Source organism: Narcine bancroftii, chromosome 1 (genome assembly GCF_036971445.1).
Source record: "Narcine bancroftii isolate sNarBan1 chromosome 1, sNarBan1.hap1, whole genome shotgun sequence".
NCBI lineage: Eukaryota > Metazoa > Chordata > Chondrichthyes > Torpediniformes > Narcinidae > Narcine > Narcine bancroftii.
In genome coordinates this window covers 185,404,769-185,476,609 of record NC_091469.1, presented here as the reverse complement: position 1 = coordinate 185,476,609, position 71,841 = coordinate 185,404,769, and positions in this window count along the sequence as shown.

The following is a 71,841-nucleotide window of genomic DNA, read 5'->3' as shown; positions in this document are numbered from 1 at the left end:
AGAGGCGGGGAATCAGAGCTGGGGAATCAGAGGCGGGGAATCAGAGTTGGGGAATCAGAGGCGGGGAATCAGATATGGGGAAACAGAGGCGGTTAATCAGAGGCAGGGAAACGGAGGCGGGGAATCAGATATGGGGAATCAGAGGAGGGGAATCAGAGGTTGGGAATCAGAGGCAGGGAATCAGAGGTGGGGATTCAGAGGCAGGGAATCAGATGCGGGGAATCAGAGGCGGGGAATGAGATATGGGGAATCAGAGGCGGGGAATCAGAGGCGGGGAAACAGAGGAGGGGAATCACATATGGGGAATCAGAGGTGGCGAATCAAAGGCGGTGAATCAGAGATGGGGAAGCAGAGGCGGGGAATCAGAGGCAGGTAATCAAACACGTGGAATCAGAGGCGGGGAATCAGACCTGGGGAATCAGAGGCGGGGAATCAGAGTTGGGGAATCAGAGGCGGGGAATCAGATATGGGGAAACAGAGGCGGGGAATCAGAGGCGGGGAAACAGAGGCGGGGAATCAGATATGGAGAATCAGAGGTAGGGTATCAGAGGCCGGGAATCAGAGGCCGGGAATTAGAGGTGGGGAATAAGAGGCAGGGAATCAGATGTGCAGAAACAGAGTTGGGGAATCAGAGGCGGGGAATCAGATATTGGGTAACAGAGGCGGGGAATCAGAGGCAGGGAAATGGAGGTGGGGAATCAGATATGGGGAATCAGAGGAGGGGAATCAGAGGTTGGGAATCAGAGGCAGGGAATCAAGGTGGGGATTCAGAGGCAGGGAATCAGATGCGGGGAATCAGAGGCGGGGAATAAGAGGCAGGGAATCACAGGCAGGGAATCAGACGTGGGGAATCAGATGCGGGGAATCAGATATGGGGAAACAGAGGTGGGGAATCAGAGGCGGGGAAACAGAGGCGGGGAATCAGATATGGAGAATCAGAGGTGGGGAATCAGAGGCCGGGAATCAGAGGCCGGGAATTAGAGGTGGGGTATAAGAGGCAGGGAATCAGATGTGCAGAATCAGAGTTGGGGAATCAGAGGCGGGGAATCAGATATGGGGTAACAGAGGCGGGGAATCAGAGGCAGGGAAATGGAGGCGGGGAATCAGATATGGGGAATCAGAGGAGGGGAATCAGAGGTTGGGAATCAGAGGCAGGGAATAGCGGTGGGGATTCAGAGGCAGGGAATCAGATGCGGGGAATCAGAGCTGGGGAATCAGAGGCGGGGAATCAGAGGTGGGGAAACAGAGGCGGTGAATCAGACATGGGGAATCAGAGGCGGGGGATCAGAGGTGGTGAATCAGAGATGGTGAATCAGAGGCGGGGAATCAGAGGCAGGGATTCAGACGCGGGGAATCAGAGGCGGGGAATCAGAGCTGGGGAATCAGAGGCGGGCTATCAGAGTTGGGGAATCAGCGGCGGGGAATCAGATATGGGGAATCAGAGGCGGGGAATCGGAGCTGGGGAATGAGAGGCCGGGAATCAGATATGGGGAAACAGAGGCGGGGAATAAGAGGCGGGGAAACAGAGGCGGGGAATCAGATATGGGGAATTAGAGGTGGAGAATCAGAGGTTGGGAATCAGAGGCAGGGAATCAAAGGCGGGGAATCAGAATTGGGGAATCAGAGATAGGGAATCAGAGATGGGGAATCAGAGGCGGGGAATCAGACGCGGGGAATCAGAGGTGGTGAATCAGACCTGGGGAATCAGAGGCGGGGAATCAGTGTTGGGGAATCAGAGGCGGGGAATCAGATATGAGGAAACAGAGGCAGGGAATCAGAGGCGGGGAAACAGAGGCGGGGAATCAGAGGTTGGGAATCAGAGGCATGGAATCAGAGGCGGGGCATCAGAGGCGGGGAAACATAGGTGGGGAATCAGATATGGGGAATCAGAGGTGGGGAATCAGAGGCGATGAATCAGAGATGGCGAATCAGAGGTGGGGAATAAGACATGGGGAATCAGAGGCTGGGAATCAGACGCGGGGAATCAGAGGCGGGGAATCAGAGCTGGGGAATCAGAGGCGGGGAATCAGAGTTGGGGAATCAGAGGCGGGGAATCAGATATGGGGAAACAGAGGCGGGGAATCAGATTGCGGGAAACGGAGGCGGGGAATCAAATATGGGGAATCAGAGGAGGGGAATCAGAGGTTGGGAATCAGAGGCAGGGAATCAGAGGTGGGGATTCAGAGGCAGGGAATCAGATGCGGGGAATCTGAGGTGGGGATTCAGAGCTGGGGAATCAGTGCGGGGAATCAGAGTTGGGGAATCAGAGGCGGGGAATTAGATATGGGGAAACAGAGGCGGGGAATCAGAGGCGGGGAAACAGAGGCGGGGAATCAGATATGGGGAATCAGAAGTGGGGAATCAGAGGCAGGGATTCAGATGTGCGGAATCAGAGATGGGGAATCAGAGGCAGGGAATCAGAATCAGAAGCGGGGAATCAGAGGCCGGGAATCAGAGGCCGGGAATCAGATGCCGGGAATAAGAGGCCGGGAATCAGATGTGGGGAATCAGAGTCCGGGAATCAGATATGGGGAATCAGAGGCGGGGAATGAGATATGGGGTATCAGAGGCGGGGAATCAGAGGCGGGGAAACAGAGGCGGGGAATCACATATGGGGAATCAGAGGTGGCGAATCAAAGGCGGGGAATCAGATATGGGGAAACAGAGGAGGGGAATCAGAGGCAGGGAAACAGAGGCGGGGAATCAGATATGGGGAATCAGAGGTGGGGAATCAGAGGTTGGGAATCAGAGGCAGGGAATCAGAGGCAGGGAATCAAACACGGGGAATCAGAGGCGGGGAATCAGAGCTGGGGATCAGAGGTGGGTAATCAAAGTTGGGGAATCAGAGGCGGGGAATCAGATATGGGGAAACAGAGGCGGGAAATCAGAGGCGGGGATACAGAGGCGGGGAATCAGATATGGGGAATCAGAGGTGGGGAATCAGAGGTTGGGAATCAGAGGCAGGGAATCAGAGGCAGGGAATCAGAGGCAGGGAATCAGGCAGGGAATCAGATGTGCGGAATCAGAGAAGGGGAATCAGAGGCAGGGAAACAGAGGCGGGGAATCAGAGGCGGTGAATCAGAGGCCGGGAATGAGAGGCCGGGAATGAGAGTCCGGGAATGAGAGGCCGGGAATCAGAGGCCGGGAATCAGAGGCCGGGAATCAGAGGTGGGGAATAAGAGGCAGGGAATCAGATGTGCAGAATCAGAGATGGGGAATCAGAGGCAGGGAATCAGAGTCGGGGAATCAGAGGCGGGGAATCAGAGGCCGGGAATCAGAGGCCGGGAATGAGAGGTCGGGAATCAGAGGCCGGGAATCAGAGGCCGGGAATCAGAGGTGGGGAATCAGAGGCAGGGAATCAGAGGTGGGGATTCAGAGGCAGGGAATCAGATGCGGGGAATCAGAGGCGGGGAATGAGATATGGGGAATCAGAGGCGGGGAATCAGAGGCGGGGAAACAGAGGCGGGGAATCACATATGGGGAATCAGTGGTGGCGAATCAAAGGCGGTGAATCAGAGATGGGGAAGCAGAGGCGGGGAATCAGAGGCAGGTAATCAAACACGTGGAATCAGAGGCGGGGAATCAGACCTGGGGAATCAGAGGCGGGGAATCAGAGTTGGGGAATCAGAGGCGGGGAATTAGATATGGGGAAACAGAGGCGGGGAATCAGAGGCGGGGAAACAGAGGCGGCGAATCAGATATGGAGAATCAGAGGTGGGGAATCAGAGGCTGGGAATCAGAGGCCGGGAATTTGAGGTGGGGAATAAGAGGCAGGGAATCAGATGTGCAGAATCAGAGTTGGGGAATCAGAGGCGGGGAATCAGATATGGGGTAACAGAGGCGGGGAATCAGAGGCAGGGAAATGGAGGCGGGGAATCAGATATGGGGAATCAGAGGAGGGGAATCAGAGGTTGGGAATCAGATGCGGGGAATCAGAGGCGGGGAATAAGAGGCAGGGAATCACAGGCAGGGAATCAGACGTGGGGAATCAGAGGCGGGGAATCATAGCTGGCGAATCACAGGCGGGGAATCAGAGTTGGGGAATCAGAGGCGGGGAATCAGATATGGGGAATCAGAGGCGGGGAATCAGAGGTGGGGAAACAGAGGCGGTGAATCAGACATGGGGAATCAGAGGCGGGGGATCACAGGTGGTGAATCAGAGATGGGGAATCAGAGGCGGGGAATCAGAGGCAGGGATTCAGACGCGGGGAATCAGAGGCGGGGAATCAGAGCTGGGGATTCAGAGTTTGGGAATCAGCGGCGGGGAATCAGATATGGGGAATCAGAGGAGGGGAATCAGAGCTGGGGAATGAGAGGCCGGGAATCAGATATGGGGAAACAGAGGTGGGGAATAAGAGGCGGGGAAACAGAGGCGGGGAATCAGATATGGGGAATCAGAAGTGGGGAATCAGAGGTTGGGAATCAGAGGCAGGGAATCAAAGGCGGGGAATCAGAATTGGGGAATCAGAGATAGGGAATCAGAGATGGGGAATCAGAGGCGGGGAATCAGACGCGGGGAATCAGAGGCGGGGAATCAGATATGGGGAAACAGAGGCGGGGAATCAGAGGCGGGGAAACAGAGGCGGGGAATCAGATATGGAGAATCAGAGGTGGGGAATCAGAGGACGGGAATCAGAGGCCGGGAATTAGAGTTGGGGAATAAGAGGCAGGGAATCAGATGTGCAGAATCAGAGTTGGGGAATCAGAGGCGGGGAATCAGATATGGGGTAACAGAGGCGGGGAATCAGAGGCAGGGAAATGGAGGCGGGGAATCAGATATGGGGAATCAGAGGAGGGGAATCAGAGGTTGGGAATCAGAGGCAGGGAATCAGAGGTGGGGATTCAGAGGCAGGGAATCAGATGCGGGGAATCAGAGGCGGGGAATAAGAGGCAGGGAATCACAGGCAGGGAATCAGACGTGGGGAATCAGAGGCGGGGAATCATAGCTGGCGAATCACAGGCGGGGAATCAGAGTTGGCGAATCAGAGGCGGGGAATCAGATATGGGGAATCAGAGGCGGGGAATCAGAGATGGGGAAACAGAGGCGGTGGATCAGAAATGGGGAATGAGAGGCGGGGGATCAGAGGTGGTGAATCAGAGATGGGGGATCAGAGGCGGGCTATCAGAGTTGGGGAATCAGCGGCGGGGAATCAGATATGGGGAATCAGAGGCGGGGAATCAGAGCTGGGGAATGAGTGGCCGGGAATCAGATATGGGGAAACAGAGGCGGGGAATAAGAGGCGGGGAAACAGAGGCGGGGAATCAGATATGGGGAATCAGAGGTGGGGAATCAGAGGTTGGGAATCAGAGGCAGGGAATCAAAGGCGGTGAATCAGAATTGGGGAATCAGAGATAGGGAATCAGAGATGGGGAATCAGAGGCGGGGAATCAGACGCGGGGAATCAGAGGTGGTGAATCAGAGGTGGGGAATCAGAGGCGGGGAATCAGTGTTGGGGAATCAGAGGCGGGGAATCAGAGGCGGGGAAACAGAGGCGGGGAATCTGATATGGGGAATCAGAGGTTGGGGAATCAGAGGTTGGGGAATCAGAGGTTGGGAATCAGAGGCATGGAATCAGAGGCGGGGCATCAGAGGCGGGGAAACATAGGTGGGGAATCAGATATGGGGAATCAGAGGTGGGGAATCAGAGGTGATGAATCAGAGATGGCGAATCAGAGGCGGGGAATCAGAGGCGGGAAATAAGACATGGGGAATCAGAGGCTGGGAATCAGACGCGGGGAATCAGAGGCGGGGAATCAGAGCTGGGGAATCAGAGGCGGGGAATCAGAGTTGGGGAATCAGAGGCGGGGAATCAGATATGGGGAAACAGAGGCGGGGAATCAGAGGCAGGGAAACGGAGGCGGGGAATCAGATATGGGGAATCAGAGGAGGGGAATCAGAGGTTGGGAATCAGAGGCAGGGAATCAGAGGTGGGGATTCAGAGGCAGGGAATCAGATGCGGGGAATCTGAGGCGGGGATTCAGAGCTGGGGAATCAGTGCGGGGAATCAGAGTTGGGGAATCAGAGGCTGGGAATTAGATATGGGGAAACAGAGGCGGGGAATCAGAGGCGGGGAAACAGAGGCGGGGAATCAGATATGGGGAATCAGAAGTGGGGAATCAGAGGCAGGGAATCAGATGTGCGGAATCAGAGATGGGGAATCAGAGGCAGGGAATCAGAATCGGAAGCTGGGAATCAGATGCCGGGAATCAGAGTCCGGGAATCAGATGCCGGGAATCAGATGCCGGGAAAAAGAGGCCGGGAATCAGAGGTGGGGAATCAGAGTCCGGGAATCAGATATGGGGAATCAGAGGCGGGGAATGAGATATGGGGAATCAGAGGCGGGGAATCAGATGCGGGGAAACAGAGGCGGGGAATCACATATGGGGAATCAGAGGTGGCGAATCAAAGGCGGGGAATCAGATATTGGGAAACAGAGGCGGGGAATCAGAGGCGGGGAAACAGAGGCGGGGAATCAGATATGGGGAATCAGAGGTGGGGAATCAGAGGTTGGGAATCAGAGGCAGGGAATCAGAGGCAGGGAATCAAACACGGGGATTCAGAGGCGGGGAATCAGAGCTGGGGATCAGAGGTGGGGAATCAGAGTTGGGGAATCAGAGGCGGGGAATCAGATATGGGAAAACAGAGGCGGAGAATCAGAGGCGGGGAAACAGAGGCGGGGAATCAGATATGGGGAATCAGAGGTGGGGAATCAGAGGTTGGGAATCAGAGGCAGGGAATCAGAGGCAGGGAATCAGAGGCGGGGAATCAGAGGCAGGGAATCAGATGTGCGGAATCAGAGATGGGGAATCAGAGGCAGGGAATCAGAGGCGGGGAATCAGAGCCGGGGTATCAGAGGCCGGGAATCAGAGGCCGGGAATGAGAGGTCGGGAATCAGAGGCCGGGAATCAGAGGCCGGGAATCAGAGGTGGGGAATAAGAGGCCGGGAATCATAAGCGGGGAATCAGACGTGGGGAATCAGAGGTGGTGAATCAGAGCTGGGGAATCAGAGGCGGGGAATCAGTGTTGGGGAATCAGAGGCGGGGAATCAGATATGAGGAAACAGAGGCAGGGAATCAGAGGCGGGGAAACAGAGGCGGGGAATCAGATATGGGGAATCAGAGGTGGGGAATCAGAGGTGGGGAATCAGAGGCGGGGAATCAGAGGCAGGGAATCGGATGTGCAGAATCAGAGATAGGGAATCAGAGGTGGGGAATCAGAGTCTGGGAATCAGAGATGGGGAATCAGAGGCGGGGAATCAGAGGCGGGGAAACATAGGTGGGGAATAAGATATGGGGAATCAGAGGTGGGGAATCAGAGGGGATGAATCAGAGATGGCGAATCAGAGGCGGGGAATCAGAGGCAGGAAATCAGACATGGGGAATCAGAGGCTGGGAATCAGACGCGGGGAATCAGAGGCGGGGAATCAGAGCTGGGGAATCAGAGGCGGGGAATCAGAGTTGGGGAATCAGAGGCGGGGAATCAGATATGGGGAAACAGAGGCGGGCAATCAGAGGCAGGGAAACGGAGGCGGGGAATCAGATATGGGGAATCAGAGGAGGGGAATCAGAGGTTGGGAATCAGAGGCAGTTAATCAGAGGTGGGGATTCAGAGGCAGGGAATCAGATGCGGGGAATCAGAGGCGGGGAATGAGATATGGGGAATCAGAGGCGGGGAATCAGAGGCGGGGAAACAGAGTCAGGGAATCAGAGGCGGGGAATCAGATATGGGGAATCAGAGGCGGGGAATCAGAGGTGGGGAAACAGAGGCGGTGAATCAGACATGGGGAATCAGAGGCGGGGGATCAGAGGTGGTGAATCAGAGATGGGGAATCAGAGGCGGGGAATCAGAGGCAGGGATTCAGACGCGGGGAATCAGAGGCGGGGAATCAGAGCTGGGGAATCAGAGGTGGGGAATCAGAGGTTGGGAATCAGAGGCAGGGAATCAAAGGCGGGGAATCAGAATTGGGGAATCAGAGATAGGGAATCAGAGATGGGGAATCAGAGGCGGGAAATCAGACGCGGGGAATCAGAGGTGGTGAATCAGAGCTGGGGTATCAGAGGAGGGGAATCAGTGTTGGGGAATCAGAGGCGGGGAATCAGATATGAGGAAACAGAGGCAGGGAATCAGAGGCGGGGAAACAGAGGCGGGGAATCAGATATGGGGAATCAGAGGTGGGGAATCAGAGGTTGGGAATCAGAGGCATGGAATCAGAGGCGGGGCATCAGAGGCGGGGAAACATAGGTGGGAATCAGATATGGGGAATCAGAGGTGGGGAATCAGAGGCGATGAATCAGAGATGGCGAATCAGAGGCGGGGAATCAGAGGCGGGGAATAAGACATGGGGAATCAGAGGCTGGGAATCAGACGCGGGGAATCAGAGGCGGGGAATCAGAGCTGGGGAATCAGAGGCTGGGAATCAGAGTTGGGGAATCAGAGGAGGGGAATCAGATATGGGGAAACAGAGGCGGGGAATCAGAGGCAGGGAAACGGAGGCGGGGAATCAGATATGGGGAATCAGAGGAGGGGAATCAGAGGTTGGGAATCAGAGGCGGGGCATCAGAGGCGGGGAATCAGAGGCAGGGAATCGGATGTGCGGAATCAGAGATAGGGAATCAGAGGTGGGGAATCAGAGTCCGGGAATCAGAGATGGGGAATCAGAGGCGGGGAATCAGAGGCGGGGAAACATAGGTGGGGAATAAGATATGGGGAATCAGAGGTGGGGAATCAGAGGCGATGAATCAGAGATGGCGAATCAGAGGCGGGGAATCAGAGGCAGGAAATCAGACATGGGCAATCAGAGGCTGGGAATCAGACGCGGGGAAACAGAGGCGGGGAATCAGAGCTGGGGAATCAGAGGCGGGGAATCAGAGTTGGGGAATCAGAGGCGCGGAATCAGATATGGGGAAACAGAGGCGGTTAATCAGAGGCAGGGAAACGGAGGCGAGGAATCAGATATGGGGAATCAGAGGAGGGGAATCAGAGGTTGGGAATCAGAGGCAGGGAATCAGAGGTGGGGATTCAGAGGCAGGGAATCAGATGCGGGGAATCAGAGGCGGGGAATGAGATATGGGGAATCAGAGGCGGGGAATCAGAGGCGGGGAAACAGAGGAGGGGAATCACATATGGGTAATCAGAGGTGGCGAATCAAAGGCGGTGAATCAGATATGGGGAAACAGAGGCGGGGAATCAGAGGCGGGGAAACAGAGGCGGGGAATCAGATATGGAGAATCAGAGGTGGGGAATCAGAGGCCGGGAATCAGAGGCCGGGAATTAGAGGTGGGGAATAAGAGGCAGGGAATCAGATGTGCAGAATCAGAGTTGGGGAATCAGAGGCGGGGAATCAGATATTGGGTAACAGAGGCGGGGAATCAGAGGCAGGGAAATGGAGGTGGGGAATCAGATATGGGGAATCAGAGGAGGGGAATAAGAGGTTGGGAATCAGAGGCAGGGAATCAGAGGTGGGGATTCAGAGGCAGGGAATCAGATGCGGGGAATCAGAGGCGGGGAATAAGAGGCAGGGAATCACAGGCAGGGAATCAGACGTGGGGAATCATAGCTGGCGAATCACAGGCGGCGAATCAGAGTTGGGGAATCAGAGGCGGGGAATCAGATATGGGGAATCAGAGGCGGGGAATCAGAGATGGGGAAACAGAGGCGGTGAATCAGACATGGGGAATCAGAGGCGGGGGATCAGAGGTGGTGAATCAGAGAATGGGAATCAGAGGCGGGGAATCAGAGGCAGGGATTCAGACGCGGGGAATCAGAGGCGGGGAATCAGAGCTGGGGAATCAGAGGCGGGCTATCTGAGTTGGGGAATCAGCGGCGGGGAATCAGATATGGGGAATCAGAGGCGGGGAATCAGAGCTGGGGAATGAGAGGCCGGGTATCAGATATGGGGAAACAGAGGCGGGGAATAAGAGGCGGGGAAACAGAGGCGGGGAATCAGATATGGGATATCAGAGGTGGGGAATCAGAGGTTGGGAATCAGAGGCAGGGAATCAAAGGCGGGGAATCAGAATTGGGGAATCAGAGATAGGGAATCAGAGATGGGGAATCAGAGGCAGGGAATCAGAGGCGGGGAAACAGAGGCGGGGAATCAGATATGGGGAATCAGAGGTGGGGAATCAGAGGTGGGGAATCAGAGGCGGGGAATCAGAGGCAGGGAATCGGATGTGCAGAATCAGAGATAGGGAATCAGAGGAGGGGAATCAGAGTCTGGGATTCAGAGATGGGGAATCAGAGGCGGGGAATCAGAGGCGGGGAAACATAGGTGGGGAATAAGATATGGGGAATCAGAGGTGGGGAATCAGAGGGGATGAATCAGAGATGGCGAATCAGAGGCAGGGAATCAGAGGCAGGAAATCAGACATGGGGAATCAGAGGCTGGGAATCAGACGCGGGGAATCAGAGGCGGGGAATCAGAGCTGGGGAATCAGAGGCGGGGAATCAGAGTTGGGGAATCAGAGGCGGGGAATCAGATATGGGGAAACAGAGGCGGGGAATCAGAGGCAGGGAAACGGAGGCGGGGAATCAGATATGGGGAATCAGAGGAGGGGAATCAGAGATTGGGAATCAGAGGCGGGGCATCAGAGGCGGGGAATCAGAGGCAGGGAATCGGATGTGTGGAATCAGAGATAGGGAATCAGAGGTGGGGAATCAGAGTCCGGGAATCAGAGATGGGGAATCAGAGGCGGGGAATCAGAGGCGGGGAAACATACGTGGGGAATAAGATATGGGGAATCAGAGGTGGGGAATCAGAGGCGATGAATCAGAGATGGCGAATCAGAGGCGGGGAATCAGAGGCAGGAAATCAGACATGGGGAATCAGAGGCTGGGAATCAGACGCGGGGAATCAGAGGTGGGGAATCAGAGCTGGGGAATCAGAGGCGGGGAATCAGAGTTGGGGAATCAGAGGCGGGGAATCAGATATGGGGAAACAGAGGCGGTTAATCAGAGGCAGGGAAACGGAGGCGGGGAATCAGATATGGGGAATCAGAGGAGGGGAATCAGAGGTTGGGAATCAGAGGCAGGGAATCAGAGGTGGGGATTCAGAGGCAGGGAATCAGATGCGGGGAATCAGAGGCGGGGAATGAGATATGGGGAATCAGAGGCGGGGAATCAGAGGCGGGTAACAGAGGAGGGGAATCACATATGGGGAATCTGAGGTGGCGAATCAAAGGCGGTGAATCAGAGATGGGGAAGCAGAGGCGGGGAATCAGAGGCAGGTAATCAAACACGTGGAATCAGAGGCGGGGAATCAGACCTGGGGAATCAGAGGCGGGGAATCAGAGTTGGGGAATCAGAGGCGGGGAATCAGATATGGGGAAACAGAGGCGGGGAATCAGAGGCGGGGAAACAGAGGCGGGGAATCAGATATGGAGAATCAGAGGTAGGGTATCAGAGGCCGGGAATCAGAGGCCGGGAATTAGAGGTGGGGAATAAGAGGCAGGGAATCAGATGTGCAGAAACAGAGTTGGGGAATCAGAGGCGGGGAATCAGATATTGGGTAACAGAGGCGGGGAATCAGAGGCAGGGAAATGGAGGTGGGGAATCAGATATGGGGAATCAGAGGAGGGGAATCAGAGGTTGGGAATCAGAGGCAGGGAATCAAGGTGGGGATTCAGAGGCAGGGAATCAGATGCGGGGAATCAGAGGCGGGGAATAAGAGGCAGGGAATCACAGGCAGGGAATCAGACGTGGGGAATCAGATGCGGGGAATCAGATATTGGGAAACAGAGGTGGGGAATCAGAGGCGGGGAAACAGAGGCGGGGAATCAGATATGGAGAATCAGAGGTGGGGAATCAGAGGCCGGGAATCAGAGGCCGGGAATTAGAGGTGGGGAATAAGAGGCAGGGAATCAGATGTGCAGAATCAGAGTTGGGGAATCAGAGGCGGGGAATCAGATATGGGGTAACAGAGGCGGGGAATCAGAGGCAGGGAAATGGAGGCGGGGAATCAGATATGGGGAATCAGAGGAGGGGAATCAGAGGTTGGGCATCAGAGGCAGGGAATAGCGGTGGGGATTCAGACGCAGGGAATCAGATGCGGGGAATCAGAGCTGGGGAATCAGAGGCGGGGAATCAGAGGTGGGGAAACAGAGGCTGTGAATCAGACATGGGGAATCAGAGGCGGGGGATCAGAGGTGGTGAATCAGAGATGGTGAATCAGAGGCGGGGAATCAGAGGCAGGGATTCAGACGCGGGGAATCAGAGGCGGGGAATCAGAGCTGGGGAATCAGAGGCGGGCTATCAGAGTTGGGGAATCAGCGGCGGGGAATCAGATATGGGGAATCAGAGGCGGGGAATCGGAGCTGGGGAATGAGAGGCCGGGAATCAGATATGGGGAAACAGAGGCGGGGAATAAGAGGCGGGGAAACAGAGGCGGGGAATCAGATATGGGGAATTAGAGGTGGAGAATCAGAGGTTGGGAATCAGAGGCAGGGAATCAAAGGCGGGGAATCAGAATTGGGGAATCAGAGATAGGGAATCAGAGATGGGGAATCAGAGGCGGGGAATCAGACGCGGGGAATCAGAGGTGGTGAATCAGACCTGGGGAATCAGAGGCGGGGAATCAGTGTTGGGGAATCAGAGGCGGGGAATCAGATATGAGGAAACAGAGGCAGGGAATCAGAGGCGGGGAAACAGAGGCGGGGAATCAGAGGTTGGGAATCAGAGGCATGGAATCAGAGGCGGGGCATCAGAGGCGGGGAAACATAGGTGGGGAATCAGATATGGGGAATCAGAGGTGGGGAATCAGAGGCGATGAATCAGAGATGGCGAATCAGAGGTGGGGAATAAGACATGGGGAATCAGAGGCTGGGAATCAGAGGCGATGAATCAGAGATGGCGAATCAGAGGCGGGGAATCAGAGGCAGGAAATCAGACATGGGGAATCAGAGGCTGGGAATCAGACGCGGGGAATCAGAGGCGGGGAATCAGAGCTGGGGAATCAGAGGCGGGGAATCAGAGTTGGGGAATCAGAGGCGGGGAATCAGATATGGGGAAACAGAGGCGGTTAATCAGAGGCAGGGAAACGGAGGCGGGGAATCAGATATGGGGAATCAGAGGAGGGGAATCAGAGGTTGGGAATCAGAGGCAGGGAATCAGAGGTGGGGATTCAGAGGCAGGGAATCAGATGCGGGAAATCAGAGGCGGGGAATGAGATATGGGGAATCAGAGGCGGGGAATCAGAGGCGGGGAAACAGAGGAGGGGAATCACATATGGGGAATCAGAGGTGGCGAATCAAAGGCGGTGAATCAGAGATGGGGAAGCAGAGGCGGGGAATCAGAGGCAGGTAATCAAACACGTGGAATCAGAGGCGGGGAATCAGACCTGGGGAATCAGAGGCGGGGAATCAGAGTTGGGGAATCAGAGGCGGGGAATCAGATATGGGGAAACAGAGGTGGGGAATCAGAGGCGGGGAAACAGAGGCGGGGAATCAGATATGGAGAATCAGAGGTAGGGTATCAGAGGCCGGGAATCAGAGTCCGGGAATTAGAGGTGGGGAATAAGAGGCAGGGAATCAGATGTGCAGAAACAGAGTTGGGGAATCAGAGGCGGGGAATCAGATATTGGGTAACAGAGGCGGGGAATCAGAGGCAGGGAAATGGAGGTGGGGAATCAGATATGGGGAATCAGAGGAGGGGAATCAGTGGTTGGGAATCAGAGGCAGGGAATCAAGGTGGGGATTCAGAGGCAGGGAATCAGATGCGGGGAATCAGAGGCGGGGAATAAGAGGCAGGGAATCACAGGCAGGGAATCAGACGTGGGGAATCAGATGCGGGGAATCAGATATGGGGAAACAGAGGTGGGGAATCAGAGGCGGGGAAACAGAGGCGGGGAATCAGATATGGAGAATCAGAGGTGGGGAATCAGAGGCCGGGAATCAGAGGCCGGGAATTAGAGGTGGGGAATAAGAGGCAGGGAATCAGATGTGCAGAATCAGAGTTGGGGAATCAGAGGCGGGGAATCAGATATGGGGTAACAGAGGCGGGGAATCAGAGGCAGGGAAATGGAGGCGGGGAATCAGATATGGGGAATCAGAGGAGGGGAATCAGAGGTTGGGAATCAGAGGCAGGGAATAGCGGTGGGGATTCAGAGGCAGGGAATCAGATGCGGGGAATCAGAGCTGGGGAATCAGAGGCGGGGAATCAGAGGTGGGGAAACAGAGGCGGTGAATCAGACATGGGGAATCAGAGGCGGGGGATCAGAGGTGGTGAATCAGAGATGGTGAATCAGAGGCGGGGAATCAGAGGCAGGGATTCAGACGCGGGGAATCAGAGGCGGGGAATCAGAGCTGGGGAATCAGAGGCGGGCTATCAGAGTTGGGGTATCAGCGGCGGGGAATCAGATATGGGGAATCAGAGGCGGGGAATCGGAGCTGGGGAATGAGAGGCCGGGAATCAGATATGGGGAAACAGAGGCGGGGAATAAGAGGCGGGGAAACAGAGGCGGGGAATCAGATATGGGGAATTAGAGGTGGAGAATCAGAGGTTGGGAATCAGAGGCAGGGAATCAAAGGCGGGGAATCAGAATTGGGGAATCAGAGATAGGGAATCAGAGATGGGGAATCAGAGGCGGGGAATCAGACGCGGGGAATCAGAGGTGGTGAATCAGACCTGGGGAATCAGAGGCGGGGAATCAGTGTTGGGGAATCAGAGGCGGGGAATCAGATATGAGGAAACAGAGGCAGGGAATCAGAGGCGGGGAAACAGAGGCGGGGAATCAGAGGTTGGGAATCAGAGGCATGGAATCAGAGGCGGGGCATCAGAGGCGGGGAAACATAGGTGGGGAATCAGATATGGGGAATCAGAGGTGGGGAATCAGAGGCGATGAATCAGAGATGGCGAATCAGAGGTGGGGAATAAGACATGGGGAATCAGAGGCTGGGAATCAGAGGCGATGAATCAGAGATGGCGAATCAGAGGCGGGGAATCAGAGGCAGGAAATCAGACATGGGGAATCAGAGGCTGGGAATCAGACGCGGGGAATCAGAGGCGGGGAATCAGAGCTGGGGAATCAGAGGCGGGGAATCAGAGTTGGGGAATCAGAGGCGGGGAATCAGATATGGGGAAACAGAGGCGGTTAATCAGAGGCAGGGAAACGGAGGCGGGGAATCAGATATGGGGAATCAGAGGAGGGGAATCAGAGGTTGGGAATCAGAGGCAGGGAATCAGAGGTGGGGATTCAGAGGCAGGGAATCAGATGCGGGGAATCAGAGGCGGGGAATGAGATATGGGGAATCAGAGGCGGGGAATCAGAGGCGGGGAAACAGAGGAGGGGAATCACATATGGGGAATCAGAGGTGGCGAATCAAAGGCGGTGAATCAGAGATGGGGAAGCAGAGGCGGGGAATCAGAGGCAGGTAATCAAACACGTGGAATCAGAGGCGGGGAATCAGACCTGGGGAATCAGAGGCGGGGAATCAGAGTTGGGGAATCAGAGGCGGGGAATCAGAGGCGGGGAAACAGAGGCGGGGAATCAGATATGGAGAATCAGAGGTAGGGTATCAGAGGCCGGGAATCAGAGGCCGGGAATTAGAGGTGGGGAATAAGAGGCAGGGAATCAGATGTGCAGAAACAGAGTTGGGGAATCAGAGGCGGGGAATCAGATATTGGGTAACAGAGGCGGGGAATCAGAGGCAGGGAAATGGAGGTGGGGAATCAGATATGGGGAATCAGAGGAGGGGAATCAGAGGTTGGGAATCAGAGGCAGGGAATCAAGGTGGGGATTCAGAGGCAGGGAATCAGATGCGGGGAATCAGAGGCGGGGAATAAGAGGCAGGGAATCACAGGCAGGGAATCAGACGTGGGGAATCAGATGCGGGGAATCAGATATGGGGAAACAGAGGTGGGGAATCAGAGGCGGGGAAACAGAGGCGGGGAATCAGATATGGAGAATCAGAGGTGGGGAATCAGAGGCCGGGAATCAGAGGCCGGGAATTAGAGGTGGGGAATAAGAGGCAGGGAATCAGATGTGCAGAATCAGAGTTGGGGAATCAGAGGCGGGGAATCAGATATGGGGTAACAGAGGCGGGGAATCAGAGGCAGGGAAATGGAGGCGGGGAATCAGATATGGGGAATCAGAGGAGGGGAATCAGAGGTTGGGAATCAGAGGCAGGGAATAGCGGTGGGGATTCAGAGGCAGGGAATCAGATGCGGGGAATCAGAGCTGGGGAATCAGAGGCGGGGAATCAGAGGTGGGGAAACAGAGGCGGTGAATCAGACATGGGCAATCAGAGGCGGGGGATCAGAGGTGGTGAATCAGAGATGGTGAATCAGAGGCGGGGAATCAGAGGCAGGGATTCAGACGCGGGGAATCAGAGGCGGGGAATCAGAGCTGGGGAATCAGAGGCGGGCTATCAGAGTTGGGGAATCAGCGGCGGGGAATCAGATATGGGGAATCAGAGGCGGGGAATCGGAGCTGGGGAATGAGAGGCCGGGAATCAGATATGGGGAAACAGAGGCGGGGAATAAGAGGCGGGGAAACAGAGGCGGGGAATCAGATATGGGGAATTAGAGGTGGAGAATCAGAGGTTGGGAATCAGAGGCAGGGAATCAAAGGCGGGGAATCAGAATTGGGGAATCAGAGATAGGGAATCAGAGATGGGGAATCAGAGGCGGGGAATCAGACGCGGGGAATCAGAGGTGGTGAATCAGACCTGGGGAATCAGAGGCGGGGAATCAGTGTTGGGGAATCAGAGGCGGGGAATCAGATATGAGGAAACAGAGGCAGGGAATCAGAGGCGGGGAAACAGAGGCGGGGAATCAGAGGTTGGGAATCAGAGGCATGGAATCAGAGGCGGGGCATCAGAGGCGGGGAAACATAGGTGGGGAATCAGATATGGGGAATCAGAGGTGGGGAATCAGAGGCGATGAATCAGAGATGGCGAATCAGAGGTGGGGAATAAGATATGGGGAATCAGAGGCTGGGAATCAGACGCGGGGAATCAGAGGCGGGGAATCAGAGCTGGGGAATCAGAGGCGGGGAATCAGAGTTGGGGAATCAGAGGCGGGGAATCAGATATGGGGAAACAGAGGCGGGGAATCAGATGCAGGGAAACGGAGGCGGGGAATCAGATATGGGGAATCAGAGGAGGGGAATCAGAGGTTGGGAATCAGAGGCAGGGAATCAGAGGTGGGGATTCAGAGGCAGGGAATCAGATGCGGGGAATCTGAGGTGGGGATTCAGAGCTGGGGAATCAGTGCGGGGAATCAGAGTTGGGGAATCAGAGGCGGGGAATTAGATATGGGGAAACAGAGGCGGGGAATCAGAGGCGGGGAAACAGAGGCGGGGAATCAGATATGGGGAATCAGAAGTGGGGAATCAGAGGCAGGGATTCAGATGTGCGGAATCAGAGATGGGGAATCAGAGGCAGGGAATCAGAATCAGAAGCGGGGAATCAGAGGCCGGGAATCAGAGGCCGGGAATCAGATGCCGGGAATAAGAGGCCGGGAATCAGATGTGGGGAATCAGAGTCCGGGAATCAGATATGGGGAATCAGAGGCGGGGAATGAGATATGGGGTATCAGAGGCGGGGAATCAGAGGCGGGGAAACAGAGGTGGGGAATCACATATGGGGAATCAGAGGTGGCGAATCAAAGGCGGGGAATCAGATATGGGGAAACAGAGGAGGGGAATCAGAGGCAGGGAAACAGAGGCGGGGAATCAGATATGGGGAATCAGAGGTGGGGAATCAGAGGTTGGGAATCAGAGGCAGGGAATCAGAGGCAGGGAATCAAACACGGGGAATCAGAGGCGGGGAATCAGAGCTGGGGATCAGAGGAGGGTAATCAAAGTTGGGGAATCAGAGGCGGGGAATCAGATATGGGGAAACAGAGGCGGGAAATCAGAGGCGGGGATACAGAGGCGGGGAATCAGATATGGGGAATCAGAGGTGGGGAATCAGAGGTTGGGAATCAGAGGCAGGGAATCAGAGGCAGGGAATCAGAGGCAGGGAATCAGGCAGGGAATCAGATGTGCGGAATCAGAGAAGGGGAATCAGAGGCAGGGAAACAGAGGCGGGGAATCAGAGGCGGGGAATCAGAGGCCGGGAATGAGAGGCCGGGAATGAGAGTCCGGGAATGAGAGGCCGGGAATCAGAGGCCGGGAATCAGAGGCCGGGAATCAGAGGTGGGGAATAAGAGGCAGGGAATCAGATGTGCAGAATCAGAGATGGGGAATCAGAGGCAGGGAATCAGAGTCGGGGAATCAGAGGCGGGGAATCAGAGGCCGGGAATCAGAGGCCGGGAATGAGAGGTCGGGAATCAGAGGCCGGGAATCAGAGGCCGGGAATCAGAGGTGGGGAATCAGAGGCAGGGAATCAGAGGTGGGGATTCAGAGGCAGGGAATCAGATGCGGGGAATCAGAGGCGGGGAATGAGATATGGGGAATCAGAGGCGGGGAATCAGAGGCGGGGAAACAGAGGCGGGGAATCACATATGGGGAATCAGTGGTGGCGAATCAAAGGCGGTGAATCAGAGATGGGGAAGCAGAGGCGGGGAATCAGAGGCAGGTAATCAAACACGTGGAATCAGAGGCGGGGAATCAGACCTGGGGAATCAGAGGCGGGGAATCAGAGTTGGGGAATCAGAGGCGGGGAATTAGATATGGGGAAACAGAGGCGGGGAATCAGAGGCGGGGAAACAGAGGCGGCGAATCAGATATGGAGAATCAGAGGCGGGGAATCAGAGGCTGGGAATCAGAGGCCGGGAATTTGAGGTGGGGAATAAGAGGCAGGGAATCAGATGTGCAGAATCAGAGTTGGGGAATCAGAGGCGGGGAATCAGATATGGGGTAACAGAGGCGGGGAATCAGAGGCAGGGAAATGGAGGCGGGGAATCAGATATGGGGAATCAGAGGAGGGGAATCAGAGGTTGGGAATCAGATGCGGGGAATCAGAGGCGGGGAATAAGAGGCAGGGAATCACAGGCAGGGAATCAGACGTGGGGAATCAGAGGCGGGGAATCATAGCTGGCGAATCACAGGCGGGGAATCAGAGTTGGGGAATCAGAGGCGGGGAATCAGATATGGGGAATCAGAGGCGGGGAATCAGAGGTGGGGAAACAGAGGCGGTGAATCAGACATGGGGAATCAGAGGCGGGGGATCACAGGTGGTGAATCAGAGATGGGGAATCAGAGGCGGGGAATCAGAGGCAGGGATTCAGACGCGGGGAATCAGAGGTGGGGAATCAGAGCTGGGGATTCAGAGTTTGGGAATCAGCGGCGGGGAATCAGATATGGGGAATCAGAGGAGGGGAATCAGAGCTGGGGAATGAGAGGCCGGGAATCAGATATCGGGAAACAGAGGTGGGGAATAAGAGGCGGGGAAACAGAGGCGGGGAATCAGATATGGGGAATCAGAGGTGGGGAATCAGAGGTTGGGAATCAGAGGCAGGGAATCAAAGGCGGGGAATCAGAATTGGGGAATCAGAGATAGGGAATCAGAGATGGGGAATCAGAGGCGGGGAATCAGACGCGGGGAATCAGAGGCGGGGAAACAGATATGGGGAAACAGAGGCGGGGAATCAGAGGCGGGGAAACAGAGGCGGGGAATCAGATATGGAGAATCAGAGGTGGGGAATCAGAGGACGGGAATCAGAGGCCGGGAATTAGAGGTGGGGAATAAGAGGCAGGGAATCAGATGTGCAGAATCAGAGTTGGGGAATCAGAGGCGGGGAATCAGATATGGGGTAACAGAGGCGGGGAATCAGAGGCAGGGAAATGGAGGCGGGGAATCAGATATGGGGAATCAGAGGAGGGGAATCAGAGGTTGGGAATCAGATGCGGGGAATCAGAGGCGGGGAATAAGAGGCAGGGAATCACAGGCAGGGAATCAGACGTGGGGAATCAGAGGCGGGGAATCATAGCTGGCGAATCACAGGCGGGGAATCAGAGTTGGGGAATCAGAGGCGGGGAATCAGATATGGGGAATCAGAGGCGGGGAATCAGAGGTGGGGAAACAGAGGCGGTGAATCAGACATGGGGAATCAGACGCGGGGGATCACAGGTGGTGAATCAGAGATGGGGAATCAGAGGCGGGGAATCAGAGGCAGGGATTCAGACGCGGGGAATCAGAGGCGGGGAATCAGAGCTGGGGATTCAGAGTTTGGGAATCAGCGGCGGGGAATCAGATATGGGGAATCAGAGGAGGGGAATCAGAGCTGGGGAATGAGAGGCCGGGAATCAGATATGGGGAAACAGAGGTGGGGAATAAGAGGCGGGGAAACAGAGGCGGGGAATCAGATATGGGGAATCAGAGGTGGGGAATCAGAGGTTGGGAATCAGAGGCAGGGAATCAAAGGCGGGGAATCAGAATTGGGGAATCAGAGATAGGGAATCAGAGATGGGGAATCAGAGGCGGGGAATCAGACGCGGGGAATCAGAGGCGGGGAATCAGATATGGGGAAACAGAGGCGGGGAATCAGAGGCGGGGAAACAGAGGCGGGGAATCAGATATGGAGAATCAGAGGTGGGGAATCAGAGGACGGGAATCAGAGGCCGGGAATTAGAGGTGGGGAATAAGAGGCAGGGAATCAGATGTGCAGAATCAGAGTTGGGGAATCAGAGGCGGGGAATCAGATATGGGGTAACAGAGGCGGGGAATCAGAGGCAGGGAAATGGAGGCGGGGAATCAGATATGGGGAATCAGAGGAGGGGAATCAGAGGTTGGGAATCAGAGGCAGGGAATCAGAGGTGGGGATTCAGAGGCAGGGAATCAGATGCGGGGAATCAGAGGCGGGGAATAAGAGGCAGGGAATCACAGGCAGGGAATCAGACGTGGGGAATCAGAGGCGGGGAATCATAGCTGGCGAATCACAGGCGGGGAATCAGAGTTGGCGAATCAGAGGCGGGGAATCAGATATGGGGAATCAGAGGCGGGGAATCAGAGATGGGGAAACAGAGGCGGTGGATCAGACATGGGGAATGAGAGGCGGGGGATCAGAGGTGGTGAATCAGAGATGGGGAATCAGAGGCGGGGAATCAGAGGCAGGGATTCAGATGCGGGGAATAAGAGGCGGGGAATCAGAGCTGGGGAATCAGAGGCGGGCTATCAGAGTTGGGGAATCAGCGGCGGGGAATCAGATATGGGGAATCAGAGGCGGGGAATCAGAGCTGGGGAATGAGTGGCCGGGAATCAGATATGGGGAAACAGAGGCGGGGAATAAGAGGCGGGGAAACAGAGGCGGGGAATCAGATATGGGGAATCAGAGGTGGGGAATCAGAGGTTGGGAATCAGAGGCAGGGAATCAAAGGCGGGGAATCAGAATTGGGGAATCAGAGATAGGGAATCAGAGATGGGGAATCAGAGGCGGGGAATCAGACGCGGGGAATCAGAGGTGGTGAATCAGAGCTGGGGAATCAGAGGCGGGGAATCAGTGTTGGGGAATCAGAGGCGGGGAATCAGAGGCGGGGAAACAGAGGCGGGGAATCTGATATGGGGAATCAGAGGTTGGGGAATCAGAGGTTGGGGAATCAGAGGTTGGGAATCAGAGGCATGGAATCAGAGGCGGGGCATCAGAGGCGGGGAAACATAGGTGGGGAATCAGATATGGGGAATCAGATGTGGGGAATCAGAGGCGATGAATCAGAGATGGCGAATCAGAGGCGGGGAATCAGAGGCGGGAAATAAGACATGGGGAATCAGAGGCTGGGAATCAGACGCGGGGAATCAGAGGCGGGGAATCAGAGCTGGGGAATCAGAGGCGGGGAATCAGAGTTGGGGAATCAGATGCGGGGAATCAGATATGGGGAAAAAGAGGCGGGGAATCAGAGGCAGGGAAACGGAGGCGGGGAATCAGATATGGGGAATCAGAGGAGGGGAATCAGAGGTTGGGAATCAGAGGCAGGGAATCAGAGGTGGGGATTCAGAGGCAGGGAATCAGATGCGGGGAATCTGAGGCGGGGATTCAGAGCTGGGGAATCAGTGCGGGGAATCAGAGTTGGGGAATCAGAGGCTGGGAATTAGATATGGGGAAACAGAGGCGGGGAATCAGAGGCGGGGAAACAGAGGCGGGGAATCAGAGGCAGGGAATCAGATGTGCGGAATCAGAGATGGGGAATCAGAGGCAGGGAATCAGAATCGGAAGCTGGGAATCAGAGGCCGGGAATCAGAGTCCGGGAATCAGATGCCGGGAATCAGATGCCGGGAAAAAGAGGCCGGGAATCAGAGGTGGGGAATCAGAGTCCGGGAATCAGATATGGGGAATCAGAGGCGGGGAATGAGATATGGGGAATCAGAGGCGGGGAATCAGATGCGGGGAAACAGAGGCGGGGAATCACATATGGGGAATCAGAGGTGGCGAATCAAAGGCGGGGAATCAGATATTGGGAAACAGAGGCGGGGAATCAGAGGCGGGGAAACAGAGGCGGGGAATCAGATATGGGGAATCAGAGGTGGGGAATCAGAGGTTGGGAATCAGAGGCAGGGAATCAGAGGCAGGGAATCAAACACGGGGAATCAGAGGCGGGGAATCAGAGCTGGGGATCAGAGGTGGGGAATCAGAGTTGGGGAATCAGAGGCGGGGAATCAGATATGGGAAAACAGAGGCGGAGAATCAGAGGCGGGGAAACAGGAGGGGAATCAGATATGGGGAATCAGAGGTGGGGAATCAGAGGTTGGGAATCAGAGGCAGGGAATCAGAGGCAGGGAATCAGAGGCGGAAAATCAGAGGCAGGGAATCAGATGTGCGGAATCAGAGATGGGGAATCAGAGGCAGGGAATCAGAGGCGGGGAATCAGAGCCGGGGTATCAGAGGCCGGGAATCAGAGTCCGGGAATGAGAGGTCGGGAATCAGAGGCCGGGAATCAGAGGCCGGGAATCAGAGGTGGGGAATAAGAGGCCTGGAATCATAAGCGGGGAATCAGACGTGGGGAATCAGAGGTGGTGAATCAGAGCTGGGGAATCAGAGGCGGGGAATCAGTGTTGGGGAATCAGAGGCGGGGAATCAGATATGAGGAAACAGAGGCAGGGAATCAGAGGCGGGGAAACAGAGGCGGGGAATCAGATATGGGGAATCAGAGGTGGGGAATCAGAGGTGGGGAATCAGAGGCGGGGAATCAGAGGCAGGGAATCGGATGTGCAGAATCAGAGATAGGGAATCAGAGGTGGGGAATCAGAGTCTGGGAATCAGAGATGGGGAATCAGAGGCGGGGAATCAGAGGCGGGGAAACATAGGTGGGGAATAAGATATGGGGAATCAGAGGTGGGGAATCAGAGGGGATGAATCAGAGATGGCGAATCAGAGGCGGGGAATCAGAGGCAGGAAATCAGACATGGGGAATCAGAGGCTGGGAATCAGACGCGGGGAATCAGAGGCGGGGAATCAGAGCTGGGGAATCAGAGGCGGGGAATCAGAGTTGGGGAATCAGAGGCGGGGAATCAGATATGGGGAAACAGAGGCGGGCAATCAGAGGCAGGGAAACGGAGGCGGGGAATCAGATATGGGGAATCAGAGGAGGGGAATCAGAGGTTGGGAATCAGAGGCAGGGAATCAGAGGTGGGGATTCAGAGGCAGGGAATCAGATGCGGGGAATCAGAGGCGGGGAATGAGATATGGGGAATCAGAGGCGGGGAATCAGAGGCGGGGAAACAGAGTCAGGGAATCAGAGGCGGGGAATCAGATATGGGGAATCAGAGGCGGGGAATCAGAGGTGGGGAAACAGAGGCGGTGAATCAGACATGGGGAATCAGAGGCGGGGGATCAGAGGTGGTGAATCAGAGATGGGGAATCAGAGGCGGGGAATCAGAGGCAGGGATTCAGACGCGGGGAATCAGAGGCGGGGAATCAGAGCTGGGGAATCAGAGGTGGGGAATCAGAGGTTGGGAATCAGAGGCAGGGAATCAAAGGCGGGGAATCAGAATTGGGGAATCAGAGATAGGGAATCAGAGATGGGGAATCAGAGGCGGGGAATCAGACGCGGGGAATCAGAGGTGGTGAATCAGAGCTGGGGTATCAGAGGAGGGGAATCAGTGTTGGGGAATCAGAGGCGGGGAATCAGATAGGAGGAAACAGAGGCAGGGAATCAGAGGCGGGGAAACAGAGGCGGGGAATCAGATATGGGGAATCAGAGGTGGGGAATGAGAGGTTGGGAATCAGAGGCATGGAATCAGAGGCGGGGCATCAGAGGCGGGGAAACATAGGTGGGAATCAGATATGGGGAATCAGAGGTGGGGAATCAGAGGCGATGAATCAGAGATGGCGAATCAGAGGCGGGGAATCAGAGGCGGGGAATAAGACATGGGGAATCAGAGGCTGGGAATCAGACGCGGGGAATCAGAGGCGGGGAATCAGAGCTGGGGAATCAGAGGCGGGGAATCAGAGTTGGGGAATCAGAGGAGGGGAATCAGATATGGGGAAACAGAGGCGGGGAATCAGAGGCAGGGAAACGGAGGCGGGGAATCAGATATGGGGAATCAGAGGAGGGGAATCAGAGGTTGGGTATCAGAGGCGGGGCATCAGAGGCGGGGAATCAGAGGCAGGGAATCGGATGTGCGGAATCAGAGATAGGGAATCAGAGGTGGGGAATCAGAGTCCGGGAATCAGAGATGGGGAATCAGAGGCGGGGAATCAGAGGCGGCGAAACATAGGTGGGGAATAAGATATGGGGAATCAGAGGTGGGGAATCAGAGGCGATGAATCAGAGATGGCGAATCAGAGGCGGGGAATCAGAGGCAGGAAATCAGACATGGGCAATCAGAGGCTGGGAATCAGACGCGGGGAAACAGAGGCGGGGAATCAGAGCTGGGGAATCAGAGGCGGGGAATCAGAGTTGGGGAATCAGAGGCGCGGAATCAGATATGGGGAAACAGAGGCGGTTAATCAGAGGCAGGGAAACGGAGGTGAGGAATCAGATATGGGGAATCAGAGGAGGGGAATCAGAGGTTGGGAATCAGAGGCAGGGAATCAGAGGTGGGGATTCAGAGGCAGGGAATCAGATGCGGGGAATCAGAGGCGGGGAATGAGATATGGGGAATCAGAGGCGGGGAATCAGAGGCGGGGAAACAGAGGAGGGGAATCACATATGGGTAATCAGAGGTGGCGAATCAAAGGCGGTGAATCAGATATGGGGAAACAGAGGCGGGGAATCAGAGGCGGGGAAACAGAGGCGGGGAATCAGATATGGAGAATCAGAGGTGGGGAATCAGAGGCCGGGAATCAGAGGCCGGGAATTAGAGGTGGGGAATAAGAGGCAGGGAATCAGATGTGCAGAATCAGAGTTGGGGAATCAGAGGCGGGGAATCAGATATTGGGTAACAGAGGCGGGGAATCAGAGGCAGGGAAATGGAGGTTGGGAATCAGATATGGGGAATCAGAGGAGGGGAATAAGAGGTTGGGAATCAGAGGCAGGGAATCAGAGGTGGGGATTCAGAGGCAGGGAATCAGATGCGGGGAATCAGAGGCGGGGAATAAGAGGCAGGGAATCACAGGCAGGGAATCAGACGTGGGGAATCATAGCTGGCGAATCACAGGCGGCGAATCAGAGTTAGGGAATCAGAGGCGGGGAATCAGATATTGGGAATCAGAGGCGGGGAATCAGAGATGGGGAAACAGAGGCGGTGAATCAGACATGGGGAATCAGAGGCGGGGGATCAGAGGTGGTGAATCAGTGATGGGGAATCAGAGGCGGGGAATCAGAGGCAGGGATTCAGATGCGGGGAATCAGAGGCGGGGAATCAGAGCTGGGGAATCAGAGGCGGGCTATCTGAGTTGGGGAATCAGCGGCGGGGAATCAGATATGGGGAATCAGAGGCGGGGAATCAGAGCTGGGGAATGAGAGGCCGGGTATCAGATATGGGGAAACAGAGGCGGGGAATAAGAGGCAGGGAAACAGAGGCGGGGAATCAGATATGGGATATCAGAGGTGGGGAATCAGAGGTTGGGAGTCAGAGGCAGGGAATCAAAGGCGGGGAATCAGAATTGGGGAATCAGAGATAGGGAATCAGAGATGGGGAATCAGAGGCGGGGAATCAGACGCGGGGAATCAGAGGTGGTGAATCAGACCTGGGGAATCAGAGGCGGGGAATCAGTGTTGGGGAATCAGAGGCGGGGAATAAGATATGAGGAAACAGAGGCAGGGAATCAGAGGTGTGGAAACAGAGGCGGGGCATCAGATATGGGGAATCATAGGTGGGGAATCAGAGGTTGGGAATCAGAGGCATGGAATCAGAGGTGGGGCATCAGAGGCGGGGAAACATAGGTGGGGAATCAGATATGGGGAATCAGAGGTGGGGAATCAGAGGCGATGAATCAGAGATGGCGAATCAGAGGCGGGGAATAAGACATGGGGAATCAGAGGCTGGGAATCAGACGCGGGGAATCAGAGGCGGGGAATCAGAGCGGGGGAATCAGAGGCGGGGAATCAGAGTTGGGGAATCAGAGGCGGGGAATCAGATATGGGGAAACAGAGGCGGGGAATCAGAGGCAGGGAAACGGAGGCGGGGAATCAGATATGGGGAATCAGAAGAGGGGAATCAGAGGTTGGGAATCAGAGGCAGGGAATCAGAGGTGGGGATTCAGAGGCAGGGAATCAGATGCGGGGAATCTGAGGCGGGGATTCAGAGCTGGGGAATCAGTGCGGGGAATCAGAGTTGGGGAATCAGATGCGAGGAATTAGATATGGGGAAAGAGTGGCGGGGAATCAGAGGCGGGGAAACAGAGGAGGGGAATCAGATATGGGGAATCAGAAGTGGGGAATCAGAGGCAGGGAATCAGATGTGCGGAATCAGAAATGGGGAATCAGAGGCAGGGAATCAGAATCAGAAGCGGGGAATCAGAGGCGGGGAATCAGATATTGGGTAACAGAGGCGGGGAATCAGAGGCAGGGAAATGGAGGTGGGGAATCAGATATGGGGAATCAGAGGAGGGGAATCAGAGGTTGGGAATCAGAGGCAGGGAATCAGAGGTGGGGATTCAGAGGCAGGGAATCAGATGCGGGGAATCAGAGGCGGGGAATCAGAGGCGGGGAATAAGAGGCAGGGAATCACAGGCAGGGAATCAGACGTGGGGAATCAGATGCAGGGAATCATAGCTGGCGAATCACAGGCGGGGAATCAGAGTTGGGGAATCAGTGCGGGGAATCAGAGTTGGGGAATCAGATGCGAGGAATTAGATATGGGGAAACAGTGGCGGGGAATCAGAGGCGGGGAAACAGAGGCGGGGAATCAGATATGGGGAATCAGAAGTGGGGAATCAGAGGCAGGGAATCAGATGTGCGGAATCAGAGATGGGGAATCAGAGGCAGGGAATCAGAATCAGAAGCGGGGAATCAGAGGCCGGGAATCAGAGGCCGGGAATCAGATGCCGGGAATAAGATGCCGGGAATCAGAGGTGGGGAATCAGAGTCCGGGAATCAGATATGGGGAATCAGAGGTGGGGAATCAGAGGCCGGGAATCAGAGGCCGGGAATTAGAGGTGGGGAATAAGAGGCAGGGAATCAGATGTGCAGAATCAGAGTTGGGGAATCAGAGGCGGGGAATCAGATATTGGGTAACAGAGGCTGGGAATCAGAGGCAGGGAAATGGAGGTGGGGAATCAGATATGGAGAATCAGAGGAGGGGAATCAGAGGTTGGGAATCAGAGGCAGGGAATCAGAGGTGGGGATTCAGAGGCAGGGAATCAGATGCGGGGAATCAGAGGCGGGGAATAAGAGGCAGGGAATCACAGGCAGGGAATTAGACGTGCGGAATCAGGTATGGGGAATCAGAGGCAGGGAATCAGAATCAGAAGCGGGGAATCAGAGGCCGGGAATCAGAGGCCGGGAATCAGATGCCGGGAATCAGATGCCGGGAAAAAGAGGCCGGGAATCAGAGGTGGGGAATCAGAGTCAGGGAATCAGATATGGGGAATCAGAGGCGGGGAATGAGATATGGGGAATCAGAGGCGGGGAATCAGATGCGGGGAAACAGAGGCGGGGAATCACATATGGGGAATCAGAGGTGGCCAATCAAAGGCGGGGAATCAGATATGGGGAAACAGAGGCGGGGAATCAGAGGCGGGGAAACAGAGGCGGGGAATCAGATATGGGGAATCAGAGGTGGGGAATCAGAGGTTGGGAATCAGAGGCAGGGAATCAGAGGCAGGGAATCAAACACGGGGAATCAGAGGCGGGGAATCAGAGCTGGGGATCAGAGGTGGGGAATCAGAGTTGGGGAATCAGAGGCGGGGAATCAGATATGGGGAAACAGAGGTGGGGAATCAGAGGCGGGGAAACAGAGGCGGGGAATCAGATATGGGGAATCAGAGGTGGGGAATCAGAGGTTGGGAATCAGAGGCAGGGAATCAGAGGCAGGGAATCAGAGGCGGGGAATCAGAGGCAGGGAATCAGATGTGCGGAATCAGAGATGGGGAATCAGAGGCAGGGAATCAGAGGCGGGGAATCAGAGGCGGGGAATCAGAGGCCGGGAATCAGAGGCCGGGAATGAGAGTTCGGGAATCAGAGGCCGGGAATCAGAGGCCGGGAATCAGAGGTGGGGAATAAGAGGCCGGGAATCAGAAGCGGGGAATCAGACGCGGGGAATCAGAGGTGGTGAATCAGAGCTGGGGAATCAGAGGCGGGGAATCAGTGTTGGGGAATCAGAGGCGGGGAATCAGATATGAGGAAACAGAGGCAGGGAATCAGAGGCGGGGAAACAGAGGCGGGGAATCAGATATGGGGAATCAGAGGTGGGGAATCAGAGGTGGGGAATCAGAGGCGGGGAATCAGAGGCAGGGAATCGGATGTGCAGAATCAGAGATAGGGAATCAGAGGTGGGGAATCAGAGTCTGGGAATCAGAGTCTGGGAATCAGAGATGTGGAATCAGAGGCGGGGAATCAGAGGCGGGGAAACATAGGTGGGGAATAAGATATGGGGAATCAGAGGTGGGGAATCAGAGGGGATGAATCAGAGATGGCGAATCAGAGGCGGGGAATCAGAGGCAGGAAATCAGACATGGGGAATCAGAGGCTGGGAATCAGACGCGGGGAACCAGAGGCGGGGAATCAGAGCTGGGGAATCAGTGGCGGGGAATCAGAGTTGGGGAATCAGAGGCGGGGAATCAGATATGGGGAAACAGAGGCGGGCAATCAGAGGCAGGGAAACGGAGGCGGGGAATCAGATATGGGGAATCAGAGGAGGGGAATCAGAGGTTGGGAATCAGAGGCAGGGAATCAGAGGTGGGGATTCAGAGGCAGGGAATCAGATGCGGGGAATCAGAGGCGGGGAATGAGATATGGGGAATCAGAGGTGGGGAATCAGAGGCGGGGAAACAGAGGCGGGGAATCACATATGGGGAATCAGAGGTGGCGAATCAAAGGCGGTGAATCAGAGATGGGGAAGCAGAGGCGGGGAATCAGAGGCAGGTAATCAAACACGTGGAATCAGAGGCGGGGAATCAGAGGCGGGGAATCAGAGTTGGGGAATCAGAGGCGGGGAATCAGATATGGGGAAACAGAGGTGGGGAATCAGAGGCGGGGAAACAGAGGCGGGGAATCAGATATGGAGAATCAGAGGTGGGGAATCAGAGGCCGGGAATCAGAGGCCGGGAATTAGAGGTGGGGAATAAGAGGCAGGGAATCAGATGTGCAGAATCAGAGTTGGGGAATCAGAGGCGGGGAATCAGATATGGGGTCACAGAGGCGGGGAATCAGAGGCAGGGAAATGGAGGCGGGGAATCAGATATGGGGAATCAGAGGAGGGGAATCAGAGGTTGGGAATCAGAGGCAGGGAATAGAGGTGGGGATTCAGAGGCAGGGAATCAGATGCGGGGAATCAGAGGCGGGGAATAAGAGGCAGGGAATCACAGGCAGGGAATTAGACGTGGGGAATCAGAGGCGGGGAATCATAGCTGGCGAATCACAGGCTGGGAATCAGAGTTGGGGAATCAGAGGCGGGGAATCAGATATGTGGAATCAGAGGCGGGGAATCAGAGGTGGGGAAACAGAGGCGGTGAATCAGACATGGGGAATCAGAGGCGGGGGATCAGAGGTGGTGAATCAGAGATGGGGAATCAGAGGTGGGGAATCAGAGGCAGGGATTCAGACGCGGGGAATCAGAGGCGGGGAATCGGAGCTGGGGAATCAGAGTTGGGGAATCAGCGGCGGGGAATCAGATATGGGGAATCAGAGGCGGGGAATCAGAGCTGGGGAATGAGAGGCCGGGAATCAGATATGGGGAAACAGAGGCGGGGAATAAGAGGCGGGGAAACAGAGGCGGGGAATCAGATATGGGGAATCAGAGGTGGGGAATCAGAGGTTGGGAATCAGAGGCAGGGAATCAAAGGCGGGGAATCAGAATTGGGGAATCAGAGATAGGGAATCAGAGATGGGGAATCAGAGGCGGGGAATCAGACGCGGGGAATCAGAGGTGGTGAATCAGAGCTGGGGAATCAGAGGAGGGGAATCAGTTTTGGGGAAACAGAGGCGGTGAATCAGACATGGGGAATCAGAGGCGGGGGATCACAGGTGGTGAATCAGAGATGGGGAATCAGAGGCGGGGAATCAGAGGCAGGGATTCAGACGCGGGGAATCAGAGGCGGGGAATCAGAGCTGGGGATTCAGAGTTTGGGAATCAGCGGCGGGGAATCAGATATGGGGAATCAGAGGAGGGGAATCAGAGCTTGGGAATGAGAGGCCGGGAATCAGATATGGGGAAACAGAGGTGGGGAATAAGAGGCGGGGAAACAGAGGCGGGGAATCAGATATGGGGAATCAGAGGTGGGGAATCAGAGGTTGGGAATCAGAGGCAGGGAATCAAAGGCGGGGAATCAGAATTGGGGAATCAGAGATAGGGAATCAGAGATGGGGAATCAGAGGCGGGGAATCAGACGCGGGGAATCAGAGGCGGGGAATCAGATATGGGGAAACAGAGGCGGGGAATCAGAGGCGGGGAAACAGAGGCGGGGAATCAGATATGGAGAATCAGAGGTGGGGAATCAGAGGACGGGAATCAGAGGCCGGGAATTAGAGGTGGGGAATAAGAGGCAGGGAATCAGATGTGCAGAATCAGAGTTGGGGAATCAGAGGCGGGGAATCAGATATGGGGTAACAGAGGCGGGGAATCAGAGGCAGGGAAATGGAGGCGGGGAATCAGATATGGGGAATCAGAGGAGGGGAATCAGAGGTTGGGAATCAGAGGCAGGGAATCAGAGGTGGGGATTCAGAGGCAGGGAATCAGATGCGGGGAATCAGAGGCGGGGAATAAGAGGCAGGGAATCACAGGCAGGGAATCAGACGTGGGGAATCAGAGGCGGGGAATCATAGCTGGCGAATCTCAGGCGGGGAATCAGAGTTGGCGAATCAGAGGCGGGGAATCAGATATGGGGAATCAGAGGCGGGGAATCAGAGATGGGGAAACAGAGGCGGTGAATCAGACATGGGGAATGAGAGGCGGGGGATCAGAGGTGGTGAATCAGAGATGGGGAATCAGAGGCGGGGAATCAGAGGCAGGGATTCAGACGCGGGGAATAAGAGGCGGGGAATCAGAGCTGGGGAATCAGAGGCGGGCTATCAGAGTTGGGGAATCAGCGGCGGGGAATCAGATATGGGGAATCAGAGGCGGGGAATCAGAGCTGGGGAATGAGTGGCCGGGAATCAGATATGGGGAAACAGAGGCGGGGAATAAGAGGCGGGGAAACAGAGGCGGGGAATCAGATATGGGGAATCAGAGGTGGGGAATCAGAGGTTGGGAATCAGAGGCAGGGAATCAAAGGCGGGGAATCAGAATTGGGGAATCAGAGATAGGGAATCAGAGATGGGGAATCAGAGGCGGGGAATCAGACGCGGGGAATCAGAGGTGGTGAATCAGAGCTGGGGAATCAGAGGCGGGGAATCAGAGGCGGGGAATCAGAGGCGGGGAAACAGAGGCGGGGAATCTGATATGGGGAATCAGAGGTTGGGGAATCAGAGGTTGGGGAATCAGAGGTTGGGAATCAGAGGCATGGAATCAGAGGCGGGGCATCAGAGGCGGGGAAACATAGGTGGGGAATCAGATATGGGGAATCAGAGGTGGGGAATCAGAGGCGATGAATCAGAGATGGCGAATCAGAGGCGGGGAATCAGAGGCGGGAAATAAGACATGGGGAATCAGAGGCTGGGAATCAGACGCGGGGAATCAGAGGCGGGGAATCAGAGCTGGGGAATCAGAGGCGGGGAATCAGAGTTGGGGAATCAGAGGCGGGGAATCAGATATGGGGTAACAGAGGCGGGGAATCAGAGGCAGGGAAACGGAGGCGCGGAATCAGATATGGGGAATCAGAGGAGGGGAATCAGAGGTTGGGAATCAGAGGCAGGGAATCAGAGGTGGGGATTCAGAGGCAGGGAATCAGATGCGGGGAATCTGAGGCGGGGATTCAGAGCTGGGGAATCAGTGCGGGGAATCAGAGTTGGGGAATCAGAGGCGGGGAATTAGATATGGGGAAACAGAGGCGGGGAATCAGAGGCGGGGAAACAGAGGCGGGGAATCAGATATGGGGAATCAGAAGTGGGGAATCAGAGGCAGGGAATCAGATGTGCGGAATCAGAGATGGGGAATCAGAGGCAGGGAATCAGAATCGGAAGCTGGGAATCAGAGGCCGGGAATCAGAGTCCGGGAATCAGATGCCGGGAATCAGATGCCGGGAAAAAGAGGCCGGGAATCAGAGGTGGGGAATCAGAGTCCGGGAATCAGATATGGGGAATCAGAGGCGGGGAATGAGATATGGGGAATCAGAGGCGGGGAATCAGATGCGGGGAAACAGAGGCGGGGAATCACATATGGGGAATCAGAGGTGGCGAATCAAAGGCGGGGAATCAGATATTGGGAAACAGAGGCGGGGAATCAGAGGCGGGGAAACAGAGGCGGGGAATCAGATATGGGGAATCAGAGGTGGGGAATCAGAGGTTGGGAATCAGAGGCAGGGAATCAGAGGCAGGGAATCAAACAGGGGGAATCAGAGGCGGGGAATCAGAGCTGGGGATCAGAGGTGGGGAATCAGAGTTGGGGAATCAGAGGCGGGGAATCAGATATGGGAAAACAGAGGCGGAGAATCAGAGGCGGGGAAACAGAGGCGGGGAATCAGATATGGGGAATCAGAGGTGGGGAATCAGAGGTTGGGAATCAGAGGCAGGGAATCAGAGGCAGGGAATCAGAGGCGGGGAATGCGAGGCAGGGAATCAGATGTGCGGAATCAGAGATGGGGAATCAGAGGCAGGGAATCAGAGGCGGGGAATCAGAGCCGGGGTATCAGAGGCCGGGAATCAGAGGCCGGGAATGAGAGGTCGGGAATCAGAGGCCGGGAATCAGAGGCCGGGAATCAGAGGTGGGGAATAAGAGGCCGGGAATCATAAGCGGGGAATCAGACGTGGGGAATCAGAGGTGGTGAATCAGAGCTGGGGAATCAGAGGCGGGGAATCAGTGTTGGGGAATCAGAGGCGGGGAATCAGATATGAGGAAACAGAGGCAGGGAATCAGAGGCGGGGAAACAGAGGCGGGGAATCAGATATGGGGAATCAGAGGTGGGGTATCAGAGGTGGGGAATCAGAGGCGGGGAATCAGAGGCAGGGAATCGGATGTGCAGAATCAGAGATAGGGAATCAGAGGTGGGGAATCAGAGTCTGGGAATCAGAGTCTGGGAATCAGAGATGTGGAATCAGAGGCGGGGAATCAGAGGCGGGGAAACATAGGTGGGGAATAAGATATGGGGAATCAGAGGTGGGGAATCAGAGGGGATGAATCAGAGATGGCGAATCAGAGGCGGGGAATCAGAGGCAGGAAATCAGACATGGGGAATCAGAGGCTGGGAATCAGACGCGGGGAACCAGAGGCGGGGAATCAGAGCTGGGGAATCAGTGGCGGGGAATCAGAGTTGGGGAATCAGAGGCGGGGAATCAGATATGGGGAAACAGAGGCGGGCAATCAGAGGCAGGGAAACGGAGGCGGGGAATCAGATATGGGGAATCAGAGGAGGGGAATCAGAGGTTGGGAATCAGAGGCAGGGAATCAGAGGTGGGGATTCAGAGGCAGGGAATCAGATGCGGGGAATCAGAGGCGGGGAATGAGATATGGGGAATCAGAGGTGGGGAATCAGAGGCGGGGAAACAGAGGCGGGGAATCACATATGGGGAATCAGAGGTGGCGAATCAAAGGCGGTGAATCAGAGATGGGGAAGCAGAGGCGGGGAATCAGAGGCAGGTAATCAAACACGTGGAATCAGAGGCGGGGAATCAGAGGCGGGGAATCAGAGTTGGGGAATCAGAGGCGGGGAATCAGATATGGGGAAACAGAGGTGGGGAATCAGAGGCGGGGAAACAGAGGCGGGGAATCAGATATGGAGAATCAGAGGTGGGGAATCAGAGGCCGGGAATCAGAGGCCGGGAATTAGAGGTGGGGAATAAGAGGCAGGGAATCAGATGTGCAGAATCAGAGTTGGGGAATCAGAGGCGGGGAATCAGATATGGGGTAACAGAGGCGGGGAATCAGAGGCAGGGAAATGGAGGCGGGGTATCAGATATGGGGAATCAGAGGAGGGGAATCAGAGGTTGGGAATCAGAGGCAGGGGATAGAGGTGGGGATTCAGAGGCAGGGAATCAGATGCGGGGAATCAGAGGCGGGGAATAAGAGGCAGGGAATCACAGGCAGGGAATTAGACGTGGGGAATCAGAGGCGGGGAATCATAGCTGGCGAATCACAGGCTGGGAATCAGAGTTGGGGAATCAGAGGCGGGGAATCAGATATGTGGAATCAGAGGCGGGGAATCAGAGGTGGGGAAACAGAGGCGGTGAATCAGACATGGGGAATCAGAGGCGGGGGATCAGAGGTGGTGAATCAGAGATGGGGAATCAGAGGTGGGGAATCAGAGGCAGGGATTCAGACGCGGGGAATCAGAGGCGGGGAATCGGAGCTGGGGAATCAGAGTTGGGGAATCAGCGGCGGGGAATCAGATATGGGGAATCAGAGGCGGGGAATCAGAGCTGGGGAATGAGAGGCCGGGAATCAGATATGGGGAAACAGAGGCGGGGAATAAGAGGCGGGGAAACAGAGGCGGGGAATCAGAGGTGGGGATTCAGAGGCAGGGAATCAGATGCGGGGAATCTGAGGCGGGGATTCAGAGCTGGGGAATCAGTGCGGGGAATCAGAGTTGGGGAATCAGATGCGAGGAATTAGATATGGGGAAACAGTGGCGGGGAATCAGAGGCGGGGAAACAGAGGAGGGGAATCAGATATGGGGAATCAGAAGTGGGGAATCAGAGGCAGGGAATCAGATGTGCGGAATCAGAGATGGGGAATCAGAGGCAGGGAATCAGAATCAGAAGCGGGGAATCAGAGGCGGGGAATCAGATATTGGGTAACAGAGGCGGGGAATCAGAGGCAGGGAAATGGAGGTGGGGAATCAGATATGGGGAATCAGAGGAGGGGAATCAGAGGTTGGGAATCAGAGGCAGGGAATCGGATGTGCAGATTCAGAGATAGGGAATCAGAGGTGGGGAATCAGAGTCTGGGAATCAGAGTCTGGGAATCAGAGATGTGGAATCAGAGGCGGGGAATCAGAGGCGGGGAAACATAGGTGGGGAATAAGATATGGGGAATCAGAGGTGGGGAATCAGAGGGGATGAATCAGAGATGGCGAATCAGAGGCGGGGAATCAAAGGCAGGAAATCAGACATGGGGAATCAGAGGCTGGGAATCAGACGCGGGGAACCAGAGGCGGGGAATCAGAGCTGGGGAATCAGTGGCGGGGAATCAGAGTTGGGGAATCAGAGGCGGGGAATCAGATATGGGGAAACAGAGGCGGGCAATCAGAGGCAAGGAAACGGAGGCGGGGAATCAGATATGGGGAATCAGAGGAGGGGAATCAGAGGTTGGGAATCAGAGGCAGGGAATCAGAGGTGGGGATTCAGAGGCAGGGAATCAGATGCGGGGAATCAGAGGCGGGGAATGAGATATGGGGAATCAGAGGTGGGGAATCAGAGGCGGGGAAACAGAGGCGGGGAATCACATATGGGGAATCAGAGGTGGCGAATCAAAGGCGGTGAATCAGAGATGGGGAAGCAGAGGCGGGGAATCAGAGGCAGGTAATCAAACACGTGGAATCAGAGGCGGGGAATCAGAGGCGGGGAATCAGAGTTGGGGAATCAGAGGCGGGGAATCAGATATGGGGAAACAGAGGTGGGGAATCAGAGGCGGGGAAACAGAGGCAGGGAATCAGATGTGCAGAATCAGAGTTGGGGAATCAGAGGCGGGGAATCAGATATGGGGTAACAGAGGCGGGGAATCAGAGGCAGGGAAATGGAGGCGGGGAATCAGATATGGGGAATCAGAGGAGGGGAATCAGAGGTTGGGAATCAGAGGCAGGGAATAGAGGTGGGGATTCAGAGGCAGGGAATCAGATGCGGGGAATCAGAGGCGGGGAATAAGAGGCAGGGAATCACAGGCAGGGAATTAGACGTGGGGAATCAGAGGCGGGGAATCATAGCTGGCGAATCACAGGCTGGGAATCAGAGTTGGGGAATCAGAGGCGGGGAATCAGATATGTGGAATCAGAGGCGGGGAATCAGAGGTGGGGAAACAGAGGCGGTGAATCAGACATGGGGAATCAGAGGCGGGGGATCAGAGGTGGTGAATCAGAGATGGGGAATCAGAGGTGGGGAATCAGAGGCAGGGATTCAGACGCGGGGAATCAGAGGCGGGGAATCGGAGCTGGGGAATCAGAGTTGGGGAATCAGCGGCGGGGAATCAGATATGGGGAATCAGAGGCGGGGAATCAGAGCTGGGGAATGAGAGGCCGGGAATCAGATATGGGGAAACAGAGGCGGGGAATAAGAGGCGGGGAAACAGAGGCGGGGAATCAGATATGGGGAATCAGAGGTGGGGAATCAGAGGTTGGGAATCAGAGGCAGGGAATCAAAGGCGGGGTATCAGAATTGGGGAATCAGAGATAGGGAATCAGAGATGGGGAATCAGAGGCGGGGAATCAGATGCGGGGAATCAGAGGTGGTGAATCAGAGCTGGGGAATCAGAGGAGGGGAATCAGTTTTGGGGAATCAGAGGCGGGGAATCAGATATGAGGAAACAGAGGCAGGGAATCAGAGGAGGGGAAACAGAGGCGGGGAATCAGATATGGGGAATCAGAGGTGGGGAATCAGAGGTTGGGAATCAGAGGCATGGAATCAGAGGCGGGGCATCAGAGGCGGGGAAACATAGGTGGGAATCAGATATGGGGAATCAGAGGTGGGGAATCAGAGGCGATGAATCAGAGATGGCGAATCAGAGGCGGGGAATAAGACATGGGGAATCAGAGGCTGGGAATCAGACGCGGGGAATCAGAGGCGGGGAATCAGAGCTGGGGAATCAGAGGCGGGGAATCAGAGTTGGGGAATCAGAGGCGGGGAATCAGAGGCCGGGAATCAGAGGCCGGGAATCAGAGGCCGGGAATCAGAGGCCGGGAATCAGAGGTGGGGAATAAGAGGCAGGGAATCAGATGTGCAGAATCAGAGATGGGGAATCAGAGGCAGGGAATCAGAGTCGGGGAATCAGAGGCGGGGAATCAGAGGCCGGGAATCAGAGGCCGGGAATGAGAGGTCGGGAATCAGAGGCCGGGAATCAGAGGCCGGGAATCAGAGGTGGGGAATCAGAGGCAGGGAATCAGAGGTGGGGATTCAGAGGCAGGGAATCAGATGCGGGGAATCAGAGGCGGGGAATGAGATATGGGGAATCAGAGGCGGGGAATCAGAGGCGGGGAAACAGAGGTGGGGAATCACATATGGGGAATCAGTGGTGGCGAATCAAAGGCGGTGAATCAGAGATGGGGAAGCAGAGGCGGGGAATCAGAGGCAGGTAATCAAACACGTGGAATCAGAGGCGGGGAATCAGACCTGGGGAATCAGAGGCGGGGAATCAGAGTTGGGGAATCAGAGGCGGGGAATTAGATATGGGGTAACAGAGGCGGGGAATCAGAGGCAGGGAAATGGAGGCGGGGTATCAGATATGGGGAATCAGAGGAGGGGAATCAGAGGTTGGGAATCAGAGGCAGGGGATAGAGGTGGGGATTCAGAGGCAGGGAATCAGATGCGGGGAATCAGAGTCGGGGAATCAGAGGCGGGGAATCAGAGGCCGGGAATCAGAGGCCGGGAATGAGAGGTCGGGAATCAGAGGCCGGGAATCAGAGGCCGGGAATCAGAAGTGGGGAATCAGAGGCAGGGAATCAGAGGTGGGGATTCAGAGGCAGGGAATCAGATGCGGGGAATCAGAGGCGGGGAATGAGATATGGGGAATCAGAGGCGGGGAATCAGAGGCGGGGAAACAGAGGCGGGGAATCACATATGGGGAATCAGTGGTGGCGAATCAAAGGCGGTGAATCAGAGATGGGGAAGCAGAGGCGGGGAATCAGAGGCAGGTAATCAAACACGTGGAATCAGAGGCGGGGAATCAGACCTGGGGAATCAGAGGCGGGGAATCAGAGTTGGGGAATCAGAGGCGGGGAATTAGATATGGGGAAACAGAGGCGGGGAATCAGAGGCGGGGAAACAGAGGCGGCGAATCAGATATGGAGAATCAGAGGTGGGGAATCAGAGGCTGGGAATCAGAGGCCGGGAATTTGAGGTGGGGAATAAGAGGCAGGGAATCAGATGTGCAGAATCAGAGTTGGGGAATCAGAGGCGGGGAATCAGATATGGGGTAACAGAGGCGGGGAATCAGAGGCAGGGAAATGGAGGCGGGGAATCAGATATGGGGAATCAGAGGAGGGGAATCAGAGGTTGGGAATCAGATGCGGGGAATCAGAGGCGGGGAATAAGAGGCAGGGAATCACAGGCAGGGAATCAGACGTGGGGAATCAGAGGCGGGGAATCATAGCTGGCGAATCACAGGCGGGGAATCAGAGTTGGGGAATCAGAGGCGGGGAATCAGATATGGGGAATCAGAGGCGGGGAATCAGAGGTGGGGAAACAGAGGCGGTGAATCAGACATGGGGAATCAGAGGCGGGGGATCACAGGTGGTGAATCAGAGATGGGGAATCAGAGGCGGGGAATCAGAGGCAGGGATTCAGACGCGGGGAATCAGAGGCGGGGAATCAGAGCTGGGGATTCAGAGTTTGGGAATCAGCGGCGGGGAATCAGATATGGGGAATCAGAGGAGGGGAATCAGAGCTGGGGAATGAGAGGCCGGGAATCAGATATGGGGAAACAGAGGTGGGGAATAAGAGGCGGGGAAACAGAGGCGGGGAATCAGATATGGGGAATCAGAAGTGGGGAATCAGAGGTTGGGAATCAGAGGCAGGGAATCAAAGGCGGGGAATCAGAATTGGGGAATCAGAGATAGGGAATCAGAGATGGGGAATCAGAGGCGGGGAATCAGACGCGGGGAATCAGAGGCGGGGAATCAGATATGGGGAAACAGAGGCGGGGAATCAGAGGCGGGGAAACAGAGGCGGGGAATCAGATATGGAGAATCAGAGGTGGGGAATCAGAGGACGGGAATCAGAGGCCGGGAATTAGAGTTGGGGAATAAGAGGCAGGGAATCAGATGTGCAGAATCAGAGTTGGGGAATCAGAGGCGGGGAATCAGATATGGGGTAACAGAGGCGGGGAATCAGAGGCAGGGAAATGGAGGCGGGGAATCAGATATGGGGAATCAGAGGAGGGGAATCAGAGGTTGGGAATCAGAGGCAGGGAATCAGAGGTGGGGATTCAGAGGCAGGGAATCAGATGCGGGGAATCAGAGGCGGGGAATAAGAGGCAGGGAATCACAGGCAGGGAATCAGACGTGGGGAATCAGAGGCGGGGAATCATAGCTGGCGAATCACAGGCGGGGAATCAGAGTTGGCGAATCAGAGGCGGGGAATCAGATATGGGGAATCAGAGGCGGGGAATCAGAGATGGGGAAACAGAGGCGGTGGATCAGAAATGGGGAATGAGAGGCGGGGGATCAGAGGTGGTGAATCAGAGATGGGGGATCAGAGGCGGGCTATCAGAGTTGGGGAATCAGCGGCGGGGAATCAGATATGGGGAATCAGAGGCGGGGAATCAGAGCTGGGGAATGAGTGGCCGGGAATCAGATATGGGGAAACAGAGGCGGGGAATAAGAGGCGGGGAAACAGAGGCGGGGAATCAGATATGGGGAATCAGAGGTGGGGAATCAGAGGTTGGGAATCAGAGGCAGGGAATCAAAGGCGGTGAATCAGAATTGGGGAATCAGAGATAGGGAATCAGAGATGGGGAATCAGAGGCGGGGAATCAGACGCGGGGAATCAGAGGTGGTGAATCAGAGGTGGGGAATCAGAGGCGGGGAATCAGTGTTGGGGAATCAGAGGCGGGGAATCAGAGGCGGGGAAACAGAGGCGGGGAATCTGATATGGGGAATCAGAGGTTGGGGAATCAGAGGTTGGGGAATCAGAGGTTGGGAATCAGAGGCATGGAATCAGAGGCGGGGCATCAGAGGCGGGGAAACATAGGTGGGGAATCAGATATGGGGAATCAGAGGTGGGGAATCAGAGGTGATGAATCAGAGATGGCGAATCAGAGGCGGGGAATCAGAGGCGGGAAATAAGACATGGGGAATCAGAGGCTGGGAATCAGACGCGGGGAATCAGAGGCGGGGAATCAGAGCTGGGGAATCAGAGGCGGGGAATCAGAGTTGGGGAATCAGAGGCGGGGAATCAGATATGGGGAAACAGAGGCGGGGAATCAGAGGCAGGGAAACGGAGGCGGGGAATCAGATATGGGGAATCAGAGGAGGGGAATCAGAGGTTGGGAATCAGAGGCAGGGAATCAGAGGTGGGGATTCAGAGGCAGGGAATCAGATGCGGGGAATCTGAGGCGGGGATTCAGAGCTGGGGAATCAGTGCGGGGAATCAGAGTTGGGGAATCAGAGGCTGGGAATTAGATATGGGGAAACAGAGGCGGGGAATCAGAGGCGGGGAAACAGAGGCGGGGAATCAGATATGGGGAATCAGAAGTGGGGAATCAGAGGCAGGGAATCAGATGTGCGGAATCAGAGATGGGGAATCAGAGGCAGGGAATCAGAATCGGAAGCTGGGAATCAGATGCCGGGAATCAGAGTCCGGGAATCAGATGCCGGGAATCAGATGCCGGGAAAAAGAGGCCGGGAATCAGAGGTGGGGAATCAGAGTCCGGGAATCAGATATGGGGAATCAGAGGCGGGGAATGAGATATGGGGAATCAGAGGCGGGGAATCAGATGCGGGGAAACAGAGGCGGGGAATCACATATGGGGAATCAGAGGTGGCGAATCAAAGGCGGGGAATCAGATATTGGGAAACAGAGGCGGGGAATCAGAGGCGGGGAAACAGAGGCGGGGAATCAGATATGGGGAATCAGAGGTGGGGAATCAGAGGTTGGGAATCAGAGGCAGGGAATCAGAGGCAGGGAATCAAACACGGGGATTCAGAGGCGGGGAATCAGAGCTGGGGATCAGAGGTGGGGAATCAGAGTTGGGGAATCAGAGGCGGGGAATCAGATATGGGAAAACAGAGGCGGAGAATCAGAGGCGGGGAAACAGAGGCGGGGAATCAGATATGGGGAATCAGAGGTGGGGAATCAGAGGTTGGGAATCAGAGGCAGGGAATCAGAGGCAGGGAATCAGAGGCGGGGAATCAGAGGCAGGGAATCAGATGTGCGGAATCAGAGATGGGGAATCAGAGGCAGGGAATCAGAGGCGGGGAATCAGAGCCGGGGTATCAGAGGCCGGGAATCAGAGGCCGGGAATGAGAGGTCGGGAATCAGAGGCCGGGAATCAGAGGCCGGGAATCAGAGGTGGGGAATAAGAGGCCGGGAATCATAAGCGGGGAATCAGACGTGGGGAATCAGAGGTGGTGAATCAGAGCTGGGGAATCAGAGGCGGGGAATCAGTGTTGGGGAATCAGAGGCGGGGAATCAGATATGAGGAAACAGAGGCAGGGAATCAGAGGCGGGGAAACAGAGGCGGGGAATCAGATATGGGGAATCAGAGGTGGGGAATCAGAGGTGGGGAATCAGAGGCGGGGAATCAGAGGCAGGGAATCGGATGTGCAGAATCAGAGATAGGGAATCAGAGGTGGGGAATCAGAGTCTGGGAATCAGAGATGGGGAATCAGAGGCGGGGAATCAGAGGCGGGGAAACATAGGTGGGGAATAAGATATGGGGAATCAGAGGTGGGGAATCAGAGGGGATGAATCAGAGATGGCGAATCAGAGGCGGGGAATCAGAGGCAGGAAATCAGACATGGGGAATCAGAGGCTGGGAATCAGACGCGGGGAATCAGAGGCGGGGAATCAGAGCTGGGGAATCAGAGGCGGGGAATCAGAGTTGGGGAATCAGAGGCGGGGAATCAGATATGGGGTAACAGAGGCGGGCAATCAGAGGCAGGGAAACGGAGGCGGGGAATCAGATATGGGGAATCAGAGGAGGGGAATCAGAGGTTGGGAATCAGAGGCAGTTAATCAGAGGTGGGGATTCAGAGGCAGGGAATCAGATGCGGGGAATCAGAGGCGGGGAATGAGATATGGGGAATCAGAGGCGGGGAATCAGAGGCGGGGAAACAGAGTCAGGGAATCAGAGGCGGGGAATCAGATATGGGGAATCAGAGGCGGGGAATCAGAGGTGGGGAAACAGAGGCGGTGAATCAGACATGGGGAATCAGAGGCGGGGGATCAGAGGTGGTGAATCAGAGATGGGGAATCAGAGGCGGGGAATCAGAGGCAGGGATTCAGACGCGGGGAATCAGAGGCGGGGAATCAGAGCTGGGGAATCAGAGGTGGGGAATCAGAGGTTGGGAATCAGAGGCAGGGAATCAAAGGCGGGGAATCAGAATTGGGGAATCAGAGATAGGGAATCAGAGATGGGGAATCAGAGGCGGGAAATCAGACGCGGGGAATCAGAGGTGGTGAATCAGAGCTGGGGTATCAGAGGAGGGGAATCAGTGTTGGGGAATCAGAGGCGGGGAATCAGATATGAGGAAACAGAGGCAGGGAATCAGAGGCGGGGAAACAGAGGCGGGGAATCAGATATGGGGAATCAGAGGTGGGGAATCAGAGGTTGGGAATCAGAGGCATGGAATCAGAGGCGGGGCATCAGAGGCGGGGAAACATAGGTGGGAATCAGATATGGGGAATCAGAGGTGGGGAATCAGAGGCGATGAATCAGAGATGGCGAATCAGAGGCGGGGAATCAGAGGCGGGGAATAAGACATGGGGAATCAGAGGCTGGGAATCAGACGCGGGGAATCAGAGGCGGGGAATCAGAGCTGGGGAATCAGAGGCTGGGAATCAGAGTTGGGGAATCAGAGGAGGGGAATCAGATATGGGGAAACAGAGGCGGGGAATCAGAGGCAGGGAAACGGAGGCGGGGAATCAGATATGGGGAATCAGAGGAGGGGAATCAGAGGTTGGGAATCAGAGGCGGGGCATCAGAGGCGGGGAATCAGAGGCAGGGAATCGGATGTGCGGAATCAGAGATAGGGAATCAGAGGTGGGGAATCAGAGTCCGGGAATCAGAGATGGGGAATCAGAGGCGGGGAATCAGAGGCGGGGAAACATAGGTGGGGAATAAGATATGGGGAATCAGAGGTGGGGAATCAGAGGCGATGAATCAGAGATGGCGAATCAGAGGCGGGGAATCAGAGGCAGGAAATCAGACATGGGCAATCAGAGGCTGGGAATCAGACGCGGGGAAAGAGAGGCGGGGAATCAGAGCTGGGGAATCAGAGGCGGGGAATCAGAGTTGGGGAATCAGAGGCGCGGAATCAGATATGGGGAAACAGAGGCGGTTAATCAGAGGCAGGGAAACGGAGGCGAGGAATCAGATATGGGGAATCAGAGGAGGGGAATCAGAGGTTGGGAATCAGAGGCAGGGAATCAGAGGTGGGGATTCAGAGGCAGGGAATCAGATGCGGGGAATCAGAGGCGGGGAATGAGATATGGGGAATCAGAGGCGGGGAATCAGAGGCGGGGAAACAGAGGAGGGGAATCACATATGGGTAATCAGAGGTGGCGAATCAAAGGCGGTGAATCAGATATGGGGAAACAGAGGCGGGGAATCAGAGGCGGGGAAACAGAGGCGGGGAATCAGATATGGAGAATCAGAGGTGGGGAATCAGAGGCCGGGAATCAGAGGCCGGGAATTAGAGGTGGGGAATAAGAGGCAGGGAATCAGATGTGCAGAATCAGAGTTGGGGAATCAGAGGCGGGGAATCAGATATTGGGTAACAGAGGCGGGGAATCAGAGGCAGGGAAATGGAGGTGGGGAATCAGATATGGGGAATCAGAGGAGGGGAATAAGAGGTTGGGAATCAGAGGCAGGGAATCAGAGGTGGGGATTCAGAGGCAGGGAATCAGATGCGGGGAATCAGAGGCGGGGAATAAGAGGCAGGGAATCACAGGCAGGGAATCAGACGTGGGGAATCATAGCTGGCGAATCACAGGCGGCGAATCAGAGTTGGGGAATCAGAGGCGGGGAATCAGATATGGGGAATCAGAGGCGGGGAATCAGAGATGGGGAAACAGAGGCGGTGAATCAGACATGGGGAATCAGAGGCGGGGGATCAGAGGTGGTGAATCAGAGAATGGGAATCAGAGGCGGGGAATCAGAGGCAGGGATTCAGACGCGGGGAATCAGAGGCGGGGAATCAGAGCTGGGGAATCAGAGGCGGGCTATCTGAGTTGGGGAATCAGCGGCGGGGAATCAGATATGGGGAATCAGAGGCGGGGAATCAGAGCTGGGGAATGAGAGGCCGGGTATCAGATATGGGGAAACAGAGGCGGGGAATAAGAGGCGGGGAAACAGAGGCGGGGAATCAGATATGGGATATCAGAGGTGGGGAATCAGAGGTTGGGAATCAGAGGCAGGGAATCAAAGGCGGGGAATCAGAATTGGGGAATCAGAGATAGGGAATCAGAGATGGGGAATCAGAGGCAGGGAATCAGAGGCGGGGAAACAGAGGCGGGGAATCAGATATGGGGAATCAGAGGTGGGGAATCAGAGGTGGGGAATCAGAGGCGGGGAATCAGAGGCAGGGAATCGGATGTGCAGAATCAGAGATAGGGAATCAGAGGAGGGGAATCAGAGTCTGGGATTCAGAGATGGGGAATCAGAGGCGGGGAATCAGAGGCGGGGAAACATAGGTGGGGAATAAGATATGGGGAATCAGAGGTGGGGAATCAGAGGGGATGAATCAGAGATGGCGAATCAGAGGCAGGGAATCAGAGGCAGGAAATCAGACATGGGGAATCAGAGGCTGGGAATCAGACGCGGGGAATCAGAGGCGGGGAATCAGAGCTGGGGAATCAGAGGCGGGGAATCAGAGTTGGGGAATCAGAGGCGGGGAATCAGATATGGGGAAACAGAGGCGGGGAATCAGAGGCAGGGAAACGGAGGCGGGGAATCAGATATGGGGAATCAGAGGAGGGGAATCAGAGATTGGGAATCAGAGGCGGGGCATCAGAGGCGGGGAATCAGAGGCAGGGAATCGGATGTGTGGAATCAGAGATAGGGAATCAGAGGTGGGGAATCAGAGTCCGGGAATCAGAGATGGGGAATCAGAGGCGGGGAATCAGAGGCGGGGAAACATACGTGGGGAATAAGATATGGGGAATCAGAGGTGGGGAATCAGAGGCGATGAATCAGAGATGGCGAATCAGAGGCGGGGAATCAGAGGCAGGAAATCAGACATGGGGAATCAGAGGCTGGGAATCAGACGCGGGGAATCAGAGGTGGGGAATCAGAGCTGGGGAATCAGAGGCGGGGAATCAGAGTTGGGGAATCAGAGGCGGGGAATCAGATATGGGGAAACAGAGGCGGTTAATCAGAGGCAGGGAAACGGAGGCGGGGAATCAGATATGGGGAATCAGAGGAGGGGAATCAGAGGTTGGGAATCAGAGGCAGGGAATCAGAGGTGGGGATTCAGAGGCAGGGAATCAGATGCGGGGAATCAGAGGCGGGGAATGAGATATGGGGAATCAGAGGCGGGGAATCAGAGGCGGGTAACAGAGGAGGGGAATCACATATGGGGAATCTGAGGTGGCGAATCAAAGGCGGTGAATCAGAGATGGGGAAGCAGAGGCGGGGAATCAGAGGCAGGTAATCAAACACGTGGAATCAGAGGCGGGGAATCAGACCTGGGGAATCAGAGGCGGGGAATCAGAGTTGGGGAATCAGAGGCGGGGAATCAGATATGGGGAAACAGAGGCGGGGAATCAGAGGCGGGGAAACAGAGGCGGGGAATCAGATATGGAGAATCAGAGGTAGGGTATCAGAGGCCGGGAATCAGAGGCCGGGAATTAGAGGTGGGGAATAAGAGGCAGGGAATCAGATGTGCAGAAACAGAGTTGGGGAATCAGAGGCGGGGAATCAGATATTGGGTAACAGAGGCGGGGAATCAGAGGCAGGGAAATGGAGGTGGGGAATCAGATATGGGGAATCAGAGGAGGGGAATCAGAGGTTGGGAATCAGAGGCAGGGAATCAAGGTGGGGATTCAGAGGCAGGGAATCAGATGCGGGGAATCAGAGGCGGGGAATAAGAGGCAGGGAATCACAGGCAGGGAATCAGACGTGGGGAATCAGATGCGGGGAATCAGATATTGGGAAACAGAGGTGGGGAATCAGAGGCGGGGAAACAGAGGCGGGGAATCAGATATGGAGAATCAGAGGTGGGGAATCAGAGGCCGGGAATCAGAGGCCGGGAATTAGAGGTGGGGAATAAGAGGCAGGGAATCAGATGTGCAGAATCAGAGTTGGGGAATCAGAGGCGGGGAATCAGATATGGGGTAACAGAGGCGGGGAATCAGAGGCAGGGAAATGGAGGCGGGGAATCAGATATGGGGAATCAGAGGAGGGGAATCAGAGGTTGGGCATCAGAGGCAGGGAATAGCGGTGGGGATTCAGACGCAGGGAATCAGATGCGGGGAATCAGAGCTGGGGAATCAGAGGCGGGGAATCAGAGGTGGGGAAACAGAGGCTGTGAATCAGACATGGGGAATCAGAGGCGGGGGATCAGAGGTGGTGAATCAGAGATGGTGAATCAGAGGCGGGGAATCAGAGGCAGGGATTCAGACGCGGGGAATCAGAGGCGGGGAATCAGAGCTGGGGAATCAGAGGCGGGCTATCAGAGTTGGGGAATCAGCGGCGGGGAATCAGATATGGGGAATCAGAGGCGGGGAATCGGAGCTGGGGAATGAGAGGCCGGGAATCAGATATGGGGAAACAGAGGCGGGGAATAAGAGGCGGGGAAACAGAGGCGGGGAATCAGATATGGGGAATTAGAGGTGGAGAATCAGAGGTTGGGAATCAGAGGCAGGGAATCAAAGGCGGGGAATCAGAATTGGGGAATCAGAGATAGGGAATCAGAGATGGGGAATCAGAGGCGGGGAATCAGACGCGGGGAATCAGAGGTGGTGAATCAGACCTGGGGAATCAGAGGCGGGGAATCAGTGTTGGGGAATCAGAGGCGGGGAATCAGATATGAGGAAACAGAGGCAGGGAATCAGAGGCGGGGAAACAGAGGCGGGGAATCAGAGGTTGGGAATCAGAGGCATGGAATCAGAGGCGGGGCATCAGAGGCGGGGAAACATAGGTGGGGAATCAGATATGGGGAATCAGAGGTGGGGAATCAGAGGCGATGAATCAGAGATGGCGAATCAGAGGTGGGGAATAAGACATGGGGAATCAGAGGCTGGGAATCAGAGGCGATGAATCAGAGATGGCGAATCAGAGGCGGGGAATCAGAGGCAGGAAATCAGACATGGGGAATCAGAGGCTGGGAATCAGACGCGGGGAATCAGAGGCGGGGAATCAGAGCTGGGGAATCAGAGGCGGGGAATCAGAGTTGGGGAATCAGAGGCGGGGAATCAGATATGGGGAAACAGAGGCGGTTAATCAGAGGCAGGGAAACGGAGGCGGGGAATCAGATATGGGGAATCAGAGGAGGGGAATCAGAGGTTGGGAATCAGAGGCAGGGAATCAGAGGTGGGGATTCAGAGGCAGGGAATCAGATGCGGGAAATCAGAGGCGGGGAATGAGATATGGGGAATCAGAGGCGGGGAATCAGAGGCGGGGAAACAGAGGAGGGGAATCACATATGGGGAATCAGAGGTGGCGAATCAAAGGCGGTGAATCAGAGATGGGGAAGCAGAGGCGGGGAATCAGAGGCAGGTAATCAAACACGTGGAATCAGAGGCGGGGAATCAGACCTGGGGAATCAGAGGCGGGGAATCAGAGTTGGGGAATCAGAGGCGGGGAATCAGATATGGGGAAACAGAGGTGGGGAATCAGAGGCGGGGAAACAGAGGCGGGGAATCAGATATGGAGAATCAGAGGTAGGGTATCAGAGGCCGGGAATCAGAGTCCGGGAATTAGAGGTGGGGAATAAGAGGCAGGGAATCAGATGTGCAGAAACAGAGTTGGGGAATCAGAGGCGGGGAATCAGATATTGGGTAACAGAGGCGGGGAATCAGAGGCAGGGAAATGGAGGTGGGGAATCAGATATGGGGAATCAGAGGAGGGGAATCAGTGGTTGGGAATCAGAGGCAGGGAATCAAGGTGGGGATTCAGAGGCAGGGAATCAGATGCGGGGAATCAGAGGCGGGGAATAAGAGGCAGGGAATCACAGGCAGGGAATCAGACGTGGGGAATCAGATGCGGGGAATCAGATATGGGGAAACAGAGGTGGGGAATCAGAGGCGGGGAAACAGAGGCGGGGAATCAGATATGGAGAATCAGAGGTGGGGAATCAGAGGCCGGGAATCAGAGGCCGGGAATTAGAGGTGGGGAATAAGAGGCAGGGAATCAGATGTGCAGAATCAGAGTTGGGGAATCAGAGGCGGGGAATCAGATATGGGGTAATAGAGGCGGGGAATCAGAGGCAGGGAAATGGAGGCGGGGAATCAGATATGGGGAATCAGAGGAGGGGAATCAGAGGTTGGGAATCAGAGGCAGGGAATAGCGGTGGGGATTCAGAGGCAGGGAATCAGATGCGGGGAATCAGAGCTGGGGAATCAGAGGCGGGGAATCAGAGGTGGGGAAACAGAGGCGGTGAATCAGATATGGGGAATCAGAGGCGGGGGATCAGAGGTGGTGAATCAGAGATGGTGAATCAGAGGCGGGGAATCAGAGGCAGGGATTCAGACGCGGGGAATCAGAGGCGGGGAATCAGAGCTGGGGAATCAGAGGCGGGCTATCAGAGTTGGGGTATCAGCGGCGGGGAATCAGATATGGGGAATCAGAGGCGGGGAATCGGAGCTGGGGAATGAGAGGCCGGGAATCAGATATGGGGAAACAGAGGCGGGGAATAAGAGGCGGGGAAACAGAGGCGGGGAATCAGATATGGGGAATTAGAGGTGGAGAATCAGAGGTTGGGAATCAGAGGCAGGGAATCAAAGGCGGGGAATCAGAATTGGGGAATCAGAGATAGGGAATCTGAGATGGGGAATCAGAGGCGGGGAATCAGACGCGGGGAATCAGAGGTGGTGAATCAGACCTGGGGAATCAGAGGCGGGGAATCAGTGTTGGGGAATCAGAGGCGGGGAATCAGATATGAGGAAACAGAGGCAGGGAATCAGAGGCGGGGAAACAGAGGCGGGGAATCAGAGGTTGGGAATCAGAGGCATGGAATCAGAGGCGGGGCATCAGAGGCGGGGAAACATAGGTGGGGAATCAGATATGGGGAATCAGAGGTGGGGAATCAGAGGCGATGAATCAGAGATGGCGAATCAGAGGTGGGGAATAAGACATGGGGAATCAGAGGCTGGGAATCAGAGGCGATGAATCAGAGATGGCGAATCAGAGGCGGGGAATCAGAGGCAGGAAATCAGACATGGGGAATCAGAGGCTGGGAATCAGACGCGGGGAATCAGAGGCGGGGAATCAGAGCTGGGGAATCAGAGGCGGGGAATCAGAGTTGGGGAATCAGAGGCGGGGAATCAGATATGGGGAAACAGAGGCGGTTAATCAGAGGCAGGGAAACGGAGGCGGGGAATCAGATATGGGGAATCAGAGGAGGGGAATCAGAGGTTGGGAATCAGAGGCAGGGAATCAGAGGTGGGGATTCAGAGGCAGGGAATCAGATGCGGGGAATCAGAGGCGGGGAATGAGATATGGGGAATCAGAGGCGGGGAATCAGAGGCGGGGAAACAGAGGAGGGGAATCACATATGGGGAATCAGAGGTGGCGAATCAAAGGCGGTGAATCAGAGATGGGGAAGCAGAGGCGGGGAATCAGAGGCAGGTAATCAAACACGTGGAATCAGAGGCGGGGAATCAGACCTGGGGAATCAGAGGCGGGGAATCAGAGTTGGGGAATCAGAGGCGGGGAATCAGATATGGGGAAACAGAGGCGGGGAATCAGAGGCGGGGAAACAGAGGCGGGGAATCAGATATGGAGAATCAGAGGTAGGGTATCAGAGGCCGGGAATCAGAGGCCGGGAATTAGAGGTGGGGAATAAGAGGCAGGGAATCAGATGTGCAGAAACAGAGTTGGGGAATCAGAGGCGGGGAATCAGATATTGGGTAACAGAGGCGGGGAATCAGAGGCAGGGAAATGGAGGTGGGGAATCAGATATGGGGAATCAGAGGAGGGGAATCAGAGGTTGGGAATCAGAGGCAGGGAATCAAGGTGGGGATTCAGAGGCAGGGAATCAGATGCGGGGAATCAGAGGCGGGGAATAAGAGGCAGGGAATCACAGGCAGGGAATCAGACGTGGGGAATCAGATGCGGGGAATCAGATATGGGGAAACAGAGGTGGGGAATCAGAGGCGGGGAAACAGAGGCGGGGAATCAGATATGGAGAATCAGAGGTGGGGAATCAGAGGCCGGGAATCAGAGGCCGGGAATTAGAGGTGGGGAATAAGAGGCAGGGAATCAGATGTGCAGAATCAGAGTTGGGGAATCAGAGGCGGGGAATCAGATATGGGGTAACAGAGGCGGGGAATCAGAGGCAGGGAAATGGAGGCGGGGAATCAGATATGGGGAATCAGAGGAGGGGAATCAGAGGTTGGGAATCAGAGGCAGGGAATAGCGGTGGGGATTCAGAGGCAGGGAATCAGATGCGGGGAATCAGAGCTGGGGAATCAGAGGCGGGGAATCAGAGGTGGGGAAACAGAGGCGGTGAATCAGACATGGGCAATCAGAGGCGGGGGATCAGAGGTGGTGAATCAGAGATGGTGAATCAGAGGCGGGGAATCAGAGGCAGGGATTCAGACGCGGGGAATCAGAGGCGGGGAATCAGAGCTGGGGAATCAGAGGCGGGCTATCAGAGTTGGGGAATCAGCGGCGGGGAATCAGATATGGGGAATCAGAGGCGGGGAATCGGAGCTGGGGAATGAGAGGCCGGGAATCAGATATGGGGAAACAGAGGCGGGGAATAAGAGGCGGGGAAACAGAGGCGGGGAATCAGATATGGGGAATTAGAGGTGGAGAATCAGAGGTTGGGAATCAGAGGCAGGGAATCAAAGGCGGGGAATCAGAATTGGGGAATCAGAGATAGGGAATCAGAGATGGGGAATCAGAGGCGGGGAATCAGACGCGGGGAATCAGAGGTGGTGAATCAGACCTGGGGAATCAGAGGCGGGGAATCAGTGTTGGGGAATCAGAGGCGGGGAATCAGATATGAGGAAACAGAGGCAGGGAATCAGAGGCGGGGAAACAGAGGCGGGGAATCAGAGGTTGGGAATCAGAGGCATGGAATCAGAGGCGGGGCATCAGAGGCGGGGAAACATAGGTGGGGAATCAGATATGGGGAATCAGAGGTGGGGAATCAGAGGCGATGAATCAGAGATGGCGAATCAGAGGTGGGGAATAAGATATGGGGAATCAGAGGCTGGGAATCAGACGCGGGGAATCAGAGGCGGGGAATCAGAGCTGGGGAATCAGAGGCGGGGAATCAGAGTTGGGGAATCAGAGGCGGGGAATCAGATATGGGGAAACAGAGGCGGGGAATCAGATGCAGGGAAACGGAGGCGGGGAATCAGATATGGGGAATCAGAGGAGGGGAATCAGAGGTTGGGAATCAGAGGCAGGGAATCAGAGGTGGGGATTCAGAGGCAGGGAATCAGATGCGGGGAATCTGAGGTGGGGATTCAGAGCTGGGGAATCAGTGCGGGGAATCAGAGTTGGGGAATCAGAGGCGGGGAATTAGATATGGGGAAACAGAGGCGGGGAATCAGAGGCGGGGAAACAGAGGCGGGGAATCAGATATGGGGAATCAGAAGTGGGGAATCAGAGGCAGGGATTCAGATGTGCGGAATCAGAGATGGGGAATCAGAGGCAGGGAATCAGAATCAGAAGCGGGGAATCAGAGGCCGGGAATCAGAGGCCGGGAATCAGATGCCGGGAATAAGAGGCCGGGAATCAGATGTGGGGAATCAGAGTCCGGGAATCAGATATGGGGAATCAGAGGCGGGGAATGAGATATGGGGTATCAGAGGCGGGGAATCAGAGGCGGGGAAACAGAGGTGGGGAATCACATATGGGGAATCAGAGGTGGCGAATCAAAGGCGGGGAATCAGATATGGGGAAACAGAGGAGGGGAATCAGAGGCAGGGAAACAGAGGCGGGGAATCAGATATGGGGAATCAGAGGTGGGGAATCAGAGGTTGGGAATCAGAGGCAGGGAATCAGAGGCAGGGAATCAAACACGGGGAATCAGAGGCGGGGAATCAGAGCTGGGGATCAGAGGAGGGTAATCAAAGTTGGGGAATCAGAGGCGGGGAATCAGATATGGGGAAACAGAGGCGGGAAATCAGAGGCGGGGATACAGAGGCGGGGAATCAGATATGGGGAATCAGAGGTGGGGAATCAGAGGTTGGGAATCAGAGGCAGGGAATCAGAGGCAGGGAATCAGAGGCAGGGAATCAGGCAGGGAATCAGATGTGCGGAATCAGAGAAGGGGAATCAGAGGCAGGGAAACAGAGGCGGGGAATCAGAGGCGGGGAATCAGAGGCCGGGAATGAGAGGCAGGGAATGAGAGTCCGGGAATGAGAGGCCGGGAATCAGAGGCCGGGAATCAGAGGCCGGGAATCAGAGGTGGGGAATAAGAGGCAGGGAATCAGATGTGCAGAATCAGAGATGGGGAATCAGAGGCAGGGAATCAGAGTCGGGGAATCAGAGGCGGGGAATCAGAGGCCGGGAATCAGAGGCCGGGAATGAGAGGTCGGGAATCAGAGGCCGGGAATCAGAGGCCGGGAATCAGAGGTGGGGAATCAGAGGCAGGGAATCAGAGGTGGGGATTCAGAGGCAGGGAATCAGATGCGGGGAATCAGAGGCGGGGAATGAGATATGGGGAATCAGAGGCGGGGAATCAGAGGCGGGGAAACAGAGGCGGGGAATCACATATGGGGAATCAGTGGTGGCGAATCAAAGGCGGTGAATCAGAGATGGGGAAGCAGAGGCGGGGAATCAGAGGCAGGTAATCAAACACGTGGAATCAGAGGCGGGGAATCAGACCTGGGGAATCAGAGGCGGGGAATCAGAGTTGGGGAATCAGAGGCGGGGAATTAGATATGGGGAAACAGAGGCGGGAAATCAGAGGCGGGGAAACAGAGGCGGCGAATCAGATATGGAGAATCAGAGGCGGGGAATCAGAGGCTGGGAATCAGAGGCCGGGAATTTGAGGTGGGGAATAAGAGGCAGGGAATCAGATGTGCAGAATCAGAGTTGGGGAATCAGAGGCGGGGAATCAGATATGGGGTAACAGAGGCGGGGAATCAGAGGCAGGGAAATGGAGGCGGGGAATCAGATATGGGGAATCAGAGGAGGGGAATCAGAGGTTGGGAATCAGATGCGGGGAATCAGAGGCGGGGAATAAGAGGCAGGGAATCACAGGCAGGGAATCAGACGTGGGGAATCAGAGGCGGGGAATCATAGCTGGCGAATCACAGGCGGGGAATCAGAGTTGGGGAATCAGAGGCGGGGAATCAGATATGGGGAATCAGAGGCGGGGAATCAGAGGTGGGGAAACAGAGGCGGTGAATCAGACATGGGGAATCAGAGGCGGGGGATCACAGGTGGTGAATCAGAGATGGGGAATCAGAGGCGGGGAATCAGAGGCAGGGATTCAGACGCGGGGAATCAGAGGTGGGGAATCAGAGCTGGGGATTCAGAGTTTGGGAATCAGCGGCGGGGAATCAGATATGGGGAATCAGAGGAGGGGAATCAGAGCTGGGGAATGAGAGGCCGGGAATCAGATATCGGGAAACAGAGGTGGGGAATAAGAGGCGGGGAAACAGAGGCGGGGAATCAGATATGGGGAATCAGAGGTGGGGAATCAGAGGTTGGGAATCAGAGGCAGGGAATCAAAGGCGGGGAATCAGAATTGGGGAATCAGAGATAGGGAATCAGAGATGGGGAATCAGAGGCGGGGAATCAGACGCGGGGAATCAGAGGCGGGGAAACAGATATGGGGAAACAGAGGCGGGGAATCAGAGGCGGGGAAACAGAGGCGGGGAATCAGATATGGAGAATCAGAGGTGGGGAATCAGAGGACGGGAATCAGAGGCCGGGAATTAGAGGTGGGGAATAAGAGGCAGGGAATCAGATGTGCAGAATCAGAGTTGGGGAATCAGAGGCGGGGAATCAGATATGGGGTAACAGAGGCGGGGAATCAGAGGCAGGGAAATGGAGGCGGGGAATCAGATATGGGGAATCAGAGGAGGGGAATCAGAGGTTGGGAATCAGATGCGGGGAATCAGAGGCGGGGAATAAGAGGCAGGGAATCACAGGCAGGGAATCAGACGTGGGGAATCAGAGGCGGGGAATCATAGCTGGCGAATCACAGGCGGGGAATCAGAGTTGGGGAATCAGAGGCGGGGAATCAGATATGGGGAATCAGAGGCGGGGAATCAGAGGTGGGGAAACAGAGGCGGTGAATCAGACATGGGGAATCAGACGCGGGGGATCACAGGTGGTGAATCAGAGATGGGGAATCAGAGGCGGGGAATCAGAGGCAGGGATTCAGACGCGGGGAATCAGAGGCGGGGAATCAGAGCTGGGGATTCAGAGTTTGGGAATCAGCGGCGGGGAATCAGATATGGGGAATCAGAGGAGGGGAATCAGAGCTGGGGAATGAGAGGCCGGGAATCAGATATGGGGAAACAGAGGTGGGGAATAAGAGGCGGGGAAACAGAGGCGGGGAATCAGATATGGGGAATCAGAGGTGGGGAATCAGAGGTTGGGAATCAGAGGCAGGGAATCAAAGGCGGGGAATCAGAATTGGGGAATCAGAGATAGGGAATCAGAGATGGGGAATCAGAGGCGGGGAATCAGACGCGGGGAATCAGAGGCGGGGAATCAGATATGGGGAAACAGAGGCGGGGAATCAGAGGCGGGGAAACAGAGGCGGGGAATCAGATATGGAGAATCAGAGGTGGGGAATCAGAGGACGGGAATCAGAGGCCGGGAATTAGAGGTGGGGAATAAGAGGCAGGGAATCAGATGTGCAGAATCAGAGTTGGGGAATCAGAGGCGGGGAATCAGATATGGGGTAACAGAGGCGGGGAATCAGAGGCAGGGAAATGGAGGCGGGGAATCAGATATGGGGAATCAGAGGAGGGGAATCAGAGGTTGGGAATCAGAGGCAGGGAATCAGAGGTGGGGATTCAGAGGCAGGGAATCAGATGCGGGGAATCAGAGGCGGGGAATAAGAGGCAGGGAATCACAGGCAGGGAATCAGACGTGGGGAATCAGAGGCGGGGAATCATAGCTGGCGAATCACAGGCGGGGAATCAGAGTTGGCGAATCAGAGGCGGGGAATCAGATATGGGGAATCAGAGGCGGGGAATCAGAGATGGGGAAACAGAGGCGGTGGATCAGACATGGGGAATGAGAGGCGGGGGATCAGAGGTGGTGAATCAGAGATGGGGAATCAGAGGCGGGGAATCAGAGGCAGGGATTCAGATGCGGGGAATAAGAGGCGGGGAATCAGAGCTGGGGAATCAGAGGCGGGCTATCAGAGTTGGGGAATCAGCGGCGGGGAATCAGATATGGGGAATCAGAGGCGGGGAATCAGAGCTGGGGAATGAGTGGCCGGGAATCAGATATGGGGAAACAGAGGCGGGGAATAAGAGGCGGGGAAACAGAGGCGGGGAATCAGATATGGGGAATCAGAGGTGGGGAATCAGAGGTTGGGAATCAGAGGCAGGGAATCAAAGGCGGGGAATCAGAATTGGGGAATCAGAGATAGGGAATCAGAGATGGGGAATCAGAGGCGGGGAATCAGACGCGGGGAATCAGAGGTGGTGAATCAGAGCTGGGGAATCAGAGGCGGGGAATCAGTGTTGGGGAATCAGAGGCGGGGAATCAGAGGCGGGGAAACAGAGGCGGGGAATCTGATATGGGGAATCAGAGGTTGGGGAATCAGAGGTTGGGGAATCAGAGGTTGGGAATCAGAGGCATGGAATCAGAGGCGGGGCATCAGAGGCGGGGAAACATAGGTGGGGAATCAGATATGGGGAATCAGATGTGGGGAATCAGAGGCGATGAATCAGAGATGGCGAATCAGAGGCGGGGAATCAGAGGCGGGAAATAAGACATGGGGAATCAGAGGCTGGGAATCAGACGCGGGGAATCAGAGGCGGGGAATCAGAGCTGGGGAATCAGAGGCGGGGAATCAGAGTTGGGGAATCAGATGCGGGGAAGCAGATATGGGGAAAAAGAGGCGGGGAATCAGAGGCAGGGAAACGGAGGCGGGGAATCAGATATGGGGAATCAGAGGAGGGGAATCAGAGGTTGGGAATCAGAGGCAGGGAATCAGAGGTGGGGATTCAGAGGCAGGGAATCAGATGCGGGGAATCTGAGGCGGGGATTCAGAGCTGGGGAATCAGTGCGGGGAATCAGAGTTGGGGAATCAGAGGCTGGGAATTAGATATGGGGAAACAGAGGCGGGGAATCAGAGGCGGGGAAACAGAGGCGGGGAATCAGAGGCAGGGAATCAGATGTGCGGAATCAGAGATGGGGAATCAGAGGCAGGGAATCAGAATCGGAAGCTGGGAATCAGAGGCCGGGAATCAGAGTCCGGGAATCAGATGCCGGGAATCAGATGCCGGGAAAAAGAGGCCGGGAATCAGAGGTGGGGAATCAGAGTCCGGGAATCAGATATGGGGAATCAGAGGCGGGGAATGAGATATGGGGAATCAGAGGCGGGGAATCAGATGCGGGGAAACAGAGGCGGGGAATCACATATGGGGAATCAGAGGTGGCGAATCAAAGGCGGGGAATCAGATATTGGGAAACAGAGGCGGGGAATCAGAGGCGGGGAAACAGAGGCGGGGAATCAGATATGGGGAATCAGAGGTGGGGAATCAGAGGTTGGGAATCAGAGGCAGGGAATCAGAGGCAGGGAATCAAACACGGGGAATCAGAGGCGGGGAATCAGAGCTGGGGATCAGAGGTGGGGAATCAGAGTTGGGGAATCAGAGGCGGGGAATCAGATATGGGAAAACAGAGGCGGAGAATCAGAGGCGGGGAAACAGGAGGGGAATCAGATATGGGGAATCAGAGGTGGGGAATCAGAGGTTGGGAATCAGAGGCAGGGAATCAGAGGCAGGGAATCAGAGGCGGAAAATCAGAGGCAGGGAATCAGATGTGCGGAATCAGAGATGGGGAATCAGAGGCAGGGAATCAGAGGCGGGGAATCAGAGCCGGGGTATCAGAGGCCGGGAATCAGAGGCCGGGAATGAGAGGTCGGGAATCAGAGGCCGGGAATCAGAGGCCGGGAATCAGAGGTGGGGAATAAGAGGCCTGGAATCATAAGCGGGGAATCAGACGTGGGGAATCAGAGGTGGTGAATCAGAGCTGGGGAATCAGAGGCGGGGAATCAGTGTTGGGGAATCAGAGGCGGGGAATCAGATATGAGGAAACAGAGGCAGGGAATCAGAGGCGGGGAAACAGAGGCGGGGAATCAGATATGGGGAATCAGAGGTGGGGAATCAGAGGTGGGGAATCAGAGGCGGGGAATCAGAGGCAGGGAATCGGATGTGCAGAATCAGAGATAGGGAATCAGAGGTGGGGAATCAGAGTCTGGGAATCAGAGATGGGGAATCAGAGGCGGGGAATCAGAGGCGGGGAAACATAGGTGGGGAATAAGATATGGGGAATCAGAGGTGGGGAATCAGAGGGGATGAATCAGAGATGGCGAATCAGAGGCGGGGAATCAGAGGCAGGAAATCAGACATGGGGAATCAGAGGCTGGGAATCAGACGCGGGGAATCAGAGGCGGGGAATCAGAGCTGGGGAATCAGAGGCGGGGAATCAGAGTTGGGGAATCAGAGGCGGGGAATCAGATATGGGGAAACAGAGGCGGGCAATCAGAGGCAGGGAAACGGAGGCGGGGAATCAGATATGGGGAATCAGAGGAGGGGAATCAGAGGTTGGGAATCAGAGGCAGGGAATCAGAGGTGGGGATTCAGAGGCAGGGAATCAGATGCGGGGAATCAGAGGCGGGGAATGAGATATGGGGAATCAGAGGCGGGGAATCAGAGGCGGGGAAACAGAGTCAGGGAATCAGAGGCGGGGAATCAGATATGGGGAATCAGAGGCGGGGAATCAGAGGTGGGGAAACAGAGGCGGTGAATCAGACATGGGGAATCAGAGGCGGGGGATCAGAGGTGGTGAATCAGAGATGGGGAATCAGAGGCGGGGAATCAGAGGCAGGGATTCAGACGCGGGGAATCAGAGGCGGGGAATCAGAGCTGGGGAATCAGAGGTGGGGAATCAGAGGTTGGGAATCAGAGGCAGGGAATCAAAGGCGGGGAATCAGAATTGGGGAATCAGAGATAGGGAATCAGAGATGGGGAATCAGAGGCGGGGAATCAGACGCGGGGAATCAGAGGTGGTGAATCAGAGCTGGGGTATCAGAGGAGGGGAATCAGTGTTGGGGAATCAGAGGCGGGGAATCAGATAGGAGGAAACAGAGGCAGGGAATCAGAGGCGGGGAAACAGAGGCGGGGAATCAGATATGGGGAATCAGAGGTGGGGAATGAGAGGTTGGGAATCAGAGGCATGGAATCAGAGGCGGGGCATCAGAGGCGGGGAAACATAGGTGGGAATCAGATATGGGGAATCAGAGGTGGGGAATCAGAGGCGATGAATCAGAGATGGCGAATCAGAGGCGGGGAATCAGAGGCGGGGAATAAGACATGGGGAATCAGAGGCTGGGAATCAGACGCGGGGAATCAGAGGCGGGGAATCAGAGCTGGCGAATCAAAGGCGGTGAATCAGAGATGGGGAAGCAGAGGCGGGGAATCAGAGGCAGGTAATCAAACACGTGGAATCAGAGGCGGGGAATCAGACCTGGGGAATCAGAGGCGGGGAATCAGAGTTGGGGAATCAGAGGCGGGGAATCAGATATGGGGAAACAGAGGTGGGGAATCAGAGGCGGGGAAACAGAGGCGGGGAATCAGATATGGAGAATCAGAGGTAGGGTATCAGAGGCCGGGAATCAGAGTCCGGGAATTAGAGGTGGGGAATAAGAGGCAGGGAATCAGATGTGCAGAAACAGAGTTGGGGAATCAGAGGCGGGGAATCAGATATTGGGTAACAGAGGCGGGGAATCAGAGGCAGGGAAATGGAGGTGGGGAATCAGATATGGGGAATCAGAGGAGGGGAATCAGTGGTTGGGAATCAGAGGCAGGGAATCAAGGTGGGGATTCAGAGGCAGGGAATCAGATGCGGGGAATCAGAGGCGGGGAATAAGAGGCAGGGAATCACAGGCAGGGAATCAGACGTGGGGAATCAGATGCGGGGAATCAGATATGGGGAAACAGAGGTGGGGAATCAGAGGCGGGGAAACAGAGGCGGGGAATCAGATATGGAGAATCAGAGGTGGGGAATCAGAGGCCGGGAATCAGAGGCCGGGAATTAGAGGTGGGGAATAAGAGGCAGGGAATCAGATGTGCAGAATCAGAGTTGGGGAATCAGAGGCGGGGAATCAGATATGGGGTAACAGAGGCGGGGAATCAGAGGCAGGGAAATGGAGGCGGGGAATCAGATATGGGGAATCAGAGGAGGGGAATCAGAGGTTGGGAATCAGAGGCAGGGAATAGCGGTGGGGATTCAGAGGCAGGGAATCAGATGCGGGGAATCAGAGCTGGGGAATCAGAGGCGGGGAATCAGAGGTGGGGAAACAGAGGCGGTGAATCAGACATGGGGAATCAGAGGCGGGGGATCAGAGGTGGTGAATCAGAGATGGTGAATCAGAGGCGGGGAATCAGAGGCAGGGATTCAGACGCGGGGAATCAGAGGCGGGGAATCAGAGCTGGGGAATCAGAGGCGGGCTATCAGAGTTGGGGTATCAGCGGCGGGGAATCAGATATGGGGAATCAGAGGCGGGGAATCGGAGCTGGGGAATGAGAGGCCGGGAATCAGATATGGGGAAACAGAGGCGGGGAATAAGAGGCGGGGAAACAGAGGCGGGGAATCAGATATGGGGAATTAGAGGTGGAGAATCAGAGGTTGGGAATCAGAGGCAGGGAATCAAAGGCGGGGAATCAGAATTGGGGAATCAGAGATAGGGAATCAGAGATGGGGAATCAGAGGCGGGGAATCAGACGCGGGGAATCAGAGGTGGTGAATCAGACCTGGGGAATCAGAGGCGGGGAATCAGTGTTGGGGAATCAGAGGCGGGGAATCAGATATGAGGAAACAGAGGCAGGGAATCAGAGGCGGGGAAACAGAGGCGGGGAATCAGAGGTTGGGAATCAGAGGCATGGAATCAGAGGCGGGGCATCAGAGGCGGGGAAACATAGGTGGGGAATCAGATATGGGGAATCAGAGGTGGGGAATCAGAGGCGATGAATCAGAGATGGCGAATCAGAGGTGGGGAATAAGACATGGGGAATCAGAGGCTGGGAATCAGAGGCGATGAATCAGAGATGGCGAATCAGAGGCGGGGAATCAGAGGCAGGAAATCAGACATGGGGAATCAGAGGCTGGGAATCAGACGCGGGGAATCAGAGGCGGGGAATCAGAGCTGGGGAATCAGAGGCGGGGAATCAGAGTTGGGGAATCAGAGGCGGGGAATCAGATATGGGGAAACAGAGGCGGTTAATCAGAGGCAGGGAAACGGAGGCGGGGAATCAGATATGGGGAATCAGAGGAGGGGAATCAGAGGTTGGGAATCAGAGGCAGGGAATCAGAGGTGGGGATTCAGAGGCAGGGAATCAGATGCGGGGAATCAGAGGCGGGGAATGAGATATGGGGAATCAGAGGCGGGGAATCAGAGGCGGGGAAACAGAGGAGGGGAATCACATATGGGGAATCAGAGGTGGCGAATCAAAGGCGGTGAATCAGAGATGGGGAAGCAGAGGCGGGGAATCAGAGGCAGGTAATCAAACACGTGGAATCAGAGGCGGGGAATCAGACCTGGGGAATCAGAGGCGGGGAATCAGAGTTGGGGAATCAGAGGCGGGGAATCAGATATGGGGAAACAGAGGCGGGGAATCAGAGGCGGGGAAACAGAGGCGGGGAATCAGATATGGAGAATCAGAGGTAGGGTATCAGAGGCCGGGAATCAGAGGCCGGGAATTAGAGGTGGGGAATAAGAGGCAGGGAATCAGATGTGCAGAAACAGAGTTGGGGAATCAGAGGCGGGGAATCAGATATTGGGTAACAGAGGCGGGGAATCAGAGGCAGGGAAATGGAGGTGGGGAATCAGATATGGGGAATCAGAGGAGGGGAATCAGAGGTTGGGAATCAGAGGCAGGGAATCAAGGTGGGGATTCAGAGGCAGGGAATCAGATGCGGGGAATCAGAGGCGGGGAATAAGAGGCAGGGAATCACAGGCAGGGAATCAGACGTGGGGAATCAGATGCGGGGAATCAGATATGGGGAAACAGAGGTGGGGAATCAGAGGCGGGGAAACAGAGGCGGGGAATCAGATATGGAGAATCAGAGGTGGGGAATCAGAGGCCGGGAATCAGAGGCCGGGAATTAGAGGTGGGGAATAAGAGGCAGGGAATCAGATGTGCAGAATCAGAGTTGGGGAATCAGAGGCGGGGAATCAGATATGGGGTAACAGAGGCGGGGAATCAGAGGCAGGGAAATGGAGGCGGGGAATCAGATATGGGGAATCAGAGGAGGGGAATCAGAGGTTGGGAATCAGAGGCAGGGAATAGCGGTGGGGATTCAGAGGCAGGGAATCAGATGCGGGGAATCAGAGCTGGGGAATCAGAGGCGGGGAATCAGAGGTGGGGAAACAGAGGCGGTGAATCAGACATGGGCAATCAGAGGCGGGGGATCAGAGGTGGTGAATCAGAGATGGTGAATCAGAGGCGGGGAATCAGAGGCAGGGATTCAGACGCGGGGAATCAGAGGCGGGGAATCAGAGCTGGGGAATCAGAGGCGGGCTATCAGAGTTGGGGAATCAGCGGCGGGGAATCAGATATGGGGAATCAGAGGCGGGGAATCGGAGCTGGGGAATGAGAGGCCGGGAATCAGATATGGGGAAACAGAGGCGGGGAATAAGAGGCGGGGAAACAGAGGCGGGGAATCAGATATGGGGAATTAGAGGTGGAGAATCAGAGGTTGGGAATCAGAGGCAGGGAATCAAAGGCGGGGAATCAGAATTGGGGAATCAGAGATAGGGAATCAGAGATGGGGAATCAGAGGCGGGGAATCAGACGCGGGGAATCAGAGGTGGTGAATCAGACCTGGGGAATCAGAGGCGGGGAATCAGTGTTGGGGAATCAGAGGCGGGGAATCAGATATGAGGAAACAGAGGCAGGGAATCAGAGGCGGGGAAACAGAGGCGGGGAATCAGAGGTTGGGAATCAGAGGCATGGAATCAGAGGCGGGGCATCAGAGGCGGGGAAACATAGGTGGGGAATCAGATATGGGGAATCAGAGGTGGGGAATCAGAGGCGATGAATCAGAGATGGCGAATCAGAGGTGGGGAATAAGATATGGGGAATCAGAGGCTGGGAATCAGACGCGGGGAATCAGAGGCGGGGAATCAGAGCTGGGGAATCAGAGGCGGGGAATCAGAGTTGGGGAATCAGAGGCGGGGAATCAGATATGGGGAAACAGAGGCGGGGAATCAGATGCAGGGAAACGGAGGCGGGGAATCAGATATGGGGAATCAGAGGAGGGGAATCAGAGGTTGGGAATCAGAGGCAGGGAATCAGAGGTGGGGATTCAGAGGCAGGGAATCAGATGCGGGGAATCTGAGGTGGGGATTCAGAGCTGGGGAATCAGTGCGGGGAATCAGAGTTGGGGAATCAGAGGCGGGGAATTAGATATGGGGAAACAGATGCGGGGAATCAGAGGCGGGGAAACAGAGGCGGGGAATCAGATATGGGGAATCAGAAGTGGGGAATCAGAGGCAGGGATTCAGATGTGCGGAATCAGAGATGGGGAATCAGAGGCAGGGAATCAGAATCAGAAGCGGGGAATCAGAGGCCGGGAATCAGAGGCCGGGAATCAGATGCCGGGAATAAGAGGCCGGGAATCAGATGTGGGGAATCAGAGTCCGGGAATCAGATATGGGGAATCAGAGGCGGGGAATGAGATATGGGGTATCAGAGGCGGGGAATCAGAGGCGGGGAAACAGAGGTGGGGAATCACATATGGGGAATCAGAGGTGGCGAATCAAAGGCGGGGAATCAGATATGGGGAAACAGAGGAGGGGAATCAGAGGCAGGGAAACAGAGGCGGGGAATCAGATATGGGGAATCAGAGGTGGGGAATCAGAGGTTGGGAATCAGAGGCAGGGAATCAGAGGCAGGGAATCAAACACGGGGAATCAGAGGCGGGGAATCAGAGCTGGGGATCAGAGGAGGGTAATCAAAGTTGGGGAATCAGAGGCGGGGAATCAGATATGGGGAAACAGAGGCGGGAAATCAGAGGCGGGGATACAGAGGCGGGGAATCAGATATGGGGAATCAGAGGTGGGGAATCAGAGGTTGGGAATCAGAGGCAGGGAATCAGAGGCAGGGAATCAGAGGCAGGGAATCAGGCAGGGAATCAGATGTGCGGAATCAGAGAAGGGGAATCAGAGGCAGGGAAACAGAGGCGGGGAATCAGAGGCGGGGAATCAGAGGCCGGGAATGAGAGGCAGGGAATGAGAGTCCGGGAATGAGAGGCCGGGAATCAGAGGCCGGGAATCAGAGGCCGGGAATCAGAGGTGGGGAATAAGAGGCAGGGAATCAGATGTGCAGAATCAGAGATGGGGAATCAGAGGCAGGGAATCAGAGTCGGGGAATCAGAGGCGGGGAATCAGAGGCCGGGAATCAGAGGCCGGGAATGAGAGGTCGGGAATCAGAGGCCGGGAATCAGAGGCCGGGAATCAGAGGTGGGGAATCAGAGGCAGGGAATCAGAGGTGGGGATTCAGAGGCAGGGAATCAGATGCGGGGAATCAGAGGCGGGGAATGAGATATGGGGAATCAGAGGCGGGGAATCAGAGGCGGGGAAACAGAGGCGGGGAATCACATATGGGGAATCAGTGGTGGCGAATCAAAGGCGGTGAATCAGAGATGGGGAAGCAGAGGCGGGGAATCAGAGGCAGGTAATCAAACACGTGGAATCAGAGGCGGGGAATCAGACCTGGGGAATCAGAGGCGGGGAATCAGAGTTGGGGAATCAGAGGCGGGGAATTAGATATGGGGAAACAGAGGCGGGAAATCAGAGGCGGGGAAACAGAGGCGGCGAATCAGATATGGAGAATCAGAGGCGGGGAATCAGAGGCTGGGAATCAGAGGCCGGGAATTTGAGGTGGGGAATAAGAGGCAGGGAATCAGATGTGCAGAATCAGAGTTGGGGAATCAGAGGCGGGGAATCAGATATGGGGTAACAGAGGCGGGGAATCAGAGGCAGGGAAATGGAGGCGGGGAATCAGATATGGGGAATCAGAGGAGGGGAATCAGAGGTTGGGAATCAGATGCGGGGAATCAGAGGCGGGGAATAAGAGGCAGGGAATCACAGGCAGGGAATCAGACGTGGGGAATCAGAGGCGGGGAATCATAGCTGGCGAATCACAGGCGGGGAATCAGAGTTGGGGAATCAGAGGCGGGGAATCAGATATGGGGAATCAGAGGCGGGGAATCAGAGGTGGGGAAACAGAGGCGGTGAATCAGACATGGGGAATCAGAGGCGGGGGATCACAGGTGGTGAATCAGAGATGGGGAATCAGAGGCGGGGAATCAGAGGCAGGGATTCAGACGCGGGGAATCAGAGGTGGGGAATCAGAGCTGGGGATTCAGAGTTTGGGAATCAGCGGCGGGGAATCAGATATGGGGAATCAGAGGAGGGGAATCAGAGCTGGGGAATGAGAGGCCGGGAATCAGATATCGGGAAACAGAGGTGGGGAATAAGAGGCGGGGAAACAGAGGCGGGGAATCAGATATGGGGAATCAGAGGTGGGGAATCAGAGGTTGGGAATCAGAGGCAGGGAATCAAAGGCGGGGAATCAGAATTGGGGAATCAGAGATAGGGAATCAGAGATGGGGAATCAGAGGCGGGGAATCAGACGCGGGGAATCAGAGGCGGGGAAACAGATATGGGGAAACAGAGGCGGGGAATCAGAGGCGGGGAAACAGAGGCGGGGAATCAGATATGGAGAATCAGAGGTGGGGAATCAGAGGACGGGAATCAGAGGCCGGGAATTAGAGGTGGGGAATAAGAGGCAGGGAATCAGATGTGCAGAATCAGAGTTGGGGAATCAGAGGCGGGGAATCAGATATGGGGTAACAGAGGCGGGGAATCAGAGGCAGGGAAATGGAGGCGGGGAATCAGATATGGGGAATCAGAGGAGGGGAATCAGAGGTTGGGAATCAGATGCGGGGAATCAGAGGCGGGGAATAAGAGGCAGGGAATCACAGGCAGGGAATCAGACGTGGGGAATCAGAGGCGGGGAATCATAGCTGGCGAATCACAGGCGGGGAATCAGAGTTGGGGAATCAGAGGCGGGGAATCAGATATGGGGAATCAGAGGCGGGGAATCAGAGGTGGGGAAACAGAGGCGGTGAATCAGACATGGGGAATCAGACGCGGGGGATCACAGGTGGTGAATCAGAGATGGGGAATCAGAGGCGGGGAATCAGAGGCAGGGATTCAGACGCGGGGAATCAGAGGCGGGGAATCAGAGCTGGGGATTCAGAGTTTGGGAATCAGCGGCGGGGAATCAGATATGGGGAATCAGAGGAGGGGAATCAGAGCTGGGGAATGAGAGGCCGGGAATCAGATATGGGGAAACAGAGGTGGGGAATAAGAGGCGGGGAAACAGAGGCGGGGAATCAGATATGGGGAATCAGAGGTGGGGAATCAGAGGTTGGGAATCAGAGGCAGGGAATCAAAGGCGGGGAATCAGAATTGGGGAATCAGAGATAGGGAATCAGAGATGGGGAATCAGAGGCGGGGAATCAGACGCGGGGAATCAGAGGCGGGGAATCAGATATGGGGAAACAGAGGCGGGGAATCAGAGGCGGGGAAACAGAGGCGGGGAATCAGATATGGAGAATCAGAGGTGGGGAATCAGAGGACGGGAATCAGAGGCCGGGAATTAGAGGTGGGGAATAAGAGGCAGGGAATCAGATGTGCAGAATCAGAGTTGGGGAATCAGAGGCGGGGAATCAGATATGGGGTAACAGAGGCGGGGAATCAGAGGCAGGGAAATGGAGGCGGGGAATCAGATATGGGGAATCAGAGGAGGGGAATCAGAGGTTGGGAATCAGAGGCAGGGAATCAGAGGTGGGGATTCAGAGGCAGGGAATCAGATGCGGGGAATCAGAGGCGGGGAATAAGAGGCAGGGAATCACAGGCAGGGAATCAGACGTGGGGAATCAGAGGCGGGGAATCATAGCTGGCGAATCACAGGCGGGGAATCAGAGTTGGCGAATCAGAGGCGGGGAATCAGATATGGGGAATCAGAGGCGGGGAATCAGAGATGGGGAAACAGAGGCGGTGGATCAGACATGGGGAATGAGAGGCGGGGGATCAGAGGTGGTGAATCAGAGATGGGGAATCAGAGGCGGGGAATCAGAGGCAGGGATTCAGATGCGGGGAATAAGAGGCGGGGAATCAGAGCTGGGGAATCAGAGGCGGGCTATCAGAGTTGGGGAATCAGCGGCGGGGAATCAGATATGGGGAATCAGAGGCGGGGAATCAGAGCTGGGGAATGAGTGGCCGGGAATCAGATATGGGGAAACAGAGGCGGGGAATAAGAGGCGGGGAAACAGAGGCGGGGAATCAGATATGGGGAATCAGAGGTGGGGAATCAGAGGTTGGGAATCAGAGGCAGGGAATCAAAGGCGGGGAATCAGAATTGGGGAATCAGAGATAGGGAATCAGAGATGGGGAATCAGAGGCGGGGAATCAGACGCGGGGAATCAGAGGTGGTGAATCAGAGCTGGGGAATCAGAGGCGGGGAATCAGTGTTGGGGAATCAGAGGCGGGGAATCAGAGGCGGGGAAACAGAGGCGGGGAATCTGATATGGGGAATCAGAGGTTGGGGAATCAGAGGTTGGGGAATCAGAGGTTGGGAATCAGAGGCATGGAATCAGAGGCGGGGCATCAGAGGCGGGGAAACATAGGTGGGGAATCAGATATGGGGAATCAGATGTGGGGAATCAGAGGCGATGAATCAGAGATGGCGAATCAGAGGCGGGGAATCAGAGGCGGGAAATAAGACATGGGGAATCAGAGGCTGGGAATCAGACGCGGGGAATCAGAGGCGGGGAATCAGAGCTGGGGAATCAGAGGCGGGGAATCAGAGTTGGGGAATCAGATGCGGGGAATCAGATATGGGGAAAAAGAGGCGGGGAATCAGAGGCAGGGAAACGGAGGCGGGGAATCAGATATGGGGAATCAGAGGAGGGGAATCAGAGGTTGGGAATCAGAGGCAGGGAATCAGAGGTGGGGATTCAGAGGCAGGGAATCAGATGCGGGGAATCTGAGGCGGGGATTCAGAGCTTGGGAATCAGTGCGGGGAATCAGAGTTGGGGAATCAGAGGCTGGGAATTAGATATGGGGAAACAGAGGCGGGGAATCAGAGGCGGGGAAACAGAGGCGGGGAATCAGAGGCAGGGAATCAGATGTGCGGAATCAGAGATGGGGAATCAGAGGCAGGGAATCAGAATCGGAAGCTGGGAATCAGAGGCCGGGAATCAGAGTCCGGGAATCAGATGCCGGGAATCAGATGCCGGGAAAAAGAGGCCGGGAATCAGAGGTGGGGAATCAGAGTCCGGGAATCAGATATGGGGAATCAGAGGCGGGGAATGAGATATGGGGAATCAGAGGCGGGGAATCAGATGCGGGGAAACAGAGGCGGGGAATCACATATGGGGAATCAGAGGTGGCGAATCAAAGGCGGGGAATCAGATATTGGGAAACAGAGGCGGGGAATCAGAGGCGGGGAAACAGAGGCGGGGAATCAGATATGGGGAATCAGAGGTGGGGAATCAGAGGTTGGGAATCAGAGGCAGGGAATCAGAGGCAGGGAATCAAACACGGGGAATCAGAGGCGGGGAATCAGAGCTGGGGATCAGAGGTGGGGAATCAGAGTTGGGGAATCAGAGGCGGGGAATCAGATATGGGAAAACAGAGGCGGAGAATCAGAGGCGGGGAAACAGGAGGGGAATCAGATATGGGGAATCAGAGGTGGGGAATCAGAGGTTGGGAATCAGAGGCAGGGAATCAGAGGCAGGGAATCAGAGGCGGAAAATCAGAGGCAGGGAATCAGATGTGCGGAATCAGAGATGGGGAATCAGAGGCAGGGAATCAGAGGCGGGGAATCAGAGCCGGGGTATCAGAGGCCGGGAATCAGAGGCCGGGAATGAGAGGTCGGGAATCAGAGGCCGGGAATCAGAGGCCGGGAATCAGAGGTGGGGAATAAGAGGCCTGGAATCATAAGCGGGGAATCAGACGTGGGGAATCAGAGGTGGTGAATCAGAGCTGGGGAATCAGAGGCGGGGAATCAGTGTTGGGGAATCAGAGGCGGGGAATCAGATATGAGGAAACAGAGGCAGGGAATCAGAGGCGGGGAAACAGAGGCGGGGAATCAGATATGGGGAATCAGAGGTGGGGAATCAGAGGTGGGGAATCAGAGGCGGGGAATCAGAGGCAGGGAATCGGATGTGCAGAATCAGAGATAGGGAATCAGAGGTGGGGAATCAGAGTCTGGGAATCAGAGATGGGGAATCAGAGGCGGGGAATCAGAGGCGGGGAAACATAGGTGGGGAATAAGATATGGGGAATCAGAGGTGGGGAATCAGAGGGGATGAATCAGAGATGGCGAATCAGAGGCGGGGAATCAGAGGCAGGAAATCAGACATGGGGAATCAGAGGCTGGGAATCAGACGCGGGGAATCAGAGGCGGGGAATCAGAGCTGGGGAATCAGAGGCGGGGAATCAGAGTTGGGGAATCAGAGGCGGGGAATCAGATATGGGGAAACAGAGGCGGGCAATCAGAGGCAGGGAAACGGAGGCGGGGAATCAGATATGGGGAATCAGAGGAGGGGAATCAGAGGTTGGGAATCAGAGGCAGGGAATCAGAGGTGGGGATTCAGAGGCAGGGAATCAGATGCGGGGAATCAGAGGCGGGGAATGAGATATGGGGAATCAGAGGCGGGGAATCAGAGGCGGGGAAACAGAGTCAGGGAATCAGAGGCGGGGAATCAGATATGGGGAATCAGAGGCGGGGAATCAGAGGTGGGGAAACAGAGGCGGTGAATCAGACATGGGGAATCAGAGGCGGGGGATCAGAGGTGGTGAATCAGAGATGGGGAATCAGAGGCGGGGAATCAGAGGCAGGGATTCAGACGCGGGGAATCAGAGGCGGGGAATCAGAGCTGGGGAATCAGAGGTGGGGAATCAGAGGTTGGGAATCAGAGGCAGGGAATCAAAGGCGGGGAATCAGAATTGGGGAATCAGAGATAGGGAATCAGAGATGGGGAATCAGAGGCGGGGAATCAGACGCGGGGAATCAGAGGTGGTGAATCAGAGCTGGGGTATCAGAGGAGGGGAATCAGTGTTGGGGAATCAGAGGCGGGGAATCAGATAGGAGGAAACAGAGGCAGGGAATCAGAGGCGGGGAAACAGAGGCGGGGAATCAGATATGGGGAATCAGAGGTGGGGAATGAGAGGTTGGGAATCAGAGGCATGGAATCAGAGGCGGGGCATCAGAGGCGGGGAAACATAGGTGGGAATCAGATATGGGGAATCAGAGGTGGGGAATCAGAGGCGATGAATCAGAGATGGCGAATCAGAGGCGGGGAATCAGAGGCGGGGAATAAGACATGGGGAATCAGAGGCTGGGAATCAGACGCGGGGAATCAGAGGCGGGGAATCAGAGCTGGGGAATCAGAGGCGGGGAATCAGAGTTGGGGAATCAGAGGAGGGGAATCAGATATGGGGAAACAGAGGCGGGGAATCAGAGGCAGGGAAACGGAGGCGGGGAATCAGATATGGGGAATCAGAGGAGGGGAATCAGAGGTTGGGTATCAGAGGCGGGGCATCAGAGGCGGGGAATCAGAGGCAGGGAATCGGATGTGCGGAATCAGAGATAGGGAATCAGAGGTGGGGAATCAGAGTCCGGGAATCAGAGATGGGGAATCAGAGGCGGGGAATCAGAGGCGGCGAAACATAGGTGGGGAATAAGATATGGGGAATCAGAGGTGGGGAATCAGAGGCGATGAATCAGAGATGGCGAATCAGAGGCGGGGAATCAGAGGCAGGAAATCAGACATGGGCAATCAGAGGCTGGGAATCAGACGCGGGGAAACAGAGGCGGGGAATCAGAGCTGGGGAATCAGAGGCGGGGAATCAGAGTTGGGGAATCAGAGGCGCGGAATCAGATATGGGGAAACAGAGGCGGTTAATCAGAGGCAGGGAAACGGAGGTGAGGAATCAGATATGGGGAATCAGAGGAGGGGAATCAGAGGTTGGGAATCAGAGGCAGGGAATCAGAGGTGGGGATTCAGAGGCAGGGAATCAGATGCGGGGAATCAGAGGCGGGGAATGAGATATGGGGAATCAGAGGCGGGGAATCAGAGGCGGGGAAACAGAGGAGGGGAATCACATATGGGTAATCAGAGGTGGCGAATCAAAGGCGGTGAATCAGATATGGGGAAACAGAGGCGGGGAATCAGAGGCGGGGAAACAGAGGCGGGGAATCAGATATGGAGAATCAGAGGTGGGGAATCAGAGGCCGGGAATCAGAGGCCGGGAATTAGAGGTGGGGAATAAGAGGCAGGGAATCAGATGTGCAGAATCAGAGTTGGGGAATCAGAGGCGGGGAATCAGATATTGGGTAACAGAGGCGGGGAATCAGAGGCAGGGAAATGGAGGTTGGGAATCAGATATGGGGAATCAGAGGAGGGGAATAAGAGGTTGGGAATCAGAGGCAGGGAATCAGAGGTGGGGATTCAGAGGCAGGGAATCAGATGCGGGGAATCAGAGGCGGGGAATAAGAGGCAGGGAATCACAGGCAGGGAATCAGACGTGGGGAATCATAGCTGGCGAATCACAGGCGGCGAATCAGAGTTAGGGAATCAGAGGCGGGGAATCAGATATTGGGAATCAGAGGCGGGGAATCAGAGATGGGGAAACAGAGGCGGTGAATCAGACATGGGGAATCAGAGGCGGGGGATCAGAGGTGGTGAATCAGTGATGGGGAATCAGAGGCGGGGAATCAGAGGCAGGGATTCAGATGCGGGGAATCAGAGGCGGGGAATCAGAGCTGGGGAATCAGAGGCGGGCTATCTGAGTTGGGGAATCAGCGGCGGGGAATCAGATATGGGGAATCAGAGGCGGGGAATCAGAGCTGGGGAATGAGAGGCCGGGTATCAGATATGGGGAAACAGAGGCGGGGAATAAGAGGCAGGGAAACAGAGGCGGGGAATCAGATATGGGATATCAGAGGTGGGGAATCAGAGGTTGGGAGTCAGAGGCAGGGAATCAAAGGCGGGGAATCAGAATTG